At 40.5% G+C, this 72,089-nt stretch overlaps 2 protein-coding genes across 3 annotated transcripts; one reads left to right on the forward strand and one right to left on the reverse strand.

Moving 5' to 3' along the window:
- Nucleotides 1-1,787: 1,787 nt before the first annotated feature.
- On the reverse strand, nucleotides 1,788-22,911 carry LOC134676427 (galectin-4-like). 2 transcript variants are annotated; one of them, XM_063534820.1, is made up of 7 exons: nucleotides 22,709-22,911; nucleotides 20,228-20,316; nucleotides 13,967-14,174; nucleotides 12,413-12,553; nucleotides 10,714-10,795; nucleotides 7,152-7,206; nucleotides 1,788-6,161 (listed from the first exon to the last, which is right to left on the reverse strand). In XM_063534820.1, exons 1-6 carry the CDS (start codon nucleotides 22,733-22,735, stop codon nucleotides 7,196-7,198), a joined length of 558 nt encoding a protein of 185 aa, XP_063390890.1. In that variant the 5' UTR covers nucleotides 22,736-22,911; the 3' UTR covers nucleotides 1,788-6,161; nucleotides 7,152-7,195. The 2 variants fall into 2 exon arrangements, with proteins under 2 accessions (XP_063390890.1, XP_063390891.1); XM_063534821.1 differs by lacking the exon at nucleotides 7,152-7,206.
- Nucleotides 22,912-23,518: 607 nt separating this feature from the next.
- On the forward strand, nucleotides 23,519-45,552 carry LOC134676532 (dnaJ homolog subfamily B member 14). Its single transcript, XM_063534919.1, has 6 exons — nucleotides 23,519-24,012; nucleotides 32,365-32,474; nucleotides 33,604-33,781; nucleotides 35,184-35,398; nucleotides 38,865-38,952; nucleotides 42,490-45,552. The coding sequence occupies exons 1-6, from the start codon at nucleotides 23,682-23,684 to the stop codon at nucleotides 42,636-42,638; spliced, it is 1,071 nt and encodes a 356-aa protein (XP_063390989.1). The 5' UTR covers nucleotides 23,519-23,681; the 3' UTR covers nucleotides 42,639-45,552.
- The last annotated feature ends 26,537 nt before the right edge of the window (nucleotides 45,553-72,089 follow it).

Below are 72,089 nucleotides of genomic sequence, written 5' to 3' on the forward strand. Positions count from 1 at the left end.
TTCCTCCAGGGGTTTTGATGCTAGAGCAATGATTTTTTCAACACAGTTTAATATTGTCAATATCTGTGTCAGACCGTTTTGCTTTTTTTGATATTTTTGTTTCTTAAGGCGCTCTTCAAAAATGGCCAAAATGGCCTCATTGACTATGCCGCAATGAGGCGTAGTATTCAAAACTGATATCAATTAGCCAAAAAAGCATAACGGTCCGACACAGATAATTTCATAATCATTTAGATTTCCGAATTTGGTTATGATTGGTTAAGTTTTGGAGGAGGAAACAGTCGAGTACGAAACCTCGATTTTTTAAAATTTTACGCAGGATTTTTCGCCTTGTCCTTATCCCACTAGTTTTAGGGGCCGCTTCCGTTAGCGAAACGGGTATATTTACCTAAAATATTTAAAATTCAGCTCCTGTTTCGTCTTAACAGAAATCCTACGCTTGCTGGAGACTCAAAACCAGCGCTCGCTGCAAGTACCAACTTATCTCTCTTGTTGCTCAAATAATTGCTTTTTTTAGGATAATTGTATGTGTTACGATTTCCTTAAGCAGGTTTATACAATGTTACCTAGAATTATTTGGACATACCATTTTGAATTTACATAATCCATGTAAAAGTGTATTGTAATATTTGTAATTTAGTTTTTATTTACACGGACGAAGTTTCTTGTTTGACAGCTTTGTCAAAGGCACAGAGTAGATAATCATATATTAGTATGTCAAAATGTAGAATCAAAATAGGGAATACGCAAAACTGCATAGAGGGCGTCACTAGGTCAATCACATGGCCTACCTTGAAACTCGTCAATTGAAAGTTCGGTTTCTCCCTCTCTATCGGTTGAAAATGTCGGTTTTCATTTAGATTGGGGCGATTAATTTTATTATAAATGACCCTAAATAAACTATTTTTGATAGTACCTTCTCAGGGGCGTTTATAAAGAAAACTAAATTTCCTACAATACGACACTAAAATTGTCCCTGTAGAACTAATAATTTCCAAGATAAAGCCTTTCAAAATGTATAATTTTTACGAAATTATATTCGTAATTTCCCAAAAAGGGAGGGGCAAGGGTCGGAACCTGTCGGAACACCAGGGGGCCGATTTTTGAAATTCGACCACTCGATTTCGTGTATTTCGTTAAATGATATCTCCACTACTAGGCGTTTAAATTCTACTAATAAAACTGAAATCGAGTGGTCAATACCACTAGATTCCAAATTTCCATCACTCGTATTTCAAAAATTAGCATTTCGCCGTTTCCCACCGAATTTCGAGTGACGAAATCGAGCGATCGAAATTCAAAAATCGGCCCCCAGGTCCAATCTATGCTATATTTCTTCCTGCTCTTAGGAACTAGGGCAAGTTACATGTCATTTTCATATCAAAAAATCAGAACTACCGGATTTGACACAAAAAAGCCCTGTTACAAAATTCGACAAAATTACTGGATTATAGGTCAAAAGGGAAACATTGTCTTCTGCTTTCACTTCTTTGTATGATAATTAAGGATCTTAACCAAGTTCTTACTCCATACCTACAGCACAACACAACCGAGGTATGTGTATGTGGGCATAACCGGCTGTAGGTACACACTTGTCGAGAGACCCCGAGAACGAGTGTGTACATGCTGTTCCCTTCTCGTCCAGTCCTTCCGAGATTGGGTCGGAGCGGTGCCGATTCTCGGCGAGAGGTTCTCCACGAGTGTGTACAGACGGCATAACAACACTCGTTAACTCTCGTTCGCTTATCATCGGCGGTGGGACAGGGGAATAAAAATGAAACAGATCGAAAACTTTATTTTTTTATTAACCATCATAATACAACTACAAACAGGAATTACATATTCTTAAAAAGCAATAATGACGAAAAATGCTATTTTATTTACATTCCTAACGTAAAGGAAAATACGAATTTATTATTAAATAGGGAAACACTTTCATGCTTATAAAAAGCAATTGAGCGTAAATGATATAAAATGCAAACCTAAACGTATCATACATTTGCTTACTAATTCTAAAATGTGACATTTACGAATATTTTAACAAGGAATATTATGTTTTTCAAACATTTATTCTTAATAATAAATATTAGTAAGATGTTTAGTTGTATATACACAGTCAAGAGCAGATATTTCGTACTCTTTTTTATGTAGGTCAGTATGGCTAATTCCGTCATAGGGACTATTCCGTCCACTAGCGTTTCACTCGAATAACGAACAAAATTGATAATTTCATCGACAAAGTTGGGATTGCTGTTAGTTTCAGCAATCAAAAGCAAATGGTTTTTTTCATACGCTTGAAAATCAAAGAAATATAAGTAAACACTTTATTGTACAGTCAAGTGTAAAAATATGTATGCATGAAACTTACTCAAAAATATGTCCCATGATTCTTAATTCGCTGACATAGGAGCTATGGGACATATTTTTGAGTATGTATGCACCCATATTTTTACACTTGACTGTACGAAATAGAGAAATAAAGGTACCTACATCAGATAGAGCATACATGTAGGTATTAGGTACAAGGGCCAACTAAATATATGCTCGTGGACGGAATAGCCCCTATGACGGAAATAGCCACATTGACCTTATGCCCGATTTTTTCCCGTTGGTTTTGATAAAAAATTTACAACCTACATATAAGCGCAATGTCACCATATGACCTAAAAATCTTCCCCAGACGCATTGAATGAGGAGGTCTGAAACTAAAAATCCTTCCTTTACCGTGTCTATACTTAAGAGAAATATGTAATTTTGTCAGATCACATAACTCGTACTTTAAAACACGCGGCGAAGTCCTTGAAAGGCGAACCAGGGTAAACGTTATGAACCGTTTATACCACCCTCGTTGTCGCAAGATGATATACAAGAAAAATGTTTTTAATATGTGCATTATTATATATAATAATCTCCCGGAGGAACTAAAGCTGCTAGAGGGAAACACTTTTAAACGCAGTTTGACAAACTGGCTCTCAGAGCGTTGTTTTTACAGCGTAAAGTCATATCTCGAATACCAGCAATATTCAAATTAGTGATATTTAGTTATTAATTGTATTGTGACATGCCTATTGTGTTAATATTTTGTTATTTTTTCAATTATGTATTTCAATTTGATATTTTATATTTATTTAAATTTATGATTATAATGATGAATTTGCACGCTTGCATGCAAGCTAGGTACATGATCTGTAACACCATATTGTAACATCCCCATACTGTATCAATGCAAATAAATAATTTCTGATTCTGATTCAGCCCAATTTTATCCAAATCTAACGAGTCGAAAAACCGACAACAAAATAAACATTGGCCCGTACAAAATGACCTGCGACTTGACTGTATAATGCACAACCCATACATATAGTAGGTAGGTATAGTAAATAGACAACGCAACAAGTGACAAATATTTTAGTATTAGTTATTAGTTTTTGTTTGTAATGGGGCTATTCATAAATTACGTCATTTCAAATTAGGGAGGGGGTTTGCACATCGGATGACGGTAGCATGAAGTAGGAGGAAATGGGGTCATTTGAAGCATGATTTTTGGATGATAATAGGGGGGGGGGGGGTCAAAAATCGTCAAAAATCGATGACGTAATTTATGGACAGCCCCAATTGTGTGATTTCTGACATTTTATCATTTTATTTGGATATTAAACAATATAATATTCTACTGTAAATGTTTATTGCGGTAATATTACTAATGACTATGCTTGTTTAACTGTATAATTTATTATTAATTAAACCAAAAATACTATTTTGCTAATCGGCGAAAAAACGCGCGTTAGCGTTAGGTGTTTCTTCGCGGATTAGCAAAGTAATATATTTTTTTAATTAATATGGATTTCCGCAAAGTAACGCTTGATTCTATTCACAAATTTATTGTTAACATACTTGTAATGAGTCCTCATTCTTTTTAAGTTATAATATTTGTACGCCAATAGGCAAAACACAGAGCTCTATTTATTATTTTATATATAAGACCTTAACTGTACCTGTGTTCCACATATACATTTTTACTTTAGTGCTTTGGGATATAGCTATGGTACCAAAAACAAATTGGAGTGGACCAAAAATATTTACCATCACGCGTAACAAAAATAACAGGGTCTTTGGCAAATTGAGTTCAGGTTAATAGTCTATTCGATTTTAGTAGGGTAAGGTGTTGATCAGTGAGCCACTAGTACACAAATAGCCAAGCGAATATCTGGCGAACGCGACGTTGCCGCTCGGTGCAACCAAGCGCATTAGATACCTAAGCACTTCTCTGCCCTACTTACTGGAATCAGTTATGTAACGCTGCCATACATGACCCAAAAATTTTTTATTAAGCTATGAGCTTCATCACATCTGATATTTGAGTAATTCTAAGCATTTCTAGCCCGGAGTGGGGGGGAGGGTGGGGTACAAAGACGGCCGCCACCCTTCATCTTTAAAAAAAATCTATTCTGATCCTGGTGGGTACTTGGGCAAGTTTGGTATCATTTTCATATAAACCAAAGATTTAGAATTCATTGCTGAAATTTGTTTTTTTTCAGTTTCATAGTAATTTTACAAGAAAAACGTAAAAAGGTGAAAATTTTGGTTGGAGATTTTTGCTACGCGGAGCCGAAACTACAAAAGATAGAAAGTTGAAATTTGCACACTAGATTACATTTATAAAGTGTACAAGAGATAAGAAGCGGTTTTGAGAAATTCAACCCCTAAGGGGGTTAAAAAGGGGATGAAAGTTTGTATGGGGTTCAAGTTTTATTTTAAGCTACGAATTTGAAACTTCGTAAAACGATATATTATAAACATACAAGAAAACTAATTTCAGCGTTTTTGAAAATTCATCCCCTAAGGTGGTGAAAAAGGGGTTGAAAGTTTGTATGGATATCAAAAAATTTTTCGAACGCGGGACTTGAATTTTTGTATTTGGGGATATTATTAAAAGACAGGAAAAGTAATTTCAGCGTTTTGTAAAATTCATTCCCTAACAGGGTTAAAAAGGGGTTGAAAGTTTGAATCCATTACAAATCCGAGTAGACACACATTTCTTATTGCCTCCCAGGCTTGAAATGCTTAGAATTACTCAAGGAACATATATGATGAAGCTCATAGCTTAATAAAAAATTTTTGGGTCAACTTTATAACTGCCTCCGCTAACTCACTTTGTAGCTCGCTTACTCCACTTAGGGACAGCGAGACAAGAATTTTAATATAACACTTTAAACTCTCGCGTTTTGTACACATACGCGCGTATCGCGTTTTGTATTCGTCAGTCTTTCCGTGACCACAGCTGGTGCAACTCAGCTGAAACGTCGGAATTAAAGGTAAAAACAATGAAATTATATCGCGGTAGACCCGTTTGTGTAATTAAATATAAGAATTGTAATATTTCGTAAAAAGTTTTTGGGAAATAAAGGTAAGATTTTTTTCGCTTCATGCCTTTTTGTTAAGTTAAAGAAGAATCTTAATATTATAACTGCCCAATTATTTATTAATTTTTTTAAATCTGTGGTTTGAGTTAACCCTTCGCATGCTTAGACACGGATCCGGGCGTGGAAATAGTAATGTATTGTTTTAAATGTCAAGGTCACTTTTTCAATTATCAATTTTGACAGGCAGCATACGAGGGGACAACATAGTCTGAATCATTAATAAAGCCTTATATATTTATGTCAAAAACTGAATATACTAAATACTAAGAAACCTTATAATAAATCAACCTGATGGTATTTAAAGTTGTATCCAGACGAGACAATTTCGCCAATCTGATGAAATTCTCCGACCGAACAGGGCCGTGAGGACGCAAATAACAATTTGATTCCCCGATCACATCTGCAGGTGCGGACACAAAAATGCCAATTTTCATAGTAGAATGCAAATTGGTGATTTAATTTGTGTACGTGTGGGCGCTAGATGAGATTGACTAATTATTTTCCTGAACATATCGACTGATTTCGTCAGGCCCGTCTGGATACCCCTTAACTTGTTCTACTTCAGTTAGCACTTGGGTTGTCTATTTACTTTATAAATATATCTATTGTGTTTTGTTTTGGAATAAGTAAATGCTTTAGAAAAACACTTTCAGTGCATGATTTATAAAAACGTATCGAAAATTGATTAAAAAACTTAAAAATATCACTCTTGATTCTTGTTTCCGATTCACACGGCACCTGAAAATATAATCATTATATTAGAGTTGGAAAATAATAAATAAAATTATATATACAAATAGTACATGGTACACTAGGTAGTACATGGCCATTTACATTTTCGACTAGTAACGTAATCTGCTTATTATAGCACCCGGTGTCGTAATGTAGTAATCTGCTTATTATAGCACCCGGTGTCGTAATGTAGTAAACAGCTTATTATAGCACCCGGTGTTGTAATGTAGTACCAGGCGGCGTGGCACGGTCGTGTTTGTATCCCTTGTCACCTGTCTGCCTTTCACGTTCTAACAAGTATGTAAGTGCGAAAGGGACGCGCATAGTGATCGTCGATAAAAATGGCTCCGTGCTGCGCCCGCAGATGTACTTAAAAAAATCGGCCAAGTTCGAGTCGGGCTCGCGCACGAAGGGTTCCGTACCATTACGAAAAAAACGGCAAAATCACGTTGTACGTTGTTGTACGGGAGCCCCACTTAAATATTTATTATATTCTGTTTTTAGTATTTGTTGTTATAGCGGCAACAGAAATACATCAATTACATCGTCTGTGAAAATTTCAACTTCCTAGCTAGACGGACAGCGGAGTCTTAGTAATAGGGTCCCGTTTTTACCTTTTGGGTACGGAACCCTAAAAAAGAATCTGTTAAGTTTTTGATGTCAACGTTTGTATGAAAAACATAGAACTTGTTACTATAGATTTTTATGGTAACAATCTATGTTTTCAATGAATTCCCTTAACAGTATGAATAAGAAAGTTGTGTACATATTTATGACGTTGATTGTACGTAACTATACAAAAAAAAAACCACAACGAACAAAGACAAAAAGCGAACAAGTTTTTATGATTATATCATAAATGGAAAAAAGAAAAACTATCATGAGTATAATGACTAATCGGGTGTACAAAAGCTAATATGCGATACAATGCTCCTCTTTTTTGGGCAGTCGTGTAAAAAAGCTTATAAAAAATATATAAATAAAGGAGTACTCTACCTAGGACCGTTATAGCACCGATCGCGGTCATTACACGCTACTCCTCAATAGAAACCTGCGCAAACAGACAAACAACATAAATAAATAATGCACAATCAAAACAACAAATAACCACTGGATATGGATAGCCTTTAATTTTTTCAATGCTTTTATAAAAAAAACCGGCCGAGAGTATGTCCCAGTCCCACATAAAGTAATATAAGGGGTCATCCATTAATTACGTCACACGAATTTCTAGGTTTTTTGACCCCTCCCCCCCTCCTTGTCACACTTGGTCACATTTGGAAAACCCCTCCCCCCTAGTGTGACGTCACATTTTTCTACGAAATCGCCAAATCGAATTAAGTGCCTAAGTATTATTCATATTTTATCAAAATAGTTTTGACGATATAAATATTAGTAATTTTATAACCCAAAAGTCCCAAAACTGCTTAGGAAAGAAAATTAAACGAATAAAAACGATTATCGTTTTAAAAACTTGTTTTTATAAATGCACAGCGAATAGAATAATTTAAATAAATTTTCGGTTACTGATGAAGTTAAAGTGACGCCACAACGTTTGTGTCTCCCCCCTCCCCCATGTCACAATATGTCACATTTTCTTGACCCCCTCCCTCCCCCTAAACGTGTGATGTAATTAATGGATGACCCCTAAGTAAAAAAAGAGTGCTCACTCCATACATCAGTTTTGGTACCAAAAAGACTATTATTTTCATCGAGTAGCGGAATTATCAGTACTTTAAGTAGAAATAGTAGTACTGTCAAGTGACAATAGATGTAGCAGCGACCGGAAAGTCTTATGTTGTTGAGCATAAGACTTTCCGGTTGGTGCTACATCTGTTATTCTCTTAATATTTTTGAAATACAATTACCTACTAAAAACATTCCATAAAAAAACCGGTATCCGATCCCTGACATGACCACTTGATGCTTGTTGAAAATAGCAAAAATAATGTTAAAGGAAACCACCAAAGTGGCATGCAAAGAAATACACCCAAGATCACCCAAGATCAAACAGGCCACTATTTAAATTACTCACGTACAAGGAATCGCGCCTGTTCATAGCGCATTAAGGCTCCGTCACACAGGCGCGTTTTGCGGGCGGCGCGTGAGCGTGAGCCCCCCCCCCCGAAAAACGCGCCTGTGTGACGGAACCTTGAGCGCATGTCTAAATAATATGATAATAACTTAGTCCCCTATTATATACATAGATAATTATAATAAACATTGTGAAATACTTTATTAAATTACTGCTTATTTATTTATTTTATTATTATTTAATAACAAGACCCTTCCAAATAAATATGTAAATCATTTAGAAAACAAAAAAAAACACCATCCCTGTTATATCATATCCATATTTTTTTTTTCATGCATGCCAATTAAAAATACATAATTATTTTCAGCCAATTGTGGGATAAGTATAAATAATCTATGAGGCAGGGACACTAGAGTCACACCAAACAAAGTCTGCAGCGGATTTGATAGCCCACGCAGTATGAGTGTTATGTATACGTCATAATTTCATAGAAGTTTGACGTTTAAAATGACACTTGCACTGCGTGGGCTATCAAAATCGCTGCAGACTTTTTACGGTCTGACTATAAAAGCGTAATTTCATAGAAATTTGCCGGATGGTGTCGCACCGACACTCTGTCGTTCGCCAAGTTAGTGTAGAACCTACTTTAGTTATTTTAGCAAAGCTCGCGTTTATCGTCGAATTAAAAAAAATAAGACAAACACAAAAAGGTGCAATCACACTTCAAACCAGTGATCACAGACATACAGGGTGTTTGGTACATCGTTTGCCACATTAAAACGGCAGATAGCTTGATTCATTTGCTACCTATCTTCTCATGCTTAGAAAAACAAAATTGGCCATGGTTTTTTTACTACTACGCAAGTAAATATTTGAAATTTACGAAAAACTGGCATAGAAGTGGAAAAAAAAGAGCGCCAAATTAAAAATTCTAGGCCTGAGAAGATAGCAAATGACTCAACCTATCTGCCGGTTTAATTTGGCAAACGATGTACCAAACACCCTGTATAAAGTTAGACATACACAGATTACATATATAAGTATATCTATACATTTACTTACCTTTAAATATTAGTACAGATTCACTTCACTCGCGTTTCTTGTTAAGTCATGCTAGTGTAGCCCGCGACATATGTATATAAACCAAACACTTAAAAACTTTAATAATAGGTTGAAAATAGTTTTGTATTTTTAACATGCCTTATTGTATAATAAGATAATAGTTTTGTATAACATTCCATTGCCTTCTGGCATTAAGTTCGCCTTTTGTACAATTTTTTACTGTGCAATAAAGTTTAAATAAATAAATAAATAACATTATACAGTTGGAAGGTACTGTAATTATTTTACAAGAAATATAGAAAGAGAAATTCCTCTTTTTACTAGGTAGAAAAGAAAAATGTAATATAAAGAAATTACATAAGTACATAAAATTTTACTTTGCCCAGCGATAATTACGATACATTACGATACATGTGCGAATAGGACATTTCCTATTTTTTTGCACTTGTATCGTAATGCTAATGTACTATTTTGCACATATTAATATCGCCATTTCACTCGGGGGCAATGTTGTTGTTTAACCGCTCGTGCTAATATTGACACCCGAGCAAGCGAATGATTCCAAGACTGAACCACGAGCGTAGCGAGTGGTCCGAAAAATGGAATTTTGAGCGTTGCGAGGGTTTCAAAGCACGAGGGTTAAACAAAATTTGCCCCCGAGTGAAACACAACATTTTTCACCACACCAACCCGAAGCAAATATTAAATGTAAACAAAATCAAATCCAAATGAATGTTATTAAATATTTATCATCCAAAATCATCATTTAAAAAGTCAAATTAAAAAAATGAGCCCAACAATGTCCAGATTTGAAAGAATCAGGTTTTCAATATTTATTTTACAAAACGCCCTTCTATCAGCGATTATCACATCACCTTGGCTAGACCCCCCGGTGTTCGCTCGACAACCTGACCCCGAGAGTTGGCGCGAGCACTAGTCTTTACAAATACGAATGCGTTTACTTTGTTTTTACAGTTGTTCCTATAAAGCAGCGGTCGGCAACCTTTTAGCAGCCAAGGGCCACACAGTAGTTAAGAAAATTGACGCGGGCCGCACTTTTGTTAATATCTGTGACTTTAACAGACATTGTCGTTTGTCAATATTACATACAAAACAGCCAGGGGGGCTCGCGGGCCGCAAGTGAGTGGTTCACGGGCTGCATGCGGCCCGCGGGCCGCTTGTTGCCGACCGCCGCTATAAAGGTTAGGTAGGTAGGTTTATACGAAAGGTCGCTTTTCGGTGAAGGAAAACATCGCGAGGAAACCGAACTAATTCCAATAAGGCCTAGTTTCCCCTCCGGCAGTCGCTTTCGTAAAAACTAGTACCTACGTGAAATCATGGGATCAGTTGTCAAGCGGACCCCGGGCTCCCTCGAGCCGTGGCGGAATGCCGGGACGGCGCGATGAAGGAGACAGCAGGCACACTGACCCTGCGGAGGAAGGAGACAGCAGGCACACTCACCCTGCGGAGGCCCGCCGTAGCCGGCCGCGCCGTAGGCCGGCGGCGGCGCGCCGTACGACCCGTACGCCGGGGGACTCTGCGCCTGTGTGCAACCCTCACGTTAACCGCTACTATCTATACTTCGTTTTTTTTAGCATCAGAAAGAACTTGAAAGAAGGTAAGCGATCTCGGCATGTCTTTTGATCGAAAAATGCTTTTTAAAATCAATACCTATTACTTATGAAAGCGGAAGAATATAAATAATTGTATTAGATTCATAATAATTGTATTTTCACTTCTCATGCTCAAAAAGTGCACTTTTATGTCGTGCGTAGACGACATAAAATCGCATATTATGCTCTAGAGCATAAAGTAAAATCATCTATTACGACCCTTATTGACTTAGCAATAAAGTCCAAATTCTGCCATACAAACTGCCAGCCCTGCCGGCGCCCCCGACCGGCGCTCTCCCGACCGGCGCGCCCCCGACCGGCCCGAGAACAATGTTCTTTAGTCTTGAATAAATACGTTCAAATAACCTAAAATATTAGATTTTTTGTATATTTTCCTCGCAATCGAAGTGAAAAGCAGAGTGTACAACAAGGGCATAAATGTCCATTTTTACACTCGTCTACTATTTTGAAAAAAAATTGCCTCGGGTAAAAATGAGTCACTTTATGCCCTTGTTGTACAATCTACTATTATTTATAATTGTTACATATTTGCCGTAAATTATTTTTAAAACCTGTTTTCAATTAAAAGACACATCAAAATTGTCTACCTTATTTCTAATGCTAAAAAAAACGAACTATATCTATCACCAATTCATCAAAGATACATTGAGTAGATAAAAAAAAATGAAAAGTTCAGAAGAAGAAGAAGAAAGAAGTTCAGAGGTCTATAAAAGCCCTCCGATTCCCAAAAAACCGGTCAAGTGTGATTCAGACTCGCGTTTCTGGGGTACCGTACATAAGTCCGACTCACGCTTAACTGCACATTTCTAATAGGTTTTCCGATCATCTATAGGTAAAGAACTATTTTGTGTATAATTTTTCAAAATTTTAGAACCAGTAGTTTCGGAGATATTAGTGTGCACGATGGGCTTTTGTGTTAACGTACCATGTAGACCTGTTGCGGCGCTAGTGTGCACGTGGATGGGCTGTCGTGTGAACGTACCATGTAGACCTGCTGCGGCGCTAGTGTGCACGTGGGTGGGCTGTTGTGTGAACGTACCATGTAGACCTGTTGCGGCGCTAGTGTGCACTAGGGTGGGCTGTCGTGTGAACGTACCATGTAGACCTGCTGCGGCGCTAGTGTGCACGTGGGTGGGCTGTTGTGTGAACGTACCATGTAGACCTGTTGCGGCGCTAGTGTGCATTGTGTGAACGTACCATGTAGACCTGCTGCGGCGCTAGTGTGCACGTGGGTGGGCTGTTGTGTGAACGTACCATGTAGACCTGCTGCGGCGCTAGTGTGCACTAGGGTGGGCTGTCGTGTGAACGTACCATGTAAACCTGCTGCGGCGCTAGTGTGCACGTGGGTGGGCTGTTGTGTGAACGTACCATGTAGACCTGTTGCGGCGCTAGTGTGCATTGTGTGAACGTACCATGTAGACCTGCTGCGGCGCTAGTGTGCACGTGGGTGGGCTGTTGTGTGAACGTACCATGTAGACCTGCTGCGGCGCTAGTGTGCACGTGGGTGGGCTGTCGTGTGAACGTACCATGTAGACCTGCTGCGGCGGCTGCGCGCCCTCGAAGGCGACGAGCTGCACCATCACGTCACCGTCGATCGTGAAGTGGGTGATGCGCTGGAAGGGGATGCGGTGCGGGAACTCGCAGAAGTGGAGCCCGTTCAGCGCCACCTACACACAACAATGATAAATAGTAACGGCTGATTGTTTGTTTTTATATCCCAGTTAATAAAAAAAATTTACCTCCAAAATATACTTAGAAGTTATTACGCAGAAAGTTTTTAATTTTATCCCATCAAAAATATTACATGTAAAAAGCTGCAAGTCTCGCAACACTTGTACTACAAAAAAGTTTTGAGATGTACCTAATGTGAAACCAAGTCGGTTATTTTAATCAGTGCAGTTAAAACACTCTCAATAAGATATCTTTAATTTTTAATACATATAATGATCGCTAACGTTGATAAGACGACGGAAAATGATGTAGGCATTTTGCGTGCTGGACCGTTCGCGATGTAGACGAAGAGCGATGTAGGCAAAATGTTACATTAGTCATTTGCTGGTCTCCTCCCCGCCCCGCGCCATGGCCGCCAGGTGGTCGCCCCCCCCCCCTGCCCCGCGCGGCTCACCTTGATGGACTGCGGCTCGCAGAGCAGCAGCGCCTCGAAGTTGCCGCCCGGGCTCAGCGGCATGCCGCCGCCGGTCTCCTCCCCGCCCCACATGGCCGCCAGGTGGTCGCCCCCCCCCCCCTGCCCCGCGCGGCTCACCTTGATGGACTGCGGCTCGCAGAGCAGCAGCGCCTCGAAGTTGCCGCCCGGGCTCAGCGGCATGCCGCCGCCGGTCTCCTCCCCGCCCCACATGGCCGCCCGGTGGTCGCCCCCCCCCCTGCCCCGCGCGGCTCACCTTGATGGCCTGCGGCTCGCAGAGCAGCAGCGCCTCGAAGTTGCCGCCCGGGCTCAGCGGCATGCCGCCGCCGGTCTCCTCCCCGCCCCACATGGCCGCCCGGTGGTCGCCCCCCCCCCCCTGCCCCGCGCGGCTCACCTTGATGGACTGCGGCTCGCAGAGCAACAGCGCCTCGAAGTTGCCGCCCGGGCTCAGCGGCATGCCGCCGCCGGTCTCCTCCCCGCCCCACATGGCCGCCAGGTGGTCGCCCCCCCCCTGCCCCGCGCGGCTCACCTTGATGGCCTGCGGCTCGCAGAGCAGCAGCGCCTCGAAGTTGCCGCCCGGGCTCAGCGGCATGCCGCCGCCGGTCTCGTCCCCGCCCCACATGGCCGCCCGGTGGTCGCCCCCCCCCCTGCCCCGCGCGGCTCACCTTGATGGACTGCGGCTCGCAGAGCAACAGCGCCTCGAAGTTGCCGCCCGGGCTCAGCGGCATGCCGCCGCCGGTCTCCTCCCCGCCCCACATGGCCGCCAGGTGGTCGCCCCCCCCTGCCCCGCGCGGCTCACCTTGATGGCCTGCGGCTCGCAGAGCAGCAGCGCCTCGAAGTTGCCGCCCGGGCTCAGCGGCATGCCGCCGCCGGTCTCCTCCCCGCCCCACATGGCCGCCCGGTGGTCGCCCCCCCCCCCCTGCCCCGCGCGGCTCACCTTGATGGACTGCGGCTCGCAGAGCAGCAGCGCCTCGAAGTTGCCGCCCGGGCTCAGCGGCATGCCTCCACTAGTCTCCTCCACGCCCCACGACATGGCCGTCAGGTGGTTGCGCACCACGCACTGCTCCACGAAGCGGAAGTTCAGGTGCAGCGCGATGTCGTCGCGCGGGTCCGTGTTGGGGCCGCATTGCAGGTTTATGGCGAATCTGGAAACGGCCGGCGGCATTCACATTAGAGATGCGACGGATAGTTGTTTGGCCGAATATTCGGCCGGCGGAACTATACCTAGATTTCGGTTTTCCAGATGCGCATTCTGCAGGTTAGACCTGTTTCCCAGTGAACGTTCGCGCGGACACTTTTCTAGGTTCGAAAAGAGTGCGCGTGCAAGTCAGTGGGATGATTAAATAGTTTTAAAATAATAAACAAGTACGATTATGACTTATGACCGTGACTGCCCATACAACCATTTCCAGTCGCCGTTACGACGCGGTGTAGACACATCTTGTGTCGACACCGTCTGTTTCGGTCACAATTCCAGTCGCAGAGTCGTCGCCGTGTCGACACAGTTACCAGAAATGGGGAAGGGTCGACACATGACACAAAGTGACATAAAGTGTGGTCGCCGTGTGCACACATTGTTTCGGGTTTGCGACTACTTTATGCCAAAATCATTCGTTCATTCGTTCATTTTGTTCCTGTCAAATGGAAACTGTCAGATGGAAAAATAGTTAAATAAAAATAAGTGACATTAATACGCCATCTCTAAAACGGATTACAAGACGTAATTATATATTGTTTGCATTTATATTACAATAGGACTTAAATTATAATGGGGAATTAAACTGCTCGAGTGATTTGATAAACTAAGTGTAATATAATCAACGCGCCACCACATTGTTTTAGTTTAGCCGGAAATGAAATTGTTTACTTCTCAGTGCTTGTGTTCATAAATATATTATTTGATGCATTTTTAGTACTTCGATGCGTATACTATACTTAAATAACAGAAATAACGCTTTACATACTACGAAACTTGTTAATTATGATGTATAAATATGGTTTAAGGCTGAGAAATATTGCAGTCACAAAGTAGTCGCAAATGTTTCGACTTTGTGTCGACTCTGTGTAGACACATGACACGCGCTGTCAAAAGTAATAACAAAGTTACTGGATTTGCAAAATGGCTCCTTGCGTTCATTTGTTTTCAGATATTCTCAAAGTGTAAAAATGACGTGGTCAGAGATGGGACTTAATAGATTAACTGTTTATTCGACTAATTAATGGAATAAAAAAAGTTAATCCTCAAATTTTAATCACGATTAGTTTAGTCGACCTAACATAGATTGAAATTGAATTAATCTGAACATTAATCGAATAAATTATCGATTAAATCTCGGTTGGAAGTTGACAGGGGGCCATTTTTGTACGTAAAAATAATAGAAATGTCTTGCATGCAGATGGTAGCCAAACACTTTGTCATAAAAGTCGAGATGGGTGTCTATTTATAGGTTTTAGGGAGTGCCGATTTCGAAAATGATGACCATTTTGGAATCCAAAATGGCGGCCATGCACTGTGTCATAAAAGTCGTCATGGATGTCGTTTTATACGTTTTAGGGGGCCCCAATTTTGAAAATGATGACCATTTTGGAATCCAAAATGGCGGCCATGCACTATGTCATAAAAGTCGTCATGGATGTCGTTTTATAGGTTTTAGGGGGCCCCGATTTAGAAAATGATGACCATTTTGAAATCCAAAATGGCGGCCATGCACTATGTAATAAAAGTCGTCATGGGTGTCGTTTTATAGGTTTTGCGGGGCGCAGATTTAGAAAATGATGACCATTTTGGATTCCAAAATGGTGGCCATGCACTATGTCATAAAAGTCGTCATGGGTGTCGTTTTATAGGTTTTAAGGGGCGCAGATTTCGAAAACGATGACCATTTTGGATTCCAAGATGGCGGCCATGCACTATGTCATAAAAGTCGTCATGGATGTCGTTTTATAGGTTTTAGGGGGCCCCGCTTTCGAAAATGATGACCATTTTGGAATCCAGAATGGCGGCCATGCACTATGTCATAAAAGTCGTCATGGGTGTCGTTTTATAGGTTTTGGGGGGCGCAGATTTCGAAAACGATAACCATTTTCGATTCCAAAATGGCGGCCATGCACTATGTCATAAAAGTCGTCATGGATGTCGTTTTATGGGTTTTAGGGGGCCCCGATTTAGAAAATGATGACCATTTTGAAATCCAAAATGGCGGCCATGCACTATGTCATAAAAGTCGTCATGGATGTCGTTTTATAGGTTTTAGGGGGCGCAGATTTAGAAAATGATGACCATTTTGGATTCCAAAATGGTGGCCATGCACTATGTCATAAAAGTCGTCATGGGTGTCGTTTTATAGGTTTTAGGGGGCGCAGATTTCGAAAACGATGACCATTTTGGATTCCAAAATGGCGGCCATGCACTATGTTATAAAAGTCGTCATGGATGTCGTTTTATAGGTTTTAGGGGGCCCCACTTTCAAAAATGATGACCATTTTGGAATCCAGAATGGCGGCCATGCACTATGTCATGAAAGTTAACATGGGTGTCGTTTTATAGGTTTTGGGGGGCGCAGATTTCGAAAACGATAACCATTTTCGATTCCAAAATGGCGGCCATGCACTATGTCATAAAAGTCGTTTTATAGGTTTTAGGGGGCCCCGATTTAGAAAATGATGACCATTTTGAAATCCAAAATGGCGGCCATGCACTGTCATAAAAGTTGTCATGGGTGTCGTTTTATAGGTTTTGGGGGGCGCAGATTTAGAAAATGATGACTATTTTGGATTCCAAAATGGTGGCCATGCACTATGTCATAAAAGTCGTCATGGGTGTCGTTTTATAGGTTTTAGGGGGCGCAGATTTCGAAAACGATGACCATTTTGGATTCCAAGATGGCGGCCATGCACTATGTCATAAAAGTCGTCATGGATGTCGTTTTGTAGGTTTTAGGGGACGCAGATTTCGAAAATGATGGCCATTTTGGAATCCAAAATGGCGGCCACGCACTATGTCATAAAAGTTGTCATGGGTGTCGTTTTATAGGTTTTAGGGGGCCCTGATTTCGAAAATGATGACCATTTTGGAATCCAAAATGGCGGCCATGTAGTATGTCATTAAAGTCGTCATGGCTGTCGTTTTATAGGTTTCAGGGAGCGCAGATTTCGAAAATAATAACTATTTGGGAATCGAAGATGGCGGCCATGCACTATGTTAAAAGTCGACATGGATGTCGTTTTGTTGGTCATGGTCATCATTTTCGATCTCTCGAATCTGCTCTTCCTAACACCTATAAATCAACATCTATGACGGCTTATATGACAAAGTGCACGGCAGACATCTTGGAATCCAAAATGGTCATCATTTTCGAATTCTGCACTCCCTAAAACCTATAAAACGATATCCATGACGACTTTTATGACAAAGTGCACGGCACACATCTTGGATTCCAAACTGGTCATCATTTTCGAAATCGGCACTTCCTAAAACCTATAAAACGATATTCATGACGACTTTTATGACAAAATACGTAGCGGCCATCTTGGATTATAAAATGATCATCGTTTTCGAATTCTGCACTCCCTAAAACCTATAAATCGACATCCGTGACGACGCAAGTTATCTTTATTTTCAGATCTAACAAATTGCTACAGAATACAAAGGACAAAAAAAGAAGCGAGGAGGTAATGAAACAAGCAAAAATACAGATGATTCCTCGACGCAATTGGATGCTTCTTAAATTGTGTCCAGATTTTTTTGTCATAAAAGTTTTTATTTTTCACGTATTACTCTCACAAGTTTCGTGACATTTCGACCTTGTAATTTTTTAAGTAAATGTTTTTGTTTATCTGTGAGGATCTCACTAGAATAATATAATCAAGGTATGTTTATATTTGATAATTGAAATAGTAACGCAAAAAAAAATTATATTTGTGTCTTATATTCCTGCCGAAGACTTTTATTTTTCCTTTTCCTTCTACACAAGTTTGGTCAAGTAATAAGAATTTAGGGCTCTCAATTTTATTTTGACTTCTACAACAGTAAAGCTACGAGGCCATGTTTGGTATCGTTTTCGTATAAATTCGCAGTACCAAATTTAGTTATGGTATCACATTGACACCATTCCAAAGTAAAAACATATAAACTTACTTTCTTTTAAACTCCTCTTCACGCTTAAACTGCTGAACAGTTTTAATTTAAATTTAGTACACATATATTTTGAGTCCCGAGACAGGACATAATAAGTTATCTCAAAAATCATCCTTTAAAGGTGTGAAATGAGGTGTAGGGGGGAATTCAGAATTGACTTCTTGAAGTTAATACTGTTTAAGTTTAGGTTTGAAGTCATGTTTTTTTTATAATTTTTAACTAAATCAAAGATGTAGACCATCCCAAATTTAATATAAATCGGTTCAGCGGTTATTGATTTCCCGTACAAATTTCCACGCCACTTTTCACACCTTCAAAAGATGATTTTGGTTATAAGATCTATCCTATGTCCTGTTCCGGGATGCAAACTATTTCTATACCAAATTTCAACGAAATCGGTTCAGCGGTTAAGCGTCAAGAGGAGTTTAAAAAAAACCGACCAAGTGCGAGTCGGACTCGCGTATTAAGGGTTCCGTACATTAAGTCCGACTCGCGCTTGACTGCACATTTCTAATAGGTTTTCCTGTCATCTATAGGTAAAGAACTATTTTGTGTATTCAGACAGACAGACATACAGACGCACGAGTGATCCTATAAGGATTCCGTTTTTTGCTTTTGAGGTACGGAACCATAAAAAGATTTTTTTAATTTTGTGGAATGGTTTCAATGTGATACCTTAAATGGATTCAGCAACCCAGATTTATACGAAAACGATACCATACACGGCCTAGCACCTTCACTGATGTAGATATATCAAGATAAAATTGAGAGCCCTAAATAAACTTTCAAGAGCGGATATCTCAAAAACTATTCAACATATCGAATAAAATTGACTGAATAAACTTGTAACAAATTAAATTAACTTTCATTTTGTATAAGTGGCCATGTCGCTAAGATGCATAGTTTCCGAGATATAATCGAAAAATCGGAAAATGGGACATTCAAAGCCCCCTCTCTTCCCCCCGCTCAAGGGCTACGGCCGGGGACTTTTGATATGTTCACCTCCTAACTTGTCCAAACCAAGTTACAGAGTCAAAAATTGTGTTCCGAGCATTTCCCTCTACAACTTTTTTGAGCATTCGTTGGCTGACCTAAGTAGCTTATTGCATTTCTTTAAAAACTTTTCTGTAAAAGGTTGACGGGTGTTGGGTGTTTATATGGTTTTGGTCGATTATTATCATTTGCATCGCCCATGATGACTTACTAGAATTACTTACGAGCACACGAGACACTAATAGTAGTTTGACAAACCTTGGTTTTCAAGAGGTATTTTATAGTGACATTTGCTGTCACAAATTTGCTGTCAGATTTAGTCGCAAACCGCACGCAAAGTGCACACAAATGTGTCGACACCTTGTTACGGAAAAGTGTACACACGGCGACGACACTTTGTTTCGAAACAATTCTAGACACATTGTGTGGACTCTGTTACGACACATCTGACATTTAGTTACCACTTTGATGATTCTGCGACTGGAATGGTTATATGGGTGTTTCTTATTTCTATTTTGTTTACTCCGAAATAAGCAATGTCATCCATTAATTACGTCACACGAATTTCTAGGTTTTTTGACCCCTCCCCCCCTCCTTGTCACACTTGGTCACATTTAGCAAACCCCTCCCCCCTAGTGTGACGTCACATTTTTTCTACGAAATTGCCAAATCGAATTAAGTAAGTACCTAAGTATTATTAATATTTTATCAAAATATGTTTGACGATATAAATATTAGTTATTTTATAACCCAAAACTGCTTAGAAAAGAAAATAAAACGAATAAAAACGATTATCGTTTTAAAAACTTGTTATTTAAATGTACAGCGATTAAAATAATTTAAATAATTTTTCGGTTACTGATGAACTTAAAGTGACGTCACAAAGTTTGTGTCTCCCCCCCTCCCCCATGTCACAATATGTCACATTTTCTTGACCCCCTCCCTCCCCCTAAACGTGTGATGTAATTAATGGATGACCCCTTACTATCCGGTATCCGGCCAGATAGTAGGTGATTATCCGGTATCCGCTGGATGTTACAATAATGGCCGGATATCCGTTAAGCATACCTCTGAGCGCCCGGCGGCACGTTCCCCTGGAACCGCATCATGCGGCCCGGGAACATGCCCCCGGGGATCGGGTGCACGCACGGGATCACCTGGAACAACACATTATAACATAAGATAAACATATTTGTTTCCGACAGTCACAAACATGTACGAACATGAACAGACAACAAAAACAGAAGAATAGAACATTAAGTGCGCGTCACGAAATAGACCCAACACAGCATAATGCACACACACAGCATAGCTAGTATGAAGCTAGCGCTGGTCTTCCATAGGCCCATTTGGTAATGCCATGACAGATCTAGACACGCGGTACCGTGTCCAGTTTATCTATCTCGTTCTAAAATTAAATTTGGATTGAACTGGTCTCCGGAATGTAAAAAGCTTAATAATCATACCCCGGCCGGCGAGAGCAAAAATGCGTCTGCTCCTAGTGCTTAATTAAATTTAAATTTGTTTTTTTTAAACTAAGCCATTAGTATTTGTTATTTATTTCAACTTGATACCTCCACGCGTTTCTAAGAATAACCCTAAAACAATTTTCTATCAACATAAAATTATTATTATTATAAAGTTATTCACAATAAGTATCAGAATGTGTTGAAGAAGAACGTTGGCATTTTAACTTTAAACAATTTAAATAAATTGATATCTGGCAGAGAAGTGGAACTACCTAATACAGAACAAATTCATAATCACTATGAATTATTTCGTTTTGCTCCGATTACTACAGTAGATTTAGAACGGTCCTTTAGTTGGATGAAATGGATTTTATCGGCAAGGCGAAGGAGTTTAAAATCAGAAAATTTAGAAAAAATGCTAATTGTATATTACGAAAATTACATAAAATACTGAATAAATACAAACACTTGGTTTTAATTTTGTTTACAACAATAATTAATACTTCTGCATATCATAACGGTGGTCCAGTACATCGTGTTGTTTTTATCAACATCAACCAAAGTGTGTGTCCTCGCACTATTAAGCTGTCAACGCATTTTTGCTCTCGCCGGCCGGGGTATAAATCTATGGTTGTCTAGATAGCCAGGAGAAGTAAGCATGGTTGTCCAGCTATCCAGGAGAAGTAAGTATGGTTGTCCAGCTACCCACAAGAAGTAAGTGTGGTTGTCCAGCTACCTAGGAGAAGTAAGTATGGTTGTCCAGCTACCCACGAGAAGTAAGTATGGTTGTCCAGCTACCCAGGAGAAGTACGTATGGCAATGATTGAAAATAAAAAGTTGATCCACCCTAATATTATGCCAATTTCTTGTGTAAGGCAACTATCATCTGGAACACATTCTCTTTATAAATATTTATCTTATGATAATATTATCTTGCAATGTTTAATAGGAGATTGCAATGAACAAAGAAAAAAGAGTCTATTTATATCTCATAAATATGTCACTGTAAAATTGTAAACACTTGTCAATTTATAATCTCGCTGGTACAACGACATCAAAAGGACTGCGGGGAAAAAGTGGCTCCAGGTTGCACAAGACCGTGACAAATGGCGTAAAATAAAGGAGGCCTACACCCGAAGGGTAGAAAAAGGCTAAAGAGAGAGAGAGAGACAGAGAATCTCGCTGGTTAACTTATAAACTGACCGCAGATAGATTACAAACTAACCTAACCTACCTGAGATTGTAGACTAATGGGTTTAAAATCTTACGGTGTCATATATAACAAAATAAAATGACCAAGTGCGAGTTGGACTCGTGTTCCAAGGGTTCTTTTAGACCCATTACTTTTGTAGACAAAGGGGGGGAATGGTCATTTTTGCATATTTTCTTAAATTACTTCTGAACTGAACTATTAATCCTACAGTTATAAAAAAAAAATTGAGATTCTCGCAATGAGCTTTTTCATTTGATGTATAATTTGATATAGTTTGCAAAACTTTGTTTTTTCATTGTCTCATTTACCCCCCAAAAGTGCTCCCTATATTTAAAATTCATTTATTTAAGTTACATGTCCATCTTTGGGTCACAGACTTACATATGTTATGTGTACCAAATTTCAACTTAATTGGTTCAGTAGTTTCAGAGACAATAGGCTGTGTGTGACAGACAGACAGCCAGACGCACGAATGATCCTATAAGGGTTCCGTTTTTTCCTTTTGAGGTACGGAACTAAAAACTACGGCCTTAGTAATAATTTGTAAAATAAATCGATCTCATATGGTATTTCAAGGCTTTTCATCACAGAGTTGTTCAAATAAGGCCAACGGACGATAGTTAAGAGGAAAGTTAAACAAAAATGACTTCACGAGTGGGAAATAACGTCTAGAATCGGTAAACCCGGCCTGCAAACCGACTAATGTTGCATTTGATTGCATCACAATCTAGAAATACAATTAAACGTTTTCATTGCAAATAGATGACTAATTTCCATTTCATTCTGCCGGATGCCCTTGAAAACGCCGAAATGCGTCTATGCGACACATATTGTAGCTTGGAGAAGTATAAAAAGCACAAGACTTACGGGGTTGTAGATCGGTTGGCTGGCCATGCTTTTCTTAGTTTTTATCGGCGGTGCGCAACGGAAATGATATAACACGACTGTACAACGACTATTAGGGATTTACTTTACACTTAAAATTACACACTGGGAACGCCTACAGCGCAAATAATTCAGTTTTCGATTTCAATTGAAGTATGCGTCATAGCAATAGCACGTCATATGACAGCGCGTTTTGTTTCCTATTGTGAAATACCTATTAAAATAAATTAAGATTGACCAATAGCAACCGTTAACGCATACTATATGCAGCTCGCTATTGGCTGTTCAATCTACTGTCTGTTAAGGAAAATAATAACGTTTCGTTTACCACTAATTTGCGATATGTCAAACCATTGTCAGACACTTGCAGCACTGAAAATAATATTTATATATTTTTTACGATTAGCTATTTTCTTAGAGCATGCTCTAAAGCGATTTTTTAGATAATATTGCATGTAATTGTGAATTCGTTATAAAATTTATTTTCTTTTTATATAATTTTGCAAGTCTTAATTTCGATACGTAACTATTTTTGCGTATAATGAGAAAATTTTTTATTTTTAAATTGTGCTTTCATGGAAATTTCATGGAAATTTCAAATTATTGAACTTTTATTCCCTATTTTGCTGAGGAATTATAAAAACATCGGCTTATCAAATGAGATATATAGAAGACCGTTTTCTTAATTTGCTAATACATCAGTTTCAATTAATTGGAACATTTTTAAAGATTCCATCAAGAACAACTACAACCCTGACATGACAAGTATGACTGTGACAACCCTATTCGTTATTTTGACGTATTGTGTCCTCCAATAATCCACTTCGTAGATTGAGCAATGGTGTAGTTGAATTATAAATAAAATCTATTTCCGCTAATTAGATTTTCGCGACACGTCTATCATTTACTCTCGTAACGTGCCAGCTTTCACCAAAGAGTTAATTCGAAATTCAAAATGACGCTCGAAGGGAACAAGGACGAAGCTGAGAAATGTATCGATATCGCGCAGGCAGCATTTTCTGCGGGGAACACGGAGAAGGCTGAGAGGTTTCTGTTGAAAGCTGAGCGCTTGTATCCCACGGCGCGTGCTAAGGAGCTGTTGACGCGGGTGCGGGCCGCAGGGAGCTCGGGGGGGCGCAAGACTCCGCCGCGAAGGGAGCCTGCCGAAGAAGTGAGGAGACGCAAGGCCCCTACGCACCAGGCGCCGCAGCGCGAGTACACGACGGATCAGCTGGAGGCCGTGCGCCGGATTAATACGAAATGCAAGGATTATTACGAAATTTTGGGTGAGTTTGCCATTTCTATAGTACAAGGCTACTTTTGCACCATACACCAATGCCAATGGGTTGGGTAGTTTATGTTGACCTATTCTCATGGGTTTGATTAAAAGTAGTTGCCAGCCTATAATTCTAGGAATCAATAACAAATGGTTCTAAATACTGATGAATTGTTTTTAGTACCTAATGTTAGATCTAAATTGCTTTTAGACACAAATAATGTATTTTTTGCTGTTTAAAATTAACTGTTGACATGTAAAATAGGGTATCTTTCTGAATCCCTAACAATGTTTGTCCTAAAGTCACTTGCCCTAACTGGTTTGTCCTAATGGGCACATGCCCTAACAATCAATCGTCATAACAATTATTTTCGATAATGTAAGGTTCTGAAAAATGGTTAGGTTTTAGAACTTGCTGCCATAAAAGTAGGTTAGGTTAGGTTAAGTTAGAACTGCGACCCTCGCAAAAAAGAAAATATGCTTAATAACATTAGGATCTAGACACGCAGCAGCGTGTCAAGCCAAGTTCAAGCAAAAGAAGGCCAAGTGTAATATTACACGAACCACTTGGTGCCACTTTTGACCCTTCTATAACTCAAAACATCTTTAACGTAAACACATAAAACTATGTGTGTTTAATTATATCCATAAGGACATCTAGAAGCCCAAATTTCATGAAGCTAGCTCAAACGGTTATAAAGATATGAAGGTCAAAAAGTCGTAAATTTTAAGACTGACTGACATACCTATAGTACCTAAACCTAACCTACTTCCAGATGACCTAGAAGGATGAAATTTGGAATCCAGCTCAGTTATTGTGTGAAAGCGTAGGAAAAAATCTAAAAATTAAAAAAAGTTATAAAATAGGGGGGGTCCCCATACAAAAAAAACCATTTTTTATTGTGACTGACATATAAGTACCTAAACCTAACCTACTTCCAGATGACCTAGAAGGATGAAATTTGGAATCCAGCTCAGTTATTGTGTGAAAGCGTAGGAAAAAATCTAAAAATTAAAAAAAGTCATAAAATAGGGGGGGTCCCCATACAAAAAAAACATTTTTTATTGTGACTGACATATAAGTACCTAAACCTAACCTACTTCCAGATGACCTAGAAGGATGAAATTTGGAATCCAGCTCGGTTATTGTGTGTAAGCGTAGGAAAAAATCTAAAAACAAAAAAAAGTTAATAAATAGGGGGGGTTCCCATACAAATTTCTTTTTTATTGTGACTGACATATAGTACCTAAACCTAACCTACTTCCAGATGACCTAGAAGGATGAAATTTGGAATCCAGCTCGGTAATTGTGTGTAAGCGTAGGAAAAAATCTAAAAATAAAAAAAGTTAAAAAATAGGGGGGGTCCCCATACAAAAAACCTGTAATACGCGCTAAACAACCGGCCAACGGTGTGTCGTTGGCGGCGCGCGGCACCACATAATTAATACAAAGAACAGAAGTAAAAAACATGCAGCGGAAACACAAGAAAAAACATTAAATCTCAATACCTGCCTAGTTTTCTTTACAAAAAGTATTGATATCCCATCAAAAACATAAATGTAAAAAAGGAGAGCCAAGTTCAATACAAAAATTATGCTTGGCTGTGGGGTTCGCCGCAAAAAGAATGGAGATTTAAATGAGTGCCAAGTTCTATGCAAAATCCAAATATGTATTTATAGGAACAAAATAACATTATAAACAAGTATTAAACTCTATTTCTTTGCTTTATTGGATACCTATAACAATTGCTGTTATTTAAAAAAATGTGAGATCTTAAAGTAGGTTAGATTTGGCTTGGCCAGTTTTTATCAGAATTACAAAATATATATGTTGAATAACTTTATAAAATGACTGATGTAATGAAAACTGGCCAAGTCAAATCTAACCTGCTTTAAGATCTCGCATTTTTTTTAAATAACAGCAATTGTTATAGGTATCCAATAAAGCAAAGAAATAGAGTTTAATACTTGTTTATAATGTTATTTTGTTCCTATAAATACATATTTGGATTTTGCATAGAACTTGGCACTCATTTAAATCTCCATTCTTTTTGCGGCGAACCCCACAGCCAAGCATAATTTTTGTATTGAACTTGGCTCTCCTTTTTTACATTTATGTTTTTGATGGGATAAGTAATCAATAATTAGGGAAACCAAAATTAGGGTTTTTAGTGTTAGGACAACTGATCATTGTGACAAACAATACTAGGGAATGCAAAGATAGGAGAAAAGACTTTAGGGATTCAGATATAGATCCGTAAAATATTACTTTTTACTAAGGCAGCCAATAGCTTGCACGGTTTGCAAAGGCGGCCAATAGTTTGCACGTTTTGGGTTCGCAGATATTTAATAAAATCCCTGCTGCCATTAAAAGCACTAAGACACGCTTGGGCTTTCCCTAAAACTAAAATCGCTGCTGTTATAGAAGGCCTACTATTCTGTCTCTGAATTTCTATCACAGCGGTCGGCAACAAGTGGCCCGCGGGCCGCTCAACCTCTCACTTACGGCTTGCCTCCCTGGCTATTTTGTATGTAATATTGACAAATGACAATGTCTGATAAAGTCATAAATATTAACAAAGTGCGGCCCGCGTCAACATCTGTAACTACTATTTGGCCCTTGGCTGCTAAAAGGTTGCCAACCACTGTTCTATCAGAATGAAGTTAAATAACTTAGATATGTATAATTGTGTGTTGTGTCCCATAATTAGTGCAGCATTTTTTATTGTTATCTTTATTTTATTTTTTAAATGACGTCAAATGAAGAAGGCCTACACCCGAAGGGTAGAAAAAGGCTAGAGAGAGAGAGACTTCCAACATCTGATATTGGATCAGACAATGTGTAAACACTCTAAGCGCCACTTGCACCAATCCACTAACCCGAGGTTAACCGGTTAAAACGTTAACCCAGTGTCAAATTGTACTGGTAACCATGGTAACTCCAGGTTTAACTGCTTAACTCCGGTTTAGTGTAGTGTAGTATTCTGTTTATATAATAACTTATGGTCTACTTAAATAATAACTATGAGAACCAACATTTGTTCCATAAGTTTTACACTAGGAAGGCCAATAAATTGTATTGTAGCAATCAAATTGTGGCAAATGTATGGAAGCGAGTAGCGACTTTTTGGTCGCGGGTTTGTGTGACTCTTAACCCTTGAACCCCAATGACGTTCACAGACGCCCAGGCCCCTATTTCACCAACGTGACAGGTCCGACAATTGTCGACATCACTGTTACTGACGTCACAGGCCTCCATAGGCTACGGTAACCGTTTACCATCAGACGGGCGTTGTGGTTGTTTGTCACCAACATGTTAATTAAAAAAACTCCACTATATCGCCATTGTCACAAGAAATACGACAATCGGCACGAAATTCCGACACAGAACTCATTTGCTGTCAAGAATTACCGAAAGTTCTTTGAAATCTTGTGACAATTGTCATCATTATCATCATAAACATCGCAAGAGAAATACCTGTCCTGTGTGTTTTGCCGATATAATAAAGTTTTTTTAAATAATACGATGTGACAAACAGGAATGCGGCCCGCCCGATGGTAAGCGACAACCGTAGCCCATGGATGCCTGTGACGTCAGCAACAATGAGACTTGTCGAATTGTCGCACCTGTCACGTTACTGAAATAGGGGCCAGGATTACAGTGAAATATTAACTTTAGTGCATTCTAATAATGTTTACAATGGCGCGTGTTACACACTTTAGACTGGGCTAATCATTAATCAATATTCCAATACAATCAATATATGAAGGTTTTAAATATGCAATGTCTCGACCTTGGACCGTCTTAAATATTGTGTGAACACGTCATTTTACTTCGTCATACTGCGTCATTCGTCTGGGTCGTATGTTGTTCGTATGGTTTTAAAATGTCGCGGATCCACTCGAGACACTGCTGAGGGTTGGCAAATGTTATGTTGGGCTATTGTCATTGTTATCTTTTGTTAAACCAAACCGCCCGAGACCCGGGTATGTCCTTAAACTACGTCCAGGACCCGGGTATGTCCTTAAACCACGTCCAAGACCACCGGTGGACGGGCAGCCAGCGTCCCTCAAATTCGGTGTACTCGACTGCGATCGCCAACCCGCCTGCCAAGCGTGGCGATTATGGCATTCACCCCCCAAAAAAGGGGGAGGCCTATGTTCAGCAGTGGACGTTTTATGGCTGAGATGATGATGATGATGAAACCAAACCGCTAGTTACGTGTGCACAATAACAGAAGATTCCATACAGATAACAACTTTACCGTTTGAAGAATAGTGTTATAATTACAATAAAATTAAGCAGCAGTAGCAGGTACTCCATACCTATAGCCTCGTAAGTCCTGTGTTTTTCCGACAGCAGTAGTCATAACTGCCGGCTGTACTATACCAAGTACAAACCAAGAATAGTGCTTCAGACCGAAACAAAAAGATGTCGATTTTAGAGATTTTTTGAAGTGAGGTCTTATTTTCAGTATTTTTTATGGTATGTTTATTATGTATAGCACCTCTTTAAGGAGGAAATTATTGAAAATAATTTGTACTTGTGTGAGTACATTGGGTTTTTACACAGTATAATAAAAAAAGAAAAAGGATATATTTAATATTATAGTTCTGACTATAGACTATATTCTAACTAGACTATAGTTCTGACACCTAGAGACATTTACACCTCTAAATATTATAGATTTTTTTTGTGTGTGTTTTTTTATCTGTATTTTGTATGTAATTCGACATTAAGAGACCATATACATCTCTTAGTAATTGTAATACGTTAGATTGAATTGTTAGTTTTATTTTATAAAATTGTTGATGTTATTATTTTTACTTTTATGTAAATTCAATGTTGACGTGTAAAAGTGCCCTTGTGGCCTATTTGCTGAATAAATGTTGATGATGTTTGATGATGTTTGATTAAAATTAAATCATATACAGTACCGGTCAAAAGTTTAAGTTCACTCTGCGAAATAAGGTTATCATATTTAATTATGTTCAAATATAGAATATGTTTTGAATTTCAAACGTTTAATTGTTTCCACTACTACCAAATAACAATAAAAATACCTCTTGGAGGAATCGTTTTATGTTATTCGGAAAATTTGATCCATTTAATATTTTTGTTCCGTGTTTCCTATGAGATTTCGTGAAGTTAGAAATCATTTAAAATGGGTCGCAAAGCCGATTTTAGTGTCGAAACTCGTGCTGTTATTGTAACTCTGTCAAATGAGGGCTACACGACGCGGAAAATCGCTGAAAAAATGAAGGTTTCTCAAACCGCTGTCGTGAGTACTTTGAAACGAAAACAAAAAACCGGTCTTAATTGCAGTCGATCTCGGTCAGGTAGGCCAAAAGTCACGTCTAAAAGCGAAGACCAATTTATTTGCGTGCAGAGCAAACGCCAACGTACTCTAACTGCTCCAGAAATTTGCGAAGAACTCAACGCCACCCGAGAACAGCGAGTATCGGTTTCGACAGTGCAACGGCGTCTGCGAAACTATGGTCTAAAAGGTCGTATTGCTGCCAAAAAACCCTTGTTACGTAGTCAGAATAAAGTTAAGAGGTTGAAATGGGCCCAGAAACACAAAAACTGGACGTTGAACAGTGGTCTAAAGTTTTATTTTCTGACGAATCGAAGTTTGAAATTTTTGGAGGGAGTCGTCGTCAATATGTTCGACGACAAGTAGGCGAACGAATGATAAAGCAATGCGTGTTGCCAACAGTGAAGCACGGTGGAGGATCAGTTATGGTCTGGGGATGCTTTGCGGGTGATAAAGTTGGTGATCTCGTGAGAGTCAATGGCATAATGGATAAGAAAATGTATCATAACATTTTGCAACGTCACGCTTGTCCATCTGGAAAACGGATTGTAGGCAGAGGTTTTGTTTTCCAACAAGACAACGATCCCAAGCATACGTCGAAGTTGTGCAAAAACTACATTTCATCCAAAGAGAACCAAAAAGAATTAAAATATATGGATTGGCCTCCTCAATCGCCCGACCTCAATCCAATTGAGTTGTTATGGGATGAATTGGACAGGAGTGTGAGAAAAATGCGGCCAACTAATAAAGAACAGCTTTGGGAATACCTATACATTTGTTGGAATAAAATTTCGACATCACCACTGCAAAAACTAATTACGCGAATGCCGAAAGTGTGTGTGTGTGTTGCATTGAAAGCAAAAGGCGGATATTTTGAAGAGTCTAAAGTTGGCAAAAACTGATCTTTTTTATTTAATTGTGGTTTTAAATTAGAGAATTACCTTTAATTTATTATGTAATAAAAGATTATTAAATACTTTTATTAGTACATTGTGTTATAGCTTCATTTAACCGAATTTACAGAACTTAAACTTTTGACCGGTACTGTATTTTCTCTAAACATCACTAAAGTAAAAAAAATACTTTATTACAACATAACTAATCTTCTACTTATAAAAAGGTGAATTAGAAAACCTCTTTTTATTATTTTAATACCATACTACATCCACGGAGGTTGGATTTGGGTGTTCAAAACCTGGACTAGATCTCCAGACCTAACCCTTGCACTTTGCCCACGTCGCGCCCTTGTGCACTTGTGCTTCTACCACCTCATTGACCACGAGCACTTTGAAATCGATGACTAGATACACGTCCGCGTACTGCAACTTCTATTTCTCTATCTTCTTCATATTCCGAAAACGAAGAATAGTCCCTATTTGATTCTTGGTCGGGTTCAAATATAAACATATCTTCATTATCTGAGTCCTTGAAGTCATAGTTATTGAGAAGTTGTGATATTTGCTTTTCATCAAACGCTAGAATAAGAAAAAAATACTTGTAAGTTAGACCGAACGTACTACCGAAAGTACAAATTATTTTGACCAATCACAAACCTCCTTAAATATACAGGTTTCTTTGAAATATTGTTTATTTTACAATATTTATAATTTAAATATACTAATACATTCGTATGACAACAGAAAAAACAAGTGATTACTTGAATATAAACCGATTATCTTACTTCGTGCTGGCCAGCGACCTGACTGTGTGGCCATCTTGCGAAAAAGTGACACTGACACTGACAGTTGACTGTACCTGTCTAACATGGCGAAATTGACCATAGAATATAGAATGAGAATGACCGTGTTAATGTTGCCGTTGTAAAAAAACTACCCGATAAATGGGGAATGAAAAATTAGTACTTGAGTAAGTACATTAGGCAGTTACGTTACGCCATCTATGCGGTTAAAATGTCAGGTCTGAAGTGCTATCCTTAATTTGTACTTGTACAAGTACGCGGGGACTTACGAGGATAGGACCTTTTGTAATAGGGTATTTGCAGTACCGTCTTTACCATAGTCTTCTCTTCCCAGAGTGACACAAGCCTACGTCACAATAACATGGCCGCTATATATAGCGCTATCGCATATTATCATATAGCGCTGTCGCATGATGACGTAGGCTTGTGTCAGTCAGGTGACCTAGAAAAGACGGGAAGAGAGTACCAGGCGGAGTGTATTATTATACCATGGTCTTTACCATAAGGGCACACGGGGCCCGTGCCCAGAGCCCCCCTCCTCATATGAATTATTTATTTTAGTTTTTATAGTAGAAACAATTGCTTCATAAGTCATTAACGCTCATGTGACACCCTTAATTTAGCAAAATCTATAGACTATGATACCCGGTTATGTTGCTTGTGAGTCTTGTGACTGTGTGTTGTGGAGACTTCCATAGGCTACGGTGGACGAAATCGAGAATAAATCGCTCTAAAAATTTAATTTAGCGCGGAGCACGTACCAGGGCCTCATGAGTTACGAGAAGGTGTCATTGGCCAACCCGGGCCCCGGGCCGTGTACGAGTATGAAGGTATAGCGGCTGCTCGGTGCTCGCGCATCTTAGCTGTTTACTTTTGGTTTGTTTGTATGATTCTACTAGTTTAAAGTCAATACTTTTGTTGACTCATATGATCAATAGTCATATATAACCAAGCTTTTCAATCTCGTACCCAATAAGGCCACTCAGCAAGCTGCGTGGCTTTAACACGGTACTCGACTGAAAAGCTCTCCATTATATCACGATTGTATAAAATACTATTTTCGTGAATAATTTTCTTCTTTATCATTTTTTTAATTATGAATGGGCTTAATCAGGGCCACAGACTAGCCGAGGCGTAGACGTGGCCTACGATGGAGCGAGCTCGCCCAGAATGTGCCAGAGCGGCTACCGCGAAAACCGAAATTCGCAAATTGCGGGGATCTTTCTCTTTTACTCCTATGAAGGCGTAATAAGAGTGACAGAGAAAAATGCCCGCAATTTGCGAACTTCGATTTTCGCGGTTATAGCCCTGTTGACTCTTGATTTGATGGCAAGTTTGTTTCCAGGCGTGACGAAGGACGCGACGGACTCGGACATCAAGAAGGCCTACAAGAAGCTGGCGCTGCAGCTGCACCCCGACAAGAACCAGGCGCCCGGGGCCAGCGAGGCCTTCAAGGTACCCTGACCGGCCTCTATTTAAGGCCGAATATTACTGTGAGGGGGCAGGTAGAGGAGCCTCACGGGGATGATGGGAATGAAAAGGCAGGATCCAGAGCGATGAGGGGTATTTATTATTTAAATAAAAAGGCACCTGTAACAATACAGGTTACGTGTTAACAGATAGGTATGTATAAAAATACTTTCGTAATTCAGAAGGTTAGAAATCAAATAACTTACAATATGTGCCTTGGTGATGATGTAGATATATATCTGGAAGGTGTGCAGGGCCACAAAACGAGCACTATACTGAACTGCACGCACTTATGAATTATTACGTTTACTAATAAAAATCACACTTAAACGGTCGTGTTTAGAAACTTGGGAAGTACAGTCCGTTAGATAAAATGATGTTTATCGATCAAAGTATGTGATCGAACTGAAAATAAAAATCATTGAATGGAATTTGGAATAGGATTTGAATTTCAAAAAGGAATTTAGAATTTGTATGGTGCCAGAAATAGTATGAAGGTCGATAGTGTAACGCTTCGTTACACGCACCGTTACACTACCGGGGTCGCCCTGGAAGGGAAAATCCTGGGGCTTATGGCCAAAGGATTTTTCCGTAATGTAAATATAATGTAATGAATATGGGTATGAGTGATAAATTTAGAAGGTTAGAAATCAAATAACTTACAATATGTGCCTTGGTGATGATGTAGATATATATCTGGAAGGTGTGCAGGGCCACAAAACGAGCACTATACTGAACTGCACGCACTTATGAATTATTACGTTTACTAATAAAAATCACACTTAAACGGTCGTGTTTAGAAACTTGGGAAGTACAGTCCGTTAGATAAAATGATGTTTATCGATCAAAGTATGTGATCGAACTGAAAATAAAAATCATTGAATGGAATTTGGAATAGGATTTGAATTTCAAAAAGGAATTTAGAATTTGTATGGTGCCAGAAATAGTATGAAGGTCGATAGTGTAACGCTTCGTTACACGCACCGTTACAATTACTAGTGATAGTGATATTACCTATGTAACCCCTGGCCTCTATTTCACCACGGTGTGACAGACGGACAGACGCACGAGTGATCCTATAAGGCAGGGCGCATTGAAGGAGGTCCTTTTCCAGGCCATCGGCAACGCGGCGGCCGTGCTGACGGACCCCGAGAAGCGCAAGCTGTACGAGGTGCGCGGCGAGGAGGCGCCGGCGCAGGCGCACGCGCACGCGCAGCACCAGTACTACGCGCGCGGCTTCGAGTCCGACCTCACCGCCGAGGAACTCTTCAACATGTTCTTTGGGAATGCCGGTGAGTGGACACTGGACAGGGACTTTGATAAGCTTTGTAATAAAGCTGGGATGCTGGACAGCAGTGGCGGCGCATCTAGATTGTTCCTAGGCAAGCCGTAGCTGAGTTGCCCTTCCTTTTCTTCATAAGATAGATAGATAGATAACCATTTATTAGCTTGCCATAATACACACATTGATAGAAAAAACAGAAACAATAACAATATCAAACTAAAACTAAAATCAGGAACAAGATGTATCAATAGGTTAAAAGTGCTGTGTGCGTTGCAGCAAAACAAACGGGTTCTGGCTCAGCAATACGCTCCACTCTTTCGGGTGAAGCACTGATGATTCTGCCAGCACCCAGATCACGGACAGATCATAAGTTCAAAGAAAATGGCCCAAGAGCCTTAAAAACCAGACAAGCCGATGGGAATCGAGTTGTATGGACGCTCCGCCACTGGTGGACAGGGACTTTCATAAGCTTTGTAATAAAGCTGGGATGCTGGCAAATAGAGATGCAACGGATAGTTCTTTGGCCGGATACCGGATATTCGGCCTAAACATCGGCCGGTTATCCGGTATCGGGCCGCCGAATATTCGGCCAGCGGAACTATACCTACATTTCGGTTTTTCAAGTGCGCATTCTGCAGGTTTTTCCTGTTTCCTAGTAAACGTTCGCGCGGACTCATTTCTAGGTTCGAAATGAGTGCGCGTGCAAGTCAGTGGAATGATTAAATTGTTTTAAAATAATAAACAGGTACGAATATGACCGCGCGTGTCTGTTTCTTAAATCCAATTGGTTTACTCCGAAATCAAGCAATGTTACTATCCGGTATCCGGCCGGATAGTAGGTCATTATCCGGTATCCGGCCGGATAGTAAAATAATGGCCGGATAGGCCGGATACCGGATAGTAACCGGATATCCGGTGCATCTCTACTGGCAACCCGAGCCAAGTTAATATTGCATACAAGAGCTCCGTCAATTTCTTACATCTAAATTCCGTATAAAGCTTGATAATCGAGAAGAATTAGTGTGGAACGAGAGCGGTACTACACCTGCCGTGGAATTAGTGTGTCGGGCATTCCGACTGGCGCACACTGGACACGAAACAGAACGGTGAGAAGATCACTTCAACCGTTACTTCACTATTTTTGAATCGCAACTATCCTTTCACACCATATTCCACCAAATAAACCACCCTTTGCACTCTCTTCAGGGATGATTTCCGACCTAAAAACTGGCCTATGTCCTTCCCCGGGACTCAAATTATGTCTGTACCAAATTTTAACTAAATCGGTTCAGCGGCTTAAGCGTGAAGAGGCAACAGACAGACAGACTTTCGCGTTTATAATATTATATTATAATTATTTATAATTTATAATATTACCTATAGTATGGATGTATTGTCGGTTGTGGCAGCGTTCCCGGGCGCGGGCGTGGGCGCGACGGGCGGGTACGCGCGGCGGCGCGCGCGCTCGCCGGAGCAGCGCGAGCACGCCGGGCTGCTGCAGCTGCTGCCCGTGCTGCTGCTCGTGCTGCTCTCCATGATGAGCGGCTTCTTCATCAGCGAGCCCGTCTACTCGCTGCAGCCCAGCTCCAAGTACCCCGTGCCGAGGGAAACTGTCAGCCTTAAGGTACCGACCGCTCGCCGGAGCAGCGCGAGCACGCCGGGCTGCTGCAGCTGCTGCCCGTGCTGCTGCTCGTGCTGCTCTCCATGATGAGCGGCTTCTTCATCAGCGAGCCCGTCTACTCGCTGCAGCCCAGCTCCAAGTACCCCGTGCCGAGGGAAACTGTCAGCCTTAAGGTACCGACCGCTCGCCGGAGCAGCGCGAGCACGCCGGGCTGCTGCAGCTGCTGCCCGTGCTGCTGCTCGTGCTGCTCTCCATGATGAGCGGCTTCTTCATCAGCGAGCCCGTCTACTCGCTGCAGCCCAGCTCCAAGTACCCCGTGCCGAGGGAAACTGTCAGCCTTAAGGTACCGACCGCTCGCCGGAGCAGCGCGAGCACGCCGGGCTGCTGCAGCTGCTGCCCGTGCTGCTGCTCGTGCTGCTCTCCATGATGAGCGGCTTCTTCATCAGCGAGCCCGTCTACTCGCTGCAGCCCAGCTCCAAGTACCCCGTGCCGAGGGAAACTGTCAGCCTTAAGGTACCGACCGCTCGCCGGAGCAGCGCGAGCACGCCGGGCTGCTGCAGCTGCTGCCCGTGCTGCTGCTCGTGCTGCTCTCCATGATGAGCGGCTTCTTCATCAGCGAGCCCGTCTACTCGCTGCAGCCCAGCTCCAAGTACCCCGTGCCGAGGGAAACTGTCAGCCTTAAGGTACCGACCGCTCGCCGGAGCAGCGCGAGCACGCCGGGCTGCTGCAGCTGCTGCCCGTGCTGCTGCTCGTGCTGCTCTCCATGATGAGCGGCTTCTTCATCAGCGAGCCCGTCTACTCGCTGCAGCCCAGCTCCAAGTACCCCGTGCCGACGGAAACTGTCAGCCTTAAGGTACCGACCGCTCGCCGGAGCAGCGCGAGCACGCCGGGCTGCTGCAGCTGCTGCCCGTGCTGCTGCTCGTGCTGCTCTCCATGATGAGCGGCTTCTTCATCAGCGAGCCCGTCTACTCGCTGCAGCCCAGCTCCAAGTACCCCGTGCCGACGGAAACTGTCAGCCTTAAGGTACCGACCGCTCGCCGGAGCAGTTGTTGCACTTTGCTATCAGTAATTAACATGTGAGGCAAATTAATCAAATGCAAATTTTGAGTTGTTTTCTTATGTTTGATGGTAGAGTTGACTTTTAAATGATGATTTTAGATGATAAATATTTAAAAACATTCATTTGAATTTGATTTGGTTTGATATTTAATATTTGCTTCGGGTTGTTGTGCTGAAAAATTTTGTGTTTTACTCAGGGTCATATTTTGTCCTCGTGCTTTGAAACCCTCGCAACGCTCAAGATTCCGGTTTTCAATTAAAAGACATGTCAACATCGCCTGTCTTCTTTCAAGTTCTTTCTAATGCTAAAAAAACGAACTATAAGTAAAGAAAGAGAGGTAACTCCATACATAAGTTTTCTTGCGAAAACGCAAGTTATTTCGTAGTCGACATTCAAGTAGTGGAACTATCAGTTCCGCTACTTGACGCCAGGCCCCTATTGCACCACGGTGACAGGTGCGACAATTCGACAAATGTCACTGTTGCTGACGTCACAGGCATCCATGGGCTACGGTTACCGCTTACCATCGGGGCTGTATTCCTGTTTGCCACCATCATTGTATTATTTTTAAAAACTTTATTATATCGGCAATAAACAGGTGCGAAATTTATGATGATGATGATGAGAATTGTCACAAGATTTAAAAGAACCTTCGGTAATTCTTGACAGGAAATGAGTTCTGTGTCGGAATTTCGTAACATTTGTCGTATTTCTTGTGACAATTGTCATTATAGACCGGGAGATAGTGACACATTTTACTGGGTCATTTGTACCAGTATGGCGGTTCGTCAGGGGTCTAAGTACGTAATGAACGAAATAAAAACCGGGCAAGTGCGAGTCGGACTCGCGCACGAAGGGTTCCGTACCATAATGCCAAAAAAAAAACAAAAAAGCAAAAAGAAAACGGTCACCCATCCAAGTACTGACCCCTCCCGACGTTGCTTAACTTTGGTCAAAAATCACGTTTATTGTATGGGAGCCCCATTTAAATCTTTATTTTATTCTGTTTTTAGTATTTGTTGTAATAGCGGCAACAGAAATACATCATCTGTGAAAATTTCAACTGTCTAGCTATCACGGTTCGTGAGATACAGCCTGGTGACAGACGGACGGACGGACAGCGAAGTCTTAGTAATAGGGTCCCGCCACCTCCTACAGGTATGGCATTATGAGATTTCCATTTATGATCACACAGAATGTCTTGAAAAAAAATTACAAGATGGTACAAATCGTTTAGCAAAAAACCGGGCAAGTACCTTAATGCAAAAAAAAAGCAAAAAAAAACGGTCACCCATCCAAGTACTGACCTCTCCCGACGTTGCTTAACTTTGGTCAAAAATCACGTTTGTTGTATGGGAGCCCTATTTAAATCTTTATTTTATTCTGTTTTTTAGTATTTGTTGTTATAGCGGCAACAGAAATACATCATCTGTGAAAATTTCAACTCTCTAGCTATCACGGTTCGTGAGATACAGCCTGGTGACAGACGGACGGACGGACGGACGGACGGACGGACGGACGGACGGACGGACGGACAGCGAAGTCTTAGTAATAGGGTCCCGTTTTACCCTTTGGGTACGGAACCCTAAAAAAAACAAATTAACTCCCTTGCGGCGGTATGGCGGCCATTTGGAACCGTCCGAAGAGTATGGCATGGTGATGTCCATGAATGGCTGCTCGACGATGATCACCTGTGCAAAAATTAGCTTGGCACAAATGGTTGAATTGTTTTTTTTTAATTAATGTGTTCGCCTCAGTATGGCGAGCTGTAAGTCACACCGGAGAAGTATGGCATTACGCTACCGCCTACTTCTTTTTTCTGGACTATCGGAAAATACGAGGATTTTTGTGGAACAAATCGTTCGACACTCGTATTTTATCCGACACGTTCGACTAACGCCCACGCGATTGGGCCGCCGGTACCAGCGCTATGACCATCATTTTTCTTTCCTTCATTACATGCTTAGACCCCTGACGAACCGCCATACTGGTACAAATGACCCAGTAAAATGTGTCACTATCTCCCGGTCTATTAGCTTCGCAAAATAAGTATTTGTTTACTTGCGATATATAATGGAGTTTTTAAATTAAAATGTTAGTGGCAAACAAGCACACCGCCCGTCCGATGGTAAACGGTTGTCGTAGCCTATGGAGGCCTGTGACGTCAGTAACAGTGATGTCGACAATTGTCGCGTCACTTTGGTGAAATAGGGGCCAGATGTCTCAACTCAGATGTCAGATGTCGCTATATTATTACTTATAATATTAATTGTATCTCCGTTTAAAACTCTCGGGTCTTTCGAGCCCGGTCATTTATAAGGCGTGCGTGGGGATATAGATCCAACACGTAGAGGCCGATTATGAATATTATTATTGTATTGTATTGTATTGTATTGTATGTGTGTGCAGGTGCCGTACTATGTGAAGGACAACTTCCACACCGACTACCAAGGCTCGCTCCGACGGCTGGAGATGGCCATAGAGGAGGAATACATAGGTATGATCAGTGTACTCTCTCTGGCGGTCCCTCATGTCTGAGGATCGTGGTCAGCATCAGGGTTGCATCTGGAGCGGATGATCTGTCCAATCACAATCAGTTTTTCCAAACTTTCGTCGCCTCTGCGAGCCAGTGGGATGTTTATAGTAGTTTATGTGACTGCTACATAATGAGAGGCATTAAAATACGAGTGTGGGTTTAAGAAACGAACGTCAGTGAGTTTCTTAATAGGATCACACGAGTGTTTTAATGCCTAATTATCATACCCCGGCCGGCGAGAGCAAAAATGCGTTGACAGCTTAATAGTGCGAGGACACACACTTTGGTCGATGTCGATAAAAACAACACGATGTACTGGACCACCGTTATGATATGCAGAAGTATTAATTATTGTTGTAAACAAAATTAAAACCAAGTGTTTGTATTTATTCAGTATTTTATGTAATTTTCGTAATATACAATTAGCATTTTTTCTAAATTTTCTGATTTTAAACTCCTTCGCCTTGCCGATAAAATCCATTTCATCCAACTAAAGGACCGTTCTAAATCTACTGTAGTAATCGGAGCAAAACGAAATAATTCATAGTGATTATGAATTTGTTCTGTATTAGGTAGTTCCACTTCTCTGCCAGATATCAATTTATTTAAATTGTTTAAAGTTAAAATGCCAACGTTCTTCTTCAACACATTCTGATACTTATTGTGAATAACTTTATAATAATAATAATTTTATGTTGATAGAAAATTGTTTTAGGGTTATTCTTAGAAACGCGTGGAGGTATCAAGTTGAAATAAATAACAAATACTAATGGCTAAGTTTAAAAAAAAAATTGTGCTTAATTAAAAGTCGACTATTCTATCGACATCCATATGTCGATAGAATAGTCGATATTTAATTAAGCACTAGGAGCAGACGCATTTTTGCTCTCGCCGGCCGGGGTATGCTAATTATGTACAGTTACATACACTACTTTATCTAAACACATACTTAAAACTAACTAAAAGATAAACTGTACGTCAAATGGTGGTGAATGAAAACTTTTTTCACGCATGTCACACATCCTTAGTTTTTTTTTATTCTAGACAAAAGAATGAAGTCCCTATTCTCATGTCACTCGAGATCAAATGTCGTGCGGTTTATATTTAAAAAACATACTAAATTGACGTTTCGTATCGATAACTGTTTTAATATCTATGGATACTAGAATAGAGACCTACTTGAGTTTTGACTGCTGTTCCAAATTTAAACTCATAACCTACAAAAATCTATAACGTTATGTACATTAAAGTACAAATTTTCCTACTACCACAGATAAGAAAGTTCTCATAGTAAAATTGTTTCCTATTATTTCCTATTATAGAGTACGATTATTTCCTTGACTGTTTCTTATTCCAATGTTGTCTACTCCGAAATAAGCAATGTTACTATCCGGTATCCGTCCGGATAGTAGGTAGGTCACTATCCGGTATCCGGCCGGATAGTAGGTCACTATCCGGTATCCGGCCGGATAGTAGGTCACTATCCGGTATCCGGCCAGATGTTAAATAATGGCTGGATACCGGATAGTAACCGGATATCCGGTGCATCTCTACTTAATACTTTTATAACTTTATTATTGTTATTGAATATTTGGTGATTAATATCTTTTATTCACGAAATGGGTAGAATCCAATACATATCAACTAGATATTACTAGAATTAAAAATTAAATTGGTGATGATTTGTTGACGACCGGTCTGGCCTAGTGGGTAGTGACCCTGCCTGCGAAGCCGATGGTCCTGGGTTCGAATCCCAGTAAGGGCATTTATTTGTATGATGATACAGATATTTGTTCCTGAGTCATGGGAGTTTTCTATGTATTTAAGTATTTGTATATTATACTGGGTCAAGCAAATCTTGTCAGTAGCAAACGGCGGCAAATTTGAAAAATCGCGGGTTAGCAACACTGTGATCTAATAATTCGAAAATCGCGTGTCATCTGTGTTTTATCTGTGGAATGTGGATCGCGAATGACAGCCATCATCTTGTTTGTTTACAAATGGTTTACAATGTTTACATTCTGAATCGATTCTATTTCAAGAGATATTTCTGCTGTGTCACCATTAAATACCAATATATTAAATAAGACTGTGCTTAATTAAAGCTAAGGTGCCTACAATGCCTACAGTGCCAACTGAGAAATCTAATAAAATATGAAAATCCAGTATGACATCTACCTGCTGAAGCAATGATTTTATTCATACATTCTTGTTTAACGGCATACTTAGTCCACTTACAATTTTATTTTGAGATCTTCAAATTAGTTAATCATTTTTATCAACATCACACACTGCTTTTAAATTGTCCGTCTATACGTATTAATAACAATTTCAAACATTTTCAATAGAGAATCCGCGAGTGACAATTTGAATTGACGTACGAGACAAGGCGCGCTCAGCGGAAAAAAAAGTTTTGTTTCGATGTACATTGTACATTGCTGCTTTTCTTAGCGCAATACTACTCTTTGAGTGTTGCCCTACTTTAGTTTGCTTTACATTGCTACTGACAAGATTTGCTTGACGCACTATATATATATCGTTGTCTGAGTACCCACAACACAAGCCTTCTTGAGCTTACCGTGGGGCTTAGTCAATTTGTGTAAAAAATGTCTTATAATATTGTCATTTATTTATTTTTCTTCTTAAGTTAGGTTGTTTATAACATGAATATAAAAGTAAAATACAAAAGGACATAAAAATATTTTATTTAATAACAAATCACTAAAACTTATAAATAAAAAATTTGCCCTAAGTCATGGTCCGTAGGTAGGGTGCCCAGAAGGCTGGCCGCATTGCCCCGCTGGATGGCAATGCTGATCGTTTGGGCAAGCAAAGCACATAAAAAATACGGGTCTCTATTGTTTCCCAAATAGTTTTAAGTCATAATGTATTGATTGTCAGAATTTTCGTTAGTCATAATTGGTTTTTCTCAGAAACGCGTAACTTTTCAGGATTGCCACAAAACAAACCTAACCTAACCTAACCTATCTATAGCATAACCTTAGGAAAATCCTGAAAAGTTAACGGTTTCAGTTTTATGACTAACGATAATATGTCAAACAATACATTATGACTTAAAACTTTATGGGAAACAAAGGGACCCCAAAAAATACATATAAACACGTTATAAAAAACCTAACCTAGGGTGCCGCCGGCAGCGGGGCAGGGCTCAAGCTGCCGGTGGTCAGGGCCGCAGAGTGAGGAACCGACGTACTATACGCGCCGTGTCCAAAATTACCGCCTTCTGCATCCTTATTATTATTTATTATTAAGCCTTTTATTCCTTAAATATATAATACTACTTTTGATTTTTATTTCTAATTTTAGGACTCCTTTTGGGTATAGGCCTCCTCCAATCTTTTCCAGTATATCCTATTTTTTGCATCTTGGGTCCAATTAGGCCCAGATATTGAGACGATATCTACGACACGACGACATGATACGACGACAACTAGATATTACTAGAATTAAAAATTAAATAGGTGATAATTGTTCCAGTGGGTCTGCGGCACGCGTGCCAGCGCGAGCGCAACTACCGCGACAGCATGGCGTGGAAGGCGCGCAACTTCGGCGACTCGCGCCAGTACGCCGACGCGCAGAAGCTGCGCACGCCCTCCTGCGAGAAGCTGCAGCAGTTCCACCGATAGAGGGCGCCGGTCGCTACGCGCTCTATTCTATACAGACGCCGATAGATGGCGCGGTCATAACATGTATTCATTTTGGATCTCTATTGTTTCCCAAATAGTTATAATGTATTGTTTGTCCGAATGTTCGTTAGTCGTAATTGGTTTTTCTCAGAAACGCGTAAGTTTTCAGAATTGCCGTAAAACAAACCTAACCTAACCTATCGAAAATCCCGAAAAGTTAACGGTTTTAGTTTTATGACTAACTATAATATGACAAACAATACATTATGACATAAAGCTTCATGGGAAACAAAGGGACCCCATTTATTTTACTTCACATCTAAAATGACTCGGAGCACTTTTCAAACAGTTCTTAGCGCGAAAAATGTTACATTAACGGAATGCGTTTAACATTTTAATGGTTTGAAATAATGTTTTAGCCTGGTGAGGGGCAGACTTTGAGATTTCTGATTTTTATTGGTAAAAAAGACAGACTTTGACATGTCATAAATGTCATAATACAGCATAATTTAAGATTTCACTTTTTACGGGATATATAATACAATTTCAAAATGTCCATTATGTGTGGTACCTACATGTCAAAATAAATAATCAAAGAATTATATTTACAAATTGATTTAGAATTAATTACAAAATGTAGAAAAATTACAAACAAAGAATTTTATTTATTTTATTAGTTTAATTTATTTAGTTTATACTTACTTATAATAGTTTATAAGTTTTGTTATTGAATAAATGTTTATGAACAAGGAATGTAGACAACATACCCACTACTATAATTGTTATAAATTATCTCTTACTCTCAGGTCTCCTTCTTCTTAAGCCGGATACTCATTAGCGAGCCGTAACCGTTGCATATACCTACTGTAACAAAAAAAATCGGGCAAGTGCGAGTCGGACTCGCGCACGAAGGGTTCCGTACCATAAAGCAAAAAAAAAACGGAAAAAAATGCAAAAAGAAAACGGTCACCCATCCAAGTCCTGACCACGCCCGATGTTGCTTAACTTTGGTCAAAAATCACGTTTGTTGTATGGGAGCCCCATTTAAATCTTTATTTTATTCTTTTTTTAGTATTTGTTGTTATAGCGGCAACAGAAATACATCATCTGTGAAAATTTCACTTTCTAGCTATCACGGTTCGTGAGATACAGCCTGGTGACAGACGGACGGACGGACGGACGGACGGACAGCGAAGTCTTAGTAATAGGGTCCCGTTTTACCCTTTGGGTACGGAACCCTAAAAAACATAGTGTGTACGTGGTTCGCAGGTTTTTTGGTTACAGTATAGTCAGCAGCAAAAGTTGCTAAGCGGGCGAGGTGTTCATAATTACCTTTTCGCACTCTTATTTTCTTAACAATAAAGTCGCGTCAAGACTATTTTGAACACCTCGCCCGCTTAGCAACTATTGCTGCTGACTGTACATGCAACGGTTACGGCTCGCTAATGAGTATCCGGCTTTATTATCCGGCGGTCGTGGTCATGTCACGGTCGACTGCTGCGCCACCGCAGCTCTTGCGATCCGTCGCCATGTGGCTCTGTTTTTGGTGGAGTGGGGGCAATCGTTTACTGTATTTCCTGTGGTGGACTTGGCGCCAGTTGCACCAACCACATTTGACAGACTGATCAACGTCAGCGCCACTATGAAACTTTCCATGCATAAAAATTTAGCGAACGAACAGTTTGGTGCAACCGACCCTTAACCCTTTACCAGGCCCCTAAGAAGTAGCGTGTCTTAATACGTACTGTATATACTGTTACAACCGTATTGAACGCCTTGTAAAAAATACATTTACGAAAGACGGAGATGTTCCTTTAAACCAGAAATAAAAATGTGGGTTACGGTCATCCCATCGCCTGTCTAAGTAATTAACTGTCATACTCGATTTTGTCTTATTATATTCTCGATCAGGCGAAGGGACCAGGAAGGTGCGGGGGATCAGGGGTGGGAGGAAGGGATCAGGGAAGGGGGGGGGGCTTATATCGGATCGGAGTCAAGGTTAAACTCCAAATCTACTAGGAAACATATCAATCACTGAAAACATTATTATATGATCTTCATTCACGGCATGAGTTTTTATGACATGACAAGACAATTTACCGGGCCATGGGAAGAATACCCAGCTCCCGCACAGTGAAACTCTAATAATAATAAGGCCATGGGATAATGTCAACCCACATCTAATTCTGGTCATACACAATAATGCATGAATATTTAGCAATGTTTACGATTACATTACCTTTCAACACTCAAAATCTACAAAATATCAAAAAATTGTTCGACCTATGTACTTCTGTTTCATAGAAATTAAGGAAAGTGGTCGAATTTCTCCATAGTTTACTGAAATTAGAGTTCAAGGGAATTTAAACGGCTGCCAAAGATATATTACGCGATTTAGAAGCGTGTTGTGTTGTGAATGAAGATCATAAAATACTATTTTCAGGGATTGACAAAATATTTTGTAGGAGGTTTGGAGTTAAAACCTGAGTACGGTAACCGATATGAGATGTGGAGGAATATATCCGTTCGCCTGGTAAAGGGTTGATGAGGTCTGTCCATCGTGTTGGGGAGCGGCCACGAGATCTACTGCCCTCGACTCTCCCTTGCGCCACCAAGCGTTCCATGGTGTCCTTATTACGACGGGTAAGTTATATAATACGAGTATATACCAATTATTAATATAAAATTCACAAGATATACGCTCATTTTGTATAATAATTGTGAATAATATAAGGTTTGCATTGTATAAAACCCGAATTGTATGTTCAAATGGCTAATTTGTTTTTAAATAACATTCAATGTAGATAATTTCATGTTGTTTAAAAGTTAAATTTCATAGTCGAACCATCAAAAACTATATCAGTTACTAGATCTAAGAACATGAATGAATAATAAATTCCGTTAAGTTATTAAACCATGGACCAGTTTCATTCGCAGTTCAACCTAACACTCCTCCTCGCTTCGCTCGTCGTCGTACCTAACGGAGACCTGCTTCAGTATAGAACAACCGGCAGAAGATACTAATTTACTTTGTTACATGTATGATCATTGATCATATGTATAATTTGGAAGGTATTTCTCTCATGTACACTGAGAGAAAAATCATCACCAGGAATTAAAAAACAGTTCTGTACTGGGGGAAAAAATGAAGTTTTAGTAGTAATCATGGAAGTTTCACTATTTCTGTAAAATTTATTTATTTCTACAAACAGCTCAGTAATACTAAATCTAATTTCAGCAAACAGACTTTAGTAAATGGAGCATTAAACAAAGTTCAGTATTTGTTACAATCCATTTTTATTACTACTAAAATTCTCCGATTTTTACTAGTAAAGTTTGCGATTTGTGACTTCAAGTTATGATTTTAGTAAATGTCTCACTTACATAGTTTTGTAATATCTAAATAACGAGTTCGCGGGAATAACATTACCCCATTTAAAATAACAATTCAGTTGTTACTATAGCGACATTACAAAGTTTACTGGTATTTAGTAGATAGACTTGTTGTGTTTATGTTCATTGTTGTACCAATCACTAAACGAGTTTTGTAATACCAACACAGCGAAACGAATGTTGGCGATTTTAGTAATATTTACTAGTTGCTACGTTCATTTGGTGAGAGTTAGTATTGTGTCGGATGTCGGGCGGGCGTGTCTTCTTTGTTTAAAACATACTTAAGTTAAATAATAAATTTAGGATATATTGTGGGCCATGGACATATTAACCCGCGACCTACTGTGTATTTGGGGTCTACAGGAATATATTGTTCTGCTACTTCGAGCTAGCTGTTGTTATTCTAGTGATAATGACATCATAGGTAAATCTAAACTGTTTGCAATTCCAACCTCCCTAGCACAGGTGCGCCGCGAGAGCATGTTGCGCGCGTAATAACTACTAGTCTCTTTCTGACTGTATGAATAAGAAAGGAATGGGTAGAATATCTCGACAGGCTTTTATAGTGCCTCTTTAGTACAGAGATATACTACCAAATGCTTTTTTATTCATACAGACAGAAATAGAGACGGGTAGCTACCACGCGCGCGACATATGCTTTCGCGGCGCCCCTTTGCTAGGGGCGGTGGAATTGCAAACAGTTTAGTTTTTGCCTGTGACGTCATTATCTCTAGAATAACAACAGCTAGCTTGGGATCGCAGTACAGTTTAGTAAAACTTATGACGTCATCGTCTCCGATATTGCTAAAGCACGCTTAGAATTACAAAACGGTTAGTTTTCACCCATGACGTCATCACCTCCGATATTGCTAAAGCACCTCTCGGAATAACAAAACCAAATTTCTGAAATTACTCTAGCATACTTCAAATTACAAATATAGAAGTTGTCTTCTTCCTGGCGTTATCCCGGCATTTCGCCACGGCCCATGGGAGCCTGGGGTCCGCTTGACAACTAATCCCATGATTTGACGTAGGCACTAGTTTTTACGAAAGCGACTGCCATCTGACCTTCCAACCCAGAGGGTAAACTAGGCCTCTTATTGGGATTAGTCCGGTTTCCTCACGATGTTTTCCTTCACCGAAAAACGACTGGTAAATATCAAATGATATTTCGTACATAAGTTCCGAAAAACTCATTGGTACGAACCGGGGTTAGAACCCGCGACCTCCAGATTGCAAGTCGCACGCTCTCACCGCTAGGCCACCAGCGCTTCAAATAGCCCTTAAAAAATATAGAAGTTGTATTTCCTATTAAATAGAAATTGCAAAAGTCAAATTGTTCCTATTATAGTTGACTCTCCTTGTCCCCGGATTAAGTTTTATTTTTGTAATTCTAAGTGTGTTTTTGTTAGTTTTTTGTCTCAGTGTAATTATTAAATAATTAGATACTATAAGTTATGAATGTTATATAAAAAATAATTAGCCAATACAAAGGCAAAACTTTATATGATGTTTGAACTTTATACCGAGTTTGGCCTGTAATACGAGCAAAAATTTAACTGTATAGGCTGTACACAGCAACTTTTAAAAATAACTTGTGGTTTGATTTTAAAATACACTTTAAAGTTTATTCTAAGACGCAAAAAAAATTTGGTTGTATTGCGAATTTTGTTATGTTTAAGGCGTGGCAAGCAACGTCAATCACAATGATATGGCGTGGCGATGGCGTCCATTGAAGATAATATTTATTTTGTATCAATAATAGGGACTCTAAATACTTCATTATTTCTTCAAATTTGTTGAACAAAAGTGTCACCGTTTGAGGAGTACAATCTAAGTTTTAATTATTTGCTCGTGTTACAGGCGACACCCGGTATGATACAGGGTGTTTAGTCCATTGTTTGCCAAATTAAAAATGGCTACAAATATAATGACCACCAAAAAATACTTTGGTACCCTAAATAAAAAAATCATGCTTACCAAAAAAAAATACTGAACACCAAAAAAATAAGGCCTAAAATTACAAATGTACCACCATTTTAATTACGACTGCACTTCAAATTGTATTCGAATACCAAATATATTGAATGATTACCAAAAATCATTAATGATCACCAAATCTTGAAGACCAAATAAATGCGATATTTTCACCTAAATAAACCACTATGATACCAAAAAAATTATACATATTACCAAATAAAGTAAAATGATGCCAAAATTACTAGCCCCTCCCGCTCAACCCCCGTACCCCGCACCGCATAACTTAGGTAGGCATACTGAAATGCTACTAGAAAAGTATGTTAGGTTAGGTTTGTACTGCTATCAGTAAAGTGGGCTAGGTTAACACTGCGACCCTTACAGAAACGAATTGCTACTAGAAAAGTGGGTTAGGTTAGGTTTGAACTGCGACCCTTACACTATGATATTTTAATACTAGATTTGCCATACACTAACATATCAAGCGAAAAAAATGATGCCAACCAATGCTGCCAATGTCACGGCAGCATCAGTTACAATTTGTTTACAACTTCATACGCAAATGCGTAAAAGAGACGGCACAATTAAAATAATACCTAAGTAAAAAAGAGACGGCTAGTGTTTGTCACTTGCGCGTGAATTTGGTAAATCAGTGATACCACCATAACACGACGGCAAATAGTGGAGATGGCGCGAACCGAAAAACTTATTAAGAAAAAAAAATATCAAAGAAGATGTTTGACAGAAGGGGCAAATTATTTTAGTGCAGTTCTATGTAGTAATGTACTCGCTACCGAAGTAAAAAGTTTTCACATTTAGTTATGTAAATAAAAGATATTAGTTTGCTTTACATTGCTACTGACAAGATTTGCTTGACGCACTATATCATTGTTACTTTTGTAACAAAAAAAATTTGGCTGGCTCAGTACGCAGATTATGTATGTTATGTATGGTGATTAAAATTTCACCCCGTATTTTTATATTTTATATGTACTGGATTCTACCTATTTCGTGAATACTGTATATTAATAACATTCACCTTCCCTTTGATCAAGTGATATATACTGGTATTAGCACAGTTCATACGCAAATGTAAATAAAGCGGTAAAAATATATAACTATGTAAATAAACTATATTCCTTTCCACGAAACCGAGTTAAAAAAATCAAATTCAATAACAACAAAACCTTTTATTAAAGTTGAAATTTATTTCTCTTATTTGTACGACAAGCACCAAACAATGAATGCAACTTACCATGACGCCTCTGCTATGATAATCTATGTACGCAGTTGGTGCGTCCTTGTCATTCTCGCTGATAAGAACATAAACTTATCTCTTTCTGTCAGCCGGCGAAAATGGCGGCCAGCTTTATTTCTTTCGAGATTAAACCGAAGAAAAACGGATTATTTCAGCTTTTACTTACGAATGATATGTGACGCCGTCAATTTTTTTGCGCTTCCGCGGATAATTTGAGCATTTCAACATAACGCAGGTCGGCATTTTGTTGCTTAATACACGTTATTTGTGGAAAAGTATTAACCGGTGTACACTTCGCGCTTGCGTCAGGCAGACTGAGACAAACTCGTACACATGACACGAGGTGAGTGCTTCAATTTTGGAACGTGTATAACACATCTAGTATTAAAATATCATAGCCCTTACAGAAAAGAAATGCTACTAGAAAAGTGGGTTAGGTTAGGTTTGAACTGCGACCCTTACAGAAACGAAATGCTACTAGAAAAGTGGGTTAGGTTAGGTTTGAACTGTGACCCTTACAGAAACGAAATGCTACTAGAAAAGTGGGTTAGGTTAGGTTTGAACTCCGACCTACACAGAAACGAAATTCTACTAGAAAAGTGGGTTAGGTTAGGTTTGAACTGCGACCCTTCCAGATAAGAAATGCTACTAGAAAAGTGGGATAGGTTAGGTTTGAACTGCGAACCTTACAGAAACGAAATGTTACTAGAAAAGTGGGTTAGGTTAGGTTTGAACTGCAACCCATACAGAAACGAAATGCTACTAGAAAATTTTGCTTTGCTTTAATAGGATAGCAAGATATAAAATTTGGTTATAATTTTACATTAAAATGGAGTTCTAATTTTGGTGGTCATTTACTATTTTTGGGTTTACAATGATTATTTTGGTGTCATTTTATTTAATAGGATAGCACGATGTAAAAATTTGGTTATCAATTGACATTAAATTGGGGTTTGAAATTTGGTAATTATTTACAATTTTTGGGTTAATAATGATTAATTTGGTGTCATTTCCTTTAATAGGATAGTAAAATGTATTAAAATTGGTAATCATTTCACATTAAAATGGTGTTATAATTTTGGTGATCATTCATTATTTTAGGGTGGTAAAGTAGATTTTATTGGTATTAAATTTTATTAAATCTGGTGATCAGTTAAATAGCAGCCAATTAAAATTGCGGATAAGTGGTATTGATTTCTATCTTTTCACGCCCTTTAAAAATTTTTTGGGCCCACGTGTATTTCTTTTCTTTTTTTGTTGTTTTTAAAAAAACCTTCAGGGCCGACTCGTTTAAACTTAAATTAAAAAAAAGTAAGTGGTAGAGAGATGCAACGTTTATTGCGTCGTGATCATACGTTTGTTGTATTGTTATATTGGGTTAGCTTATTACCCCCGTAAAATACCAGTTTTACCCCCAGGTGAGGAACCACTGTTCTAGTGTGTACGAGAAGGCCACTGACAAGCCGGATCTATCTGCAGTTTTGATTTGTCGGAGAAGTATTGTGCAGCATACATACTAGATGCTTACTCGATGATCATAAACGGCCACGAAGATGGGGGATTCATACAATGTATCGGGAAAGGAGTTCCAGAAAATACTTAGTACTACATAGTACACTATTTTCCCTGTAGGCGTCTATCAGCAAAATACATTTATCCTCCACCATTCACTCATGACGAAGAAATACTCGATATAGGTATAGCTGGTTCGCAGCGGCTAGCAACAACTGATCTTGACATCCACGAGCGCAGTGCGAGCGCCCTTTGGTTCGCGGCAAAAACCGACAATCGTCTGCAACTCGCGAGCCACGTACACACTATGTTTTTGGCAACAGTAACAGTTACAGTTACATGCAACGTTACGGGTTCAGAAATGAGTACGTTGTAAACGTCTGCTCGCTGCGAGCCGCTCGCGTACCGCTCGCAGCAGGTTTGCGAACCACGTACACACTATGAAAATCCCGAAAGTACCGGGATTTTAATTTTGAATGGCTCTAAATCCCGGAAATTCCCGGTACTTTCGGTTCCGATATTTCTCGGAAGCGGACCCTAGCCTTCAGTATCGATTTACGCGTTCTAACTGACAGGCCGAGGCCGTCCGGCGGACTCTTAATCAGTGGGCCTCTTTAGTGAGACACCAAGGGAATGTCAGCGAAGCTACTCGTACACTACACAAACATATTTTATTGTAATTTAAAACAAAACTACGACAAATACAGTATACAATATCTGTTTTCGGTGCATAACTTTCTTTTTTCGGGGTAGTTTCTTCAAAGAATGGGAGATGAACGCTCCAGGATTCTGAGGTGTCGGCCCTTTGTCATTTTTAGGGTTCCGTACCCAAAGGGTAAAACGGGACCCTATTACTAAGACTTCGCTGTCCGTCCGTCCGTCCGTCCGTCTGTCACCAGGCTGTATCTCACGAACCGTGATAGCTAGACAGTTGAAATTTTCACAGATGATGCATTTCTTTTGCCGCTATAACAACAAATACTAAAAACAGAATAAAATAAAGATTTAAATGGGGCTCCCATACAACAGACGTGATTTTTAACCAAAGTTAAGCAACGTCGGGAGTGGTCAGTACTTGGATGGGTGACCGTTTTTTTTTTGCTTTTTTTTTGTTTTTTTTTTTGCATTATGGTACGGAACCCTTCGTGCGCGACTCGCACTTGCCCGGTTTTTTAAACTATGTAATTGTTTATAACGTTACACAAAAGGGACCCAGTTTAGCGGTGAAGAAATGAAAAAAAAAGAATGCGGTCAGATATTTTAATCTGAGGCATTATTAGGTTTTTGCCAAAAACTTTTTTTCATAGTTACTTTATTCCTCAGATTTTTTTTTACCGTTAGAAGAATGACCCCTTTGAGCCGGGCGCTGGAGACGCCGGCCTCGTGCTGATGTTCGACGCTGGTCTAGGCCAGGGCCCGTCTCCTGGCCTCGTGCTGGTGTTCGACGCAGGTCTGGGCCAGGGCCCGTCTCCCGGCCTCGTGCTGGTGTTCGAGGCTGGTCTGGACCAGAGCCCTTCTCCCGGCCTCGTGCTGGTGTTCGACGCAGGTCTGGACCAGGGCCCGTCTCCTGGCCTCGTGCTGGTGTTCGACGCAGGTCTGGGCCAGGGCCCGTCTCCCGGCCTCGTGCTGGTGTTCGAGGCTGGTCTGGACCAGGGCCCGTCTCCCGGCCTCGTGCTGGTGTTCGACGCAGGTCTGGACCAGGGCCCGTCTCCCGGCCTCGTGCTGGTGTTCGACGCTGGTCTGGGACAGGGCCCGTCTCCCGGCCTCGTGCTGGTGTTCGACGCTGGTCTGGGCCAGGGCCCGTCTCCCGGCCTCGTGCTGGTGTTCGACGCTGGTCTGGGCCAGGGCCCGTCTCCCGGCCTCGTGCTGGTGTTCGACGCTGATCTGGGCCAGGGCCCGTCTCCCGGCCTCGTGCTAGTGTTCGACGCAGGTCTGGGCCAGGGCCCGTCTCCCGGCCTCGTGCTGGTGTTCGACGCTGCTCTGGGCCAGGGCCCGTCTCCCGGCCTCGTGCTGGTGTTCGACGCAGGTCTGGGCCAGGGCCCGTCTCCCGGCCTCGTGCTGGTGTTCGACGCTGCTCTGGGCCAGGGCCCGTCTCCCGGCCTCGTGCTGGTGTTCGACGCTGGTCTGGGCCAGGGCCCGTCTCCCGGCCTCGTGCTGGTGTTCGACGCTGGTCCGGGCCAGGGCCCGTCTCCCGGCCTCGTGCTGGTGTTCGACGCAGGTCTGGGCCAGGGCCCGTCTCCCGGCCTCGTGCTGGTGTTCGACGCAGGTCTGGGCCAGGGCCCGTCTCCCGGCCTCGTGCTGGTGTTCGACGCTGGTCTGGGCCAGGGCCCGTCTCCCGGCCTCGTGCTGGTGTCCGACGCTGGTCTGGGCCAGGGCCCGTCTCCCGGCCTCGTGCTGGTGTCCGACGCTGGTCTGGGCCAGGGCCCGTCTCCCGGCCTCGTGCTGGTGTTCGACGCAGGTCTGGACCAGGGCCCGTCTCCCGGCCTCGTGCTGGTGTCCGACGCTGGTCTGGGCCAGGGCCCGTCTCCCGGCCTCGTGCTGGTGTTCGACGCAGGTCTGGGCCAGGGCCCGTCTCCCGGCCTCGTGCTGGTGTTCGACGCTGGTCTGGGCCAGGGCCCGTCTCCCGGCCTCGTGCTGGTGTTCGACGCAGGTCTGGGCCAGGGCCCGTCTCCCGGCCTCGTGCTGGTGTTCGACGCTGGTCTGGGCCAGGGCCCGTCTCCCGGCCTCGTGCTGGTGTCCGACGCTGGTCTGGGCCAGGGCCCGTCTCCCGGCCTCGTGCTGGTGTTCGACGCAGGTCTGGGCCAGGGCCCGTCTCCCGGCCTCGTGCTGGTGTCCGACGCTGGTCTGGGCCAGGGCCCGTCTCCCGGCCTCGTGCTGGTGTTCGACGCAGGTCTGGGCCAGGGCCCGTCTCCCGGCCTCGTGCTGGTGTTCGACGCTGCTCTGGGCCAGGGCCCGTCTCCCGGCTTCGCGCTGGTGTTCGACGCTGGCTGTTGCCGCTGGTGTCTGGAGCTGGTGTGGTGTCTACTCCTTCAGTCCCTAGTGCTATTCTTTCTCGCAGGTAGTCTAACTGTAAACAAACATGTTAACATGGTTGAGGATCATTCGACACCTATTCCTATTTGGCTATACCTATTCGCAAATTGTATATAGCGACAAATGGAGGATTCTTCTGCGAGCCCTATGTCCCTAATGAGGGATGACAGGAATGCATCATCATCATCATCACCATATGGTGAGAAAGTGTATTAATTCATTCCATGTTCGGGAATATCCCAGATCATTATGAAACGTTTCGGAACATACCCGACTGTTATGTAATGTTCTAGAACATTGTAGACTAGCGAATCCGTCATGAGCAGGGCTGGATTAACCCTAAGTCAAAGTAGGCAACAGCCTACCCTAGTAGCATTTTCGTTGGGGCCCACGGTGCCAACGGTAGGGAAAACGTTGGGATGAGGTTCGTTCCGTAGCCAACATTAATTTTGTATTGGCCCACCATCGCATTTACCAACATTCGCTGTGGCACAGATGCCCAACAATGGGCCTTTGTGTATTTTGGTACCGTTGGCTAAACAACGATAATATTCGTTGGCCCAATGATGACATATATCGCATTTACCAACATTGGCAGTGACAGTGATGCCCAACAATGGGCCTTTGTGTATTTTGCTACCGTTCGCTAACCAACGATAACATTCGTTGGCCCAATGGTGACGAATACCGCATTTACCAACATTGGCTGTGGCACGGATGCCCAACAATGGGCCTTTGTGTATTTTGGTAACGTTGGCTAGTCAACGATATCATCCGATGGCCCAATGATGACAAATATCGCATTTACCAACATTGGCTGTGGCACTAATGCCCAACAATGGGCCTTTGTTTATTTTGGTAACGTTGGCTAATCGACGATATCATCCGATGGCCCAATGACGACAAATATCGCATTTACCAACATTGGCTGTAGCATTGATGCCCAACAATGGGCCTTTGTGTATTTTGGTAACGTTGGCTAATCAACGATATCATCCGATGGCCCAATGATGACAAAAATCGCATTTACCAACATTGGCTGTGGCACTGATGCCCAACAATGGGCCTTTGTTTATTTTGGTAACGTTGGCTAGTCAATGATATCATCCGATGGCCCAATGACGACAAACATCGCATTTACCAACATTGGCTGTAGCATTGATGCCCAACAACGGGCCTTTGTTTATTTTGGTAACGTTGGCTAATCAACGATATCATCCGATGGCCCCATGACGACAAATATCGCATTTACCAACATTGACTGTAGCATTGATGCCCAACCATGGGCCTTTGTGTATTTTGGTAACGTTGGCTAATCAACGATATCATCCGATGGCCCAATGATGACAAATATCGCATTTACCAACATTGGCTGTGGCACTGATACCCAACAATGGGCCTTTGTTTATTTCGGTAACGTTGGCTAATCAACGATATCATCCGATGGCCCAATGACGACAAATATTGCATTTACCAACATTGGCTGTAGCATTGATGCCCAACAATGGGCCTTTGTGTATTTTGGTAACGTTGGCTAATCAACGATATCATCCGATGGCCCAATGATGACAAATATCGCATTTACCAACATTGGCTGTGGCTCTGATGCCCAACAATGGGCCTTTGTTTATTTTGGTAACGTTGGCTAATCAACGATATCATCCGATGGCCCAATGATGACAAATATCGCATTTACCAACATTGGCTGTGGCACTGATGCCCAACAATGGGCCTTTGTTTATTTTGGTAACGTTGGCTAATCAACGATATCATCCGATGGCCCAATGATGACAAATATCGTATTTACCAACATTGGCTGTGGCACTGACGCCTAACAATGGGCCTTTGTGTATTTTGGTACCGGTGGCTAAACAACGATAACATTCGTTGGCCCAGTGAGCACAAATATCGCGTTTACCAACATTGGCTGTGGTACTGATGCCCAACAATACCAGTTGAGTTTGCTTGTGATATCACTAGATGGCGTTACTGTCTCCAAACATCGAAGTTATAGTTATTTTCTCGATTATTCCGGATATAATCATAATATTTTTTTAAAATAACTTATAAATCTAATAGCTATAACTATAAAATTTATACATAAATTTAAAAAATTGTTTTTTACCAACATTTTCTCAATTTAAATCTCAAATAACATAAATCTCGCTTACGAAGTTTCGAAGTGCGGTTAGTATATATACAAATTAGAGTGTATAGTAAGTGTACTTGTTTCGGCAGTACATATACTAAAATTGGAACGATACAGAGAAGATTAACAACAAATGCTGCCTAGGGCCTTCATGTGGATACAATACAACCAATGCCTACCGTAGTGTAATTGTAATATTTATCAGCAAAGGCCCAACGTCGTATTACACAACCACTTACTTAACGTAGGGTAACTGTAGGACTCGTAAACAAAAGCCCATTACATAATTAGACTGTAGGCACACTATAAATTACACGTAAGTACAGTACAGTACAGTAAGAATCCTACACAAGGCCCAACGTTAAAGTTACAATGTTGGCCCTTCGTGGGACAAGCTGTGTTGGGCCTTCAACCTGGTGCACGACTACCTACCGACCTACCTGACTTGCCGTTGGGTAATTGTTGAATTTGCAAACAGAAGCACAACGAAAAAATTGCCCTTTTTTATTTTTTTGCAGTTGGCCCTACAGCAAGCCATACGGCCAAATGTAACAATTAACCAACCATCAAACAAATGTGTATAGGCCCAACCACGGCCCAACCAAAACCACCACCGTTGAATAATTGTATGATTTATTTAAATAGGCCCAACGAAAAAATTACTCTAATGGCCCTCTGTTGGGAATCTTCGGGAGGGCCTTTGTCGAGGGCCCTCCAGCAAGTCGTACGGCCAAATGTAACAATTAACCAACCATCAAACAAATGTGTACAGGCCCAACCACGGCCCAACCAAAACCACCACCGTTGAATAATTGTATGATTTATTTAAATAGGCCCAACGAAAAAATTACTCTTATGGCCCTCTGTTGGGAATCTTCGGGAGGGCCTTTGTCGAGGGCCCTCCAGCAAATCGTACGGCCAAATATAACGGTTGCCCAACTAATACGTAAACAAAGGCCCAACAAAATCCCTACAAGAAAATGCTATTAGGGTAGGGGCTCCGCGCGCACCAAATAAAATGTTGTTCCATAGGGTGAAAATTTATTCTTATTTAATAATGAGTAAGTATGCTTTGTTATTGTTTTCTTTTTCGATCTATTCTTTAGATTAATGAAATACTGTAATAAAATTGAAGCAATACGTTACAGTTTACGGGCCGTATCCTGCGTACATACCTATATGTACCTGTTGTAAAGTTGTAATAATCGGGGTTTTCAGGAAAAATGGTTCACTTTTTTCGAACAACCAACAACTTTTGGGTTATTTCGACTCAGAATCACGAGGACTATTGATTAAAACAAAGAAAAAGAAAGAAGCCGAAAGTGTCCCCAGTTTTTCATAGGAATGCTCGACCGTCAGCCTCACTTTTTACCTCAATTAACCATTGGTTTGTGTTCCACATTTCCTCTACTTCAGCTTAGCCTTTGGCCTCGCTGCGCCAAGCTCGGCCTGCGGTCCCGCTTTTTAATACAATTGGCATTGGTTCGTGTCTGTGCTCAACTAGGTATTTATTCTGAAGCACGGCTTTGACTTCGCATGAAAGCTCGCCTCATTGGGGCACGTCGGACTTTTAGGCCCAGATGAAGATCGATATTACCCGGCCTTTTAACACGTTACGCTTTCACAATTTCCGATATGGTTAACAAAAAATTTCGCGCTCGCTACGCTCGCGTTTATTTTTGGTTCTATACGATAGCATGCGCAGTGCAAGTGTTATTTATACGTCATAATTTTATAGAAGTTTAAAATAACACTTGCAAATCAAAATGGTTGCATTCTTATCTTACTCTAGTAATTTTAACATATAGAAATTATTTATTATTAGGTTCATTCTAATGTTATGGCTCGGCGTTTGGTGTTATAGAATAGAATATATTCTATTCTATTCTATTTTAGTTACTGTTACCTACTCTTTAATAAGCCCCAAGATTAACAGGCTCAGCCTAGTTTTACCGGACACCTTTGTGCATGTGTATTTTATTATAAATAAAAATGATGGTGTATATTTTAGTGCGTGCGTGCGTGAGTGCGTGTTTGTGTGCGTATGCGTGTGTGTGTGTGTGTGTGTGTGTGTGTGTGTGTGTGTGTGTGTGTGTGTGTGTGTGTGCGCGTGTGTGTGCGCGCGCGTGTGCGTGTGCGAGTGCATGTGTGTGTCAGAAAAGTCAGTCGGCCAAGAAAGTGGTCTACCACTTTTCGACTCTATCTTCTGATTTTCTTGACTTTCTCTTCTGACTTCTTTCTTGGCTGACCGTACTATGGCTACTAAGGCGACGATATACATACTTATATATATAAATAAATACTTATATACATAGAAAACACCCACGAGCCCATGACCCAGGAACAAATATTAGTGTGCATCACACAAATAAATGCCCTCTAGGGTTCGAACCATCGCCTTTGCAGGCAGGGACACTACCCACTGGGCCAGACCGGTCGTCTAAACATATAATAAATAATAAAGCCATTTATTCCATATTTATTACCGCTGCTATTTAACTGATCACTAGATTTAGTAAAATTTAATACCAAAAAAATCTATTTTACCACCCTAAAATAATATAAAATTATCACCAAAATTATAACACCATTTTAATGTGAAATGATTACCAATTTTATTACATTTTACTATACTTTTTAAGGAAATTACACCAAACTAATCATTATTAACCCATATCATTATTAAAAGTAGTAAATGATTACCAAATTTCAAACCCCATTTTAATGTGAAATTATAACCAAATTTTTACATCTTGCTATCCTATTAAAGAAAATGACACCAAAATAATTATTATTATTTTCTTTAATAGGATAGATAATGGGTTTACAATTATAAACACAAAAATAGTAAAGGACCACCAAAATTAGAACTCCATTTTAATCTAAAATTATAACCAAATTCTTAAATTTTGCTATCCTATTATATAAACCAAATCACTCCAAAATAATCATTGTAAACCCAAAAATAGTAAATGACCACCAAAATTGTAACCACATTTTATTTGAAAATGTGCAAATATTTAGATTAACATACTTATCGTTATCCTATTAAATTAACTTCGTTTCGTTCAAACGAAGTAAGAAGCTATTTCGTCACAGGGGAGATGGTCCTCTTAGCATTGTTTTGCAATCCATCTAGGAGAAGGATACTCCAAAATAAAACCCGGAATGGAGTTTCCGTGAGGCGCGAGTAGGGTCCAACCTGAAATATGCGGCAGATTCCTGCAGCTGACCTGTCTCCACACGTATTGGCTCGCCTTTCCTGTGGCATAAGACAGTGAAGCCGAGAGGGTAATGCAGGTGCTGGGCATCCCCGCGTTTCCTTAATTCCGTCCCAGGCGGTGTAATGTATGTTACACCATAAATCGTCTGCAATAGACGTAAAGGCCAATAATGATTAAATTAATTAATCCACTTCGTCACCTTTTTCTGTAGGTATCATAGCATTTCATTTTAGTAACAGTCGCAGTTCTAACATAACGTAACCCACTTTTCTAGTAGCATTTTATTTCTGTAAGGGTCGCAGTTCAAACCTAACCTAATCCACTATTCTAGTAGCATTTCTTTTCTGCAAGGGTCGCAGTTCAACCTAACCTAACCCACTTTTCTAGTAGCATTTCTTTTCTGTAAGGCCCACTTGCACCATTCCACTGACCCAGGGTTAAACCATTAACCTAGTGTTGCATTGTATGGGTAACCATGGCAACTCCAAGTTTAACCGGTTTACCCCGGGTTAGTGGAATGGTGCAAGTGGGCCTAAGGGTCGCAGTTCAAACCTAACCTAACCCACTTTTCTAGCAGCATTTCTTTTCTTTGAAATGCGATCAAACCTAACCTAACCCACTTTTCTGATAGAAGTTTGGTTCTGAAAGGGTCGCAGTTCTAACCTAACCCACTTTTCTAGTATAGCATTTTGTTTCTGGAAGACTGATTATTTTGGAGTAATTTGCTTTAATATGATAGCAAACCTAACCCACTTTTCTAGTAGTATTTCGTTTCTGTATGGGTCGCAGAAACGAAAGAATGTGTATATGAAGTAATAATAGGTAGGTTAGGTCCAAGTGCCTCTTGACTAGTTCCCAGAAAAGATTCCATTTACAAACCAGGTAGGTTAGGTCCAAGTGCCTCTTGACTAGTTCCCAGACAAGTTTCCCTTTACAAACCAGGTAGGTTAGGTCCAAGTGCCTCTTGACTAGTTCCCAGAAAAGATTCCCTTTACAAACCAGGTAGGTTAGGTCCAAGTGCCTCTTGACTAGTTCCCAGAAAAGATTCCCTTTACAAACCAGGTAGGTTAGGTCCAAGTGCCTCTTGACTAGTTCCCAGAAAAGTTTCCCTTTACAAACCAGGTAGGTTAGGTCCAAGTGCCTCGTGATTAGTTGCCAGACAAGTTTCCCTTTAAGTACAAACCAGGTAGGTTAGGTCCAAGTGCCTCTTGACTAGTTGCCAGACAAGATTCCCTTTACAAACCAGGTAGGTTAGGTCCAAGTGCCTCTTGACTGTTGCCAGAAAAGATTCCCTTTACAAACCAGGTAGGTTAGGTCCAAGTGCCTCGTGATTAGTTGCCAGACAAGTTTCCCTTTAAGTACAAACCAGGTAGGTTAGATCCAAGTGCCTCTTGACTAGTTGCCAGACAAGATTCCCTTTACAAACCAGGTAGGTTAGGTCCAAGTGCCTCTTGACTAGTTGCCAGACAAGATTCCCTTTACAAACCAGGTAGGTTAGGTCCAAGTGCCTCTTGACTAGTTCCCAGAAAAGATTCCATTTACAAACCAGGTAGGTTAGGTCCAAGTGCCTCGTGATTAGTTGCCAGACAAGTTTCCCTTTAAGTACAAACCAGGTAGGTTAGGTCCAAGTGCCTCTTGACTAGTTGCCAGACAAGATTCCCTTTACAAACCAAGTAGGTTAGGTCCAAGTGCCTCTTGACTAGTTGCCAGACAAGATTCCCTTTACAAACCAGGTAGGTTAGGTCCAACCCAAGTAGCACAGATAGCTCTATAACTACTCACTTTTAGTTCTATTTAACGCTCTGTGCGTATTAAGACTCTTATAAGAGCACACTCGTGGTCCTACAGCTGTATAATAGATCTCAGTGATATTTATATAGCTTAGGGCTGATTAAACGCTGCATTACGGCTCTGAAAACTACCATTAATACGCAAAGAGTGATATAAAGGTATATTTGCTACGACTTTATACAGCTTTAAGGGTTATCAAATGCTTTAACCGTTATAAGGTCTGTTTAGTGGATAAAATTACGCCATGTGCTGTATAAGGAGGTAATTGTGGACTTTTATTACGTTGACTTATTAAGGGAGCACAAGTGAACTATTATGAAGCTAATAGACGTATAATGGAACACATGTGGCACATAATACAGCTTGTCGCATAACATGTTTACCGCTAAGCAGCTTTTATTACGCTGACTTTTAAGGGAGTACGAGTGAACTATTATGAAGCCAATAGACGTATAATGGAACATACGTGGCGCATAATACAGCTTATAGCTGAACATGTTTACTGCTAAGCAGCTTTTATTATTCTGACTTTTTAAGGAAGCACGAATGAACTATTATGAAGCCAATAGACGTATAATGGAACACATGGGGCGCATAATACAGCTTATCGCTGAACATGTTTACCGCTAAGCAGCTTTTATTACGCTGACCTTTAAGGGAGCACGAGTGAACTAATATGAAGCCAATAGACGTATAAATGGAACACATGTGGCGCATAATACAGCTTATAGCTGAACATGTTTACCGCTAAGCAGCTTTTATTTCACTGACTTATTATAAGGGAGAACGAGTGAACTATTATGAAACCAATAGAAGTATAATCGAACACATGTGGCGCATAATACGGCTTAGCGCTGAACATGTTTACCGCTAAGCAGCCTATTATACTACCATTGAGACTGTCTGCATAGCGGCTGTTTAAACGTTCACAAGATGCCTTATAACTGTTTAGAGGTTCACTAGTGTATCGAAATAACGACTTGGACTTTATAGTGGTTCACTTAAGTATCTTTATCAGATATATAACAGTCTTATGCTGCATATTAGAATTTTAATGGTTCACGTTGCTTTTTAACATTGATCGCCATTTTATTGTAGATAACCTACAAAATTGAAATTACTTTTCCAACTTTTAAGGGTAACAAAAAGGTTTTGTGCATGAGTTCTTAACCTAAATCATTAGTTTAGTACTTCCTATAGCGTATTATTAACTTTTTATCTCATAATTCTGCCCAAACCACTGAAATAGTTTTTACACATAGCTTATTTATATCATTAAATTAAATAAATACTGATTATTTTCGTGGCGCACTGAAATTTTCTTAGATAATGTATATATATAATGTCAATAAACTTGCATTCCCAAACATCTTTCTCGCGTAAATATATAAAAGATCATGTACTAATATTCAACTAAACACTTTAACAAAATGACTTATGGCGTCGTTGCGCTTAACGTTTTTACTTCAATATAAATATGTTCACCTCTGCGTTCATCGTCAGTGTCACTATACTAAATAATAGCTGCTTTTTAAGGCAGAGGTGTAAAAGTATGTTATTAATTATCTTTTATTCAGCCCAACGTCAATCTTTCCCGGTATTAGGGTGCACATGTGACATATTAGCTGAATAAAGGGTAACTGGTGGTCTCTTACCCAGTCAATATACACCTCTTATAACTCCTGTTGCCACTTATAATTTCGTTAAATTGCTGCTACAGCGCTCTTAAGTAGCTATGTGAACTTAAGGCTGCCTAATTTGTGCCCATTTAAGAGTAATAAAAGCTGAAAAGACGCTTATACAGCTCTTATGCAGCTTTTTATTCCAGCTTCAAGCGTATTCTTACTTCATTATGCGGCTGCTATACAGCTAATCTGTGCTACTTGGGAAGTGCCTCTTAACTAGTTCCCAGAAAAGATTCCATTTAGAAACCAGGTAGGTTAGGTCCAAGTGCCTCTTGACTAGTTCCCAGACAAGTTTCCCTTTACAAACCAGGTAGGTTAGGTCCAAGTGACTCTTGACTAGTTCCCAGAAAAGATTCCCTTTACAAACCAGGTAGGTTAGGTCCAAGTGCCTCTTGACTAGTTCCCAGAAAAGTTTCCCTTTACAAACCAGGTAGGTTAGGTCCAAGTGCCTCGTGATTAGTTGCCAGACAAGTTTCCCTTTAAGTACAAACCAGGTAGGTTAGGTCCAAGTGCCTCTTGACTGTTGCCAGAAAAGATTCCCTTTACAAACCAGGTAGGTTAGGTCCAAGTGCCTCGTGATTAGTTGCCAGACAAGTTTCCCTTTAAGTACAAACCAGGTAGGTTAGATCCAAGTGCCTCTTGACTAGTTGCCAGACAAGATTCCCTTTACAAACCAGGTAGGTTAGGTCCAAGTGCCTCTTGACTAGTTGCCAGACAAGATTCCCTTTACAAACCAGGTAGGTTAGGTCCAAGTGCCTCTTGACTAGTTCCCAGAAAAGATTCCATTTACAAACCAGGTAGGTTAGGTCCAAGTGCCTCGTGATTAGTTGCCAGACAAGTTTCCCTTTAAGTACAAACCAGGTAGGTTAGGTCCAAGTGCCTCTTGACTAGTTGCCAGACAAGATTCCCTTTACAAACCAGGTAGGTTAGGTCCAAGTGCCTCTTGACTAGTTGCCAGACAAGATTCCCTTTACAAACCAGGTAGGTTAGGTCCAAGTGCCTCTTAACTAGTTCCCAGAAAAGATTCCATTTAGAAACCAGGTAGGTTAGGTCCAAGTGCCTCTTGACTACTTCCCAGAAAAGATTCCATTTACAAACCAGGTAGGTTAGGTCCAAGTGACTCTTGACTAGTTCCCAGAAAAGATTCCCTTTACAAACCAGGTAGGTTAGGTCCAAGTGCCTCTTGACTAGTTCCCAGAAAAGATTCCCTTTAGGTAGGTTAGGTCCAAGTGCCTCTAGACTAGTTCCCAGACAAGATTCCCTTTACAAACCAGGTAGGTTAGGTCCAAGTGCCTCTAGACTAGTTCCCAGACAAGATTCCCTTTATAAACCAGGTAGGTTAGGTCCAAGTGCCTCTTGACTAGTTCCCAGAAAAGATTCCCTTTACAAACCAGGTAGGTTAGGTCCAAGTGCCTCTTGACTAGTTGCCAGAAAAGATTCCCTTTACAAACCAGGTAGGTTAGGTCCAAGTGCCTCTTGACTAGTTCCCAGAAAAGATTCCCTTTACAAACCAGGTAGGTTAGGTCCAAGTGACTCTTGACTAGTTCCCAGAAAAGATTCCCTTTACAAACCAGGTAGGTTAGGTCCAAGTGCCTCTTGACTAGTTGCCAGAAAAGATTCCCTTTACAAACCAGGTAGGTTAGGTCCAAGTGCCTCTTGACTAGTTCCCAGAAAAGATTCCCTTTACAAACCAGGTAGGTTAGGTCCAAGTGCCTCTAGACTAGTTCCCAGACAAGATTCCCTTTACAAACCAGGTAGGTTAGGTCCAAGTGCCTCTTGACTAGTTGCCAGAAAAGCTGAAGCCGCTGGGAGGGCGACCACTGATTGGGGTGGTTTTTGTCTTTTCGCCTGTAACACGAGAAGTATTGAATATTAAGGCTAACTTCCACACTCAGTGTTATCCAATACGATGCAGAGTCACCCTAGCCTGATTCTTAGTGCCCTGAAAATTACATAAAATTCACGAAAAAACCAAAAATGTAAGTTGGCATATAAAGAATGGCGTTCTATCGTTTTTATGATGGCTTTTTCGTCCCCGTGCAGTCTGGCCACGTAGCCAAGATGCCGATCGCTTACGCTCCGTAGCGATCGAAACGCAACTGTCACTGTCGCACTAATATGGAAGAGTGATAGAGAGACATATTGCTTTTCGTTGTCGAAGCGATAGCGATTGTAACCTTGGCTAGGCCGGCTGTTCCGTTCTGAAATATGCACGCCTCTGAATTACACATTTACCTACCTTCTTCTTCCTCCCGTTATCCCGCGGCATTTCTCATGAGAGCCCGGGGTCCGCTTGACAACTAATCCCATGTTTTGACGTAGGCACTAGTTTTTACGAAAGCGACTGCCATCTGACCTTTCAACCCAGAGGGTAAACTAGGCCTTATTGGGATTAGTCCGGTTTCCTCACGATGTTTTCCTTCACCGAAAAGCGACTGGTAAATATCAAATGAATATTTCGTACATAAGTTCCGAAAAACTCATTGGTACGAACCGGGGTTTGAACCCGCGACCTCCAGATTGCAATTCGCACGCTCTCACCGCTAGGCCATCAGCGCTTCACATTTACCTACGTTCTATCCTCTTTCTGATGGCGCTGCCATCAGCCACCGCTTGTTTATCTTCAGAAAGATGATGCGTTTACATTTATTATATCTTCTTAATATCAAAACATGCCTCCAAATGTAATTGTGTATTTTACCTGGGTATCGTTTTGATGATAGCGCTGCCATTGGTCGGCTGTTGCGTCTTACCTGCGTTCGATCATCATCAGAATGGACTTGGCATCCGCGACCGCTTGCTCCATCTGCAGGAAGATGTACGCCACGCGGTACTGGGGCTGCGCCTGGTACTTCTTGAACAGAGGTTCCATGGGCGTGATCAGCTCCTACAAACAATTATTAAGCTAAATATGCCAACAACAACGTTAACGTTTGGAACGCACTGCGATCAATTAGTTGCGGTTTAGAGCCGCGTGAAGTGTAACGTACACACGTACGGCATGGTTCATAACACAACCAAGTTATTGTATTCTCCACCGGCGCTCAACTTGCTCTAAATAATCTTCCTTATTAGCCATAATTATAATATAACATATCTATCTACCTACCCAAAGTGCCCAACCATAAGTAAATGTAGCCGCTAAGCCCACGTATGCTCCCTTCTTTCTTAGTTAGAGTCCAATGCTCGTGTATTATAGTATAAAGCTAGCTAAGTGCAATTTTAATACATACACCTATAGTAAGGTAGTATTAGAGGCTCTTATAGCACTCCAGTTCTGTATTGGTTTTATAATCATAATCATAATAATCATTTATTTGCACATAAAAAGGATATAAATACCAATTTCCTTTATTCCATACTTAATACTCAAAAATAATAATTGCAACAAATTAGTTATGCTCAAATGGGGCTCCGCTAGGCTCAAATGGCTCTACCGCATGCATCCGGAGAGTTGGGCTAGCTTAGCCACCAAGTGGATGCCGGCATGACCTGGACTGCTTCCTGAACAACTGGCCGGAGGAAACACCAAATCGGGAGTCGTGGAAATTAAGGGGGAGGCCTTTGCCCAGCAGTGGGACACTCAAATAGGCTAGGGATAACAACTTAGTTATTGAAGCTCTAAAAACAATTCTTTGTGTAAGAATCTTGGATCTTAATTATTTTGTTGAACTAGAAATTAGTTAAGAGTGAATATTCCATTCACTTTACTCAAAATAATAAGACGTCGACTGTACATGATACCTATAGGTATTGTACCCCCATTATACCCCATAACTAACGGAACTCGGCTACGCGCTACGGGCCGGATGTTGTTTTATTAAATTAAATTAAATATCATTTATTATCAGGCAACTAAGGCCCATAGATACATACCTTACAAACTAACATACATACAATAGTAAAATAGTTTATTACCTGTGTTGCGTACATCGCCTGCTCCATTAAATTACACGATTTGATTCTTAATAATTCATTCATCTTCTGCTTAGGATTAACATCCGGCGGTAACTGAAAAATAAAAAAAACTCAAAATATGTTCTGACAGCTCCTGTATCGGCTCGCTCCGGCCCGTCCCGGCCCGGCCACGGCCCGGTCTAGCGTGAGTCATCCTTAATTCGACCGGCGGGGCGGCTGGCGGGGCAGCTGGCGGCAGGGGCGGCGCGGCAAACGCGAGCGACCGCCCGGCATGCCATGCCACGTACTTTCAGTAACGGCGGCAGCGACTAGAAGCGGCCGAGACGTAGTCGTATTTAAAAACACTTTTTTTTTCAGTGTTGTACGTGGCTCTTATAGAATGTATTTTGTGGCCTAGAATATATTAATTTTTAGAGCACCGTACAAAACTGTGTTCACGGTGCTTTTATGGGATCACTTCGGTGTTGCAAATCGGTTAAATGCGTTTTTCTCAAATACCGTTTGATGTAGGTACCTAAAATTTGGAATAGTTATGGCAAGTACCATCACTAACACTGTGAATAAGTCAAAACTGCTTATTTCTGATTTTAGGGGGTTGAGAGGGGTAGGCTGAATTTTATTTTCAATTGTAAGAATCGTGTGGTAGCTTGCAAAAAAAAATTGAGTCGATGGACTGATTTTGACTTAATTTTAGAGAGCAGTAGTTTCGATAAAAAATGCATTTCAAGTTTTCATACAAAAATGTTCACCTCTGTCCTGGCGATTTTCGCGAAAACTATAGCTAACAGGCAGCTGACCAGTCAATTTCCAACCAAAACAAGCATGGAGACGGCGGGAAAATTATCAGGTTAACTTTATCTTTATTAGTTTTTCAACTGCAGCCTGATCTTTGGTTGCTTAGGGCTAGCTAACTGATGATTACACTGGTTATTTCATATTAGGAAGTAGTTCAAACTCAAACTCAAAATAGGTAAGTATACTTTATTCATGTAGGCCTAGCAACAGTAGCAACAAGCTCTTATGAATCGTAATTAATCTTAATCTAATTATCAGAGCAATTTATTGATGTTAATAGTTATTATTCCATAATAACATTGGATTATTATACAGATCAAATTTAACACTAAGAATTTCACAAAAGGATCGTAAAACAGACACCGACACCACTACCCTCACTACACGCAGGCCCATCATAGTGGGCCAGTATGATGGCCCATCGTGTAGAGGACCCAAAAGAGCGTTACTGTCATAGTTGTAGTCACAGTAAATTTACTGCCATCTATCGACACTCGATTAAAACTAAAAATGAAAATGTATAAAAAAAATATCAAAAAAATAATACATTAATGTACCTGCCGCCGCCGCCGCCGGCCGCGCAATGCCGTGGCCGGGCCGTTACGCCTTAGGCTTTTCTTAGGAATTTCGCTAAGAATTAGTGAAAATTCTTCCTCGCTGGTACAAGTGTTGGTTTTAAGGTCTGTGTCCCCAATGCCTAAATCTAGAGATGATAATACGAAGGAAACATCTGCGAATAAGCATTTTATATAGCTATTAAATATAATATGTATATAAAACCCCTACGCTATATACCTATTTCAAAAACATTCTATGCCAAAAATGCCTTAAGTAGGTACCTACATCATTGTGGAAAAGATATACTCCTCAAACTGTTGGATCGATTTCTGTCAAACATAGCTTAGAACCAGAGAACCACCGCAAGGATCAATACAAATACATCATTACTGATTTCTGAGGAAATTCGCTTTCATGTAAAAAATACCGCATGGAAAATATCAAAATCGGTCCATCCGTTTGAGACAGACACATAGAACATAGTCGTCAAACTTATAACACCTCTCTTTTTGCTTCTGGGGTTTTAAAACATTATATAAAATTAATTTTCATATAAATAGATACTTGAATTGAGTAAAACTGTAAAGAAATGTTTCGTTATTGATTGTCCTTAGAATATTTAATAACTGGAGACTAATTTAATAACAGCCATGCGGCTGTCATAATTTTTACGAAACAGTCTGCCGATTTTTGCGGGGGAGGGGACGTCAAATGTATTGCTATTTCTACATGAATTGTACGTAACGTGACTGACATGGCAGTCCATACAAAAGTTTGCACAATTGTGCAAGTTTTTCGGCAGAGGGGTAAGCTGTTAAGTACATTTATTTCTCTACATTTATTAGCAATTCTCTGTTCGTGGCTCGCGGTCTACAATAAGACGCTAAGTAAGGAAGTAGTAAGTAAGTATGTATATAAGTAATCACATTAAATTAAGACAAGGTAAACCTTAAACTATACAGTGTGGAAAGTCGGGCCCTGGAGGGAAACTACCTCAAATCCTTAAGCTGGCTCATTTTACTTAAAACAGACATTCCTTTATTTTTAAAAAGGAACAAAACTGTATTCAAGGATTTTCTAAAACTCTCTTGTCTCGCCCGGGACTCGAACCAACTAAAAATTCCAAAAAATAAACACTCGAAATTTTATTCTAATAGTCGATACCTACCTACAGTTAATGTTAATGATAACATTTCTCCAAGAAACATTAGGTCTTACCTGTCGTACAAAATATTCATAAAATCGAATATTTAGATGCTTAAGATTTTTTAGACAAGCCAAATTGATGAAAAAAAGTAAAATCTTTGAATGCAGTTTTGTTTCTTTTTAAAAATAAAGGAATGTCTCCTTTAAGTAAAATGAGTCAGCTTAAGGATTTAAAGTACATATAGTTTCTCTCCAGGGCCCGATTTATCTTTCCACACTGTATAACTATAAACTTAGTCTTAGGTTGCCAGGTGAGCATGTGCAATTCTGCGTGCGTTTCCCATTTTCCATTTGAAACATTTGAAGTGTTTACGGGAACTGATGATGGTCTCTATTGCAAACCCTCACATTATCTTGCGTCACAAAATATTAAAATTAAACTTACGAATAATAAGGAGGAAGAGGATCATGGTTGTAACAACTCTCTGGGCTGCAACAAACCACTTCAGTGGCTAATACTAAATCCAATCAATTTAATTTTCAGTAATTCAATGTAGTTAGCAATTTACAACTACTGAAATAGCCAATAAATAACGTTATCACTAAACTCGTGTTGAAAATATTAAAATACTGTCCCACACTCACTGTGACGTATTCTGCTCTAACTACTGTAAGGAGGTTCATTTAGGTTTATATTTTGAATATAATTTATTTCATTGTAGAACCTTGTCATTGTAAATTGTAAAAAGTTGAATACGTGTATCGTACATGTGTCTGAAAAACATCCTCATAAAACCAACACCTATATTATTGTAAATTTTCTCTGTAAATAAATTGTGCTTCGTTTAACTAACCGTTTCAGTGATTTGCGTGACGTAATTGTAAGGTCAAATTAAAAATAATGTTTAAAAAAAAATTTTAAATTGAGAGCTAGCTTAAAGTTTTTTGTACTCGTCGACTTTAATGGTTGAATTAATAAAGACTTTGTAACCAATAAGCAAAACAAGCACGTGTGTGGAGTGTAGACTGTAACTTTAGTGAAGGGGTTCGTTGGGTGAAGCGTAGAAACTCGCCGCTGGAACGCGCTGGCCGCTGTGCTGTCTCGAAGTCCGCTATACCTCCATTTACCGGTATATGTGTTGTGTGAAATAAAAACACATATGTCTGAGTTTAATTACTGGAGAGTGTTCAGGCAAGTGATTGAGTTAAGCTCTCTGAGTTCTCTGAATAAGCTACAAACGGCTCGGGTTTATATAGGAATGGCCGGGCGGTATGTATCTCTGAACTAGTGGATATTATATGCAGAGTAAGTTTTATTTATTTCTGCCAATCTCGTTAATTATAAGCACGTATGAAAGGAGCACGAATCCTAGACTTATAAATAGATACAATATTAAGCACGTATGAAAGGAGCATGAATCCTAGACTTATAACTAGATATAAAACATTCCACGCAATTCATTTAACATAATATACGAGCACAAAGTAAAACATGATATACAAAAGTAGAAATAGCAACCTAAACGTAAAGACTAATTTAACACATGCATGAACCCTAGCTATTTACGACAACGTGCTTAGGGTACCACGTTCAGGGGGGGGGGGCACCAAAATGCCAGGTTGAAAAAGGTGAACAAATTTTAAAATTAGGGACAGACACATCATTTTTACCACACGATTTTTTTTAGCTGTCCAAAAGCTAATTTGCAAAAATAATGGCGCGTAATTCTTTGGGAAACAATCGGTAGCAGTAGAAGAGTCGTGATTACATGCATAGATTCGATTTCAACCCACTCTTTTTGCGGTTCGGCGTTAGGTCTTATGCGAGGCCTTCTGCCTTACGGCAAAGTTGATCTTCTGCCTTAATTACACTTGGGCGTGGATCCAAATCCAAGCTTTTCTCTTTCGCAGCTGGGCCTACTGCCTTTCTCACACTTCGCCAATTCAATTCCAAGCTCTGCTTTCTTGCATATTTTATGCATGAAAACAACCTCGCTGAGACCCTTAAATATCGAGCCCTATGCGAAGCTAGGCTGATAGAAAACTGTCCCATCCCTTCTCTGTATGAAATCCTGGATTCGCGCCTGGTTGGGACTAAAAGTAAAATTGCGTTTTTATAACGAAAAATTTTCGCGCTCGCTTCGCTCGCGTTTTCAATAACTTTATAAGGTATGATAAAGGTGATATTCGGGTGGTGACTGCAGCAACATTACTCTGTTGCAACGTTACTGCTGCAGTACTGTCACCTTCCGTGATAATATGATGTGACTGATTTCCATACAGTAAAAATATACAACTGTCTATCATATTGCGTTTTTATATCGAAAAATTTCCGCGCTCGCTTCGCTCAATACTATTAACGCTACGACGCTATTACTTTCTAAGAAGCTATGATAAAGGTGACATTCGGGTGGCGACTGCAACAGCATTAAGTACTCTGTTGCAACATTACTGCTGCGGCACTGTCAATTTTCGTGATAAAATAATGTGACTGATTCCCATTCTCAGCTGTAATGCGGCAATGAACTTCTCTCAATTTACCAAAAAAAACAATGTAATCTTGATGACCCTAGGGAGAGGGGGCACCTAGAAATGCTTAGGGCATCAAAATATCTTAATCCGGCACTGATTGTTAAAAATTGTGTAATATACGGAACCCTTGGAACGCGAGTCCGACTCGCACTTGGCCGGTTTTTTATACGTATAATGACTTGTCCATCGCACGGCTGCATACGGATCATAGTCAACTATTAAAAATAATTCTAATTAAACTGTTTCCAAGATTGTGATGATGCGATGCAATAAGATAACGTCCACTCTGATAAGGATTGAAGGAAATGGAGACTATGGGTGGGCAAAAACCATGAGAAACAGATGTACAGTTGTTTTGCATAATTTATATTCCCTCGTATTTTCACGGGAAACGTAAGTACAAAAAGTACTGACGTTGACTGTAGTACAGAGTAGCATGACTAATTAATACGAACGGTTCCGAGAAAATACGATAGAAAA

The sequence above is a fragment of the Cydia fagiglandana genome, chromosome 24 (assembly GCF_963556715.1).
Source record: "Cydia fagiglandana chromosome 24, ilCydFagi1.1, whole genome shotgun sequence".
Taxonomy (NCBI): Eukaryota; Metazoa; Arthropoda; class Insecta; order Lepidoptera; family Tortricidae; genus Cydia; species Cydia fagiglandana.

Coding starts and splice junctions, on each gene's coding strand:
- LOC134676427 (XM_063534821.1), bottom strand. CDS start 22,735: ATGGCCAGCCAACCGATCTACAACCCC. Junction 14,175..20,227: donor GTGCCGCCGGGCGCTCAGAG/GTATGCTTAACG, acceptor GGCCGTTTCCAG/ATTCGCCATAAACCTGCAAT. Junction 12,554..13,966: donor GCGAGCCGCAGTCCATCAAG/GTGAGCCGCGCG, acceptor TGTTGTGTGTAG/GTGGCGCTGAACGGGCTCCA.
- LOC134676532 (XM_063534919.1), top strand. CDS start 23,682: ATGACGCTCGAAGGGAACAAGGACGAAGCTGAGAAATGTATCGATATC. Junction 32,475..33,603: donor GGGCCAGCGAGGCCTTCAAG/GTACCCTGACCG, acceptor GTCCTTTTCCAG/GCCATCGGCAACGCGGCGGC. Junction 35,399..38,864: donor GGGAAACTGTCAGCCTTAAG/GTACCGACCGCT, acceptor ATGTGTGTGCAG/GTGCCGTACTATGTGAAGGA.